The sequence below is a fragment of the Primulina huaijiensis genome, chromosome 8, assembly GCF_012295235.1.
Source record: "Primulina huaijiensis isolate GDHJ02 chromosome 8, ASM1229523v2, whole genome shotgun sequence".
In the NCBI taxonomy this organism is placed as follows: Eukaryota; Viridiplantae; Streptophyta; class Magnoliopsida; order Lamiales; family Gesneriaceae; genus Primulina; species Primulina huaijiensis.
The window spans coordinates 19,787,114-19,856,981 of record NC_133313.1 but is presented as its reverse complement, the minus strand read 5'-3'; the positions used below and the strand labels follow the sequence as shown (position 1 = coordinate 19,856,981).

General features: G+C 33.2%; 9 protein-coding genes, 1 long non-coding RNA gene and 2 pseudogenes across 16 annotated transcripts in view; 8 read left to right on the top strand and 4 right to left on the bottom strand.

Annotated features, from left to right (window-relative positions):
- The window catches only part of LOC140981999 (N6-adenosine-methyltransferase non-catalytic subunit MTB-like), a 6,498-nt gene extending 5,123 nt beyond the window's left edge, over positions 1–1,375 (top strand). The window contains exons 6-8 of one of the 2 annotated variants that reach the window (XM_073448414.1): positions 346–497; positions 716–1,100; positions 1,254–1,375. In XM_073448414.1, coding sequence (XP_073304515.1) covers positions 346–497; positions 716–1,100; positions 1,254–1,306 — 590 coding nt within the window. In that variant the 3' untranslated portion in view covers positions 1,307–1,375. Of the gene's footprint in view, positions 1–301; positions 498–715; positions 1,101–1,253 lie in introns of those variants that run through there. The other variant, XM_073448415.1, reaches the window with a different exon arrangement.
- A 1,262-nt stretch (positions 1,376–2,637) lies between these two features.
- Positions 2,638–3,021, top strand: LOC140982154 (S-protein homolog 5-like). The gene has a single exon (XM_073448571.1). It carries the CDS (start codon positions 2,638–2,640, stop codon positions 3,019–3,021), a length of 384 nt encoding a protein of 127 aa, XP_073304672.1.
- Positions 3,022–4,063: 1,042 nt separating this feature from the next.
- Positions 4,064–8,440, top strand: LOC140982281 (ATPase GET3B-like; annotated as a pseudogene).
- Positions 8,441–12,386: 3,946 nt separating this feature from the next.
- LOC140982405 (uncharacterized) lies at positions 12,387–13,116 on the top strand. The gene is made up of 2 exons (XR_012176256.1): positions 12,387–12,453; positions 12,533–13,116. It is a non-coding gene; the product is annotated as an uncharacterized lncRNA (long non-coding RNA).
- Positions 12,902–20,528, bottom strand: LOC140982397 (ABC transporter G family member 24-like). 2 transcript variants are annotated; one of them, XR_012176255.1, is made up of 15 exons: positions 20,078–20,528; positions 19,708–19,784; positions 18,888–19,148; positions 18,496–18,559; positions 18,254–18,400; positions 18,105–18,139; positions 17,856–17,929; positions 16,779–17,674; positions 16,086–16,382; positions 14,561–15,046; positions 14,121–14,269; positions 13,614–13,903; positions 13,392–13,525; positions 13,063–13,312; positions 12,907–12,952 (listed from the first exon to the last, which is right to left on the bottom strand). XR_012176255.1 is itself a non-coding variant. In XM_073448878.1 (14 exons), exons 1-14 carry the CDS (start codon positions 20,317–20,319, stop codon positions 13,156–13,158), a joined length of 3,309 nt encoding a protein of 1,102 aa, XP_073304979.1. In that variant the 5' UTR covers positions 20,320–20,528; the 3' UTR covers positions 12,902–13,155. The 2 variants fall into 2 exon arrangements, 1 of the variants encoding a protein (XP_073304979.1); XM_073448878.1 differs by having other exon boundaries at positions 12,902–13,312.
- Positions 20,529–23,088: 2,560 nt separating this feature from the next.
- Positions 23,089–27,777, top strand: LOC140982402 (OVARIAN TUMOR DOMAIN-containing deubiquitinating enzyme 9-like). Of its 4 annotated transcripts, none has more exons than XM_073448886.1 (11): positions 23,089–23,274; positions 24,806–25,108; positions 25,192–25,355; positions 25,452–25,525; positions 25,711–25,765; positions 26,099–26,173; positions 26,300–26,373; positions 26,466–26,514; positions 26,598–26,682; positions 26,989–27,045; positions 27,346–27,777. In XM_073448886.1, exons 1-11 carry the CDS (start codon positions 23,259–23,261, stop codon positions 27,387–27,389), a joined length of 996 nt encoding a protein of 331 aa, XP_073304987.1. In that variant the 5' UTR covers positions 23,089–23,258; the 3' UTR covers positions 27,390–27,777. The 4 variants fall into 4 exon arrangements, with proteins under 4 accessions (XP_073304987.1, XP_073304988.1, XP_073304986.1 ...); XM_073448887.1 differs by having other exon boundaries at positions 23,095–23,274; positions 24,784–25,108; XM_073448885.1 differs by lacking the exon at positions 23,089–23,274 and adding an exon at positions 23,471–23,531.
- On the bottom strand, positions 27,603–30,615 carry LOC140982400 (amidase 1). Its single transcript, XM_073448881.1, has 9 exons — positions 30,439–30,615; positions 29,789–29,941; positions 29,378–29,502; positions 29,184–29,309; positions 28,932–29,114; positions 28,621–28,768; positions 28,362–28,530; positions 27,866–28,000; positions 27,603–27,774 (listed from the first exon to the last, which is right to left on the bottom strand). The coding sequence occupies exons 1-9, from the start codon at positions 30,609–30,611 to the stop codon at positions 27,664–27,666; spliced, it is 1,323 nt and encodes a 440-aa protein (XP_073304982.1). The 5' UTR covers positions 30,612–30,615; the 3' UTR covers positions 27,603–27,663.
- Positions 30,616–39,819: 9,204 nt separating this feature from the next.
- On the top strand, positions 39,820–44,237 carry LOC140982630 (putative ribosomal large subunit pseudouridine synthase SVR1, chloroplastic). Of its 2 annotated transcripts, none has more exons than XM_073449223.1 (10): positions 39,820–40,379; positions 41,086–41,165; positions 41,360–41,460; positions 41,553–41,625; positions 41,714–41,807; positions 41,922–41,970; positions 42,084–42,234; positions 42,961–43,017; positions 43,656–43,711; positions 43,813–44,237. In XM_073449223.1, exons 1-10 carry the CDS (start codon positions 39,893–39,895, stop codon positions 43,829–43,831), a joined length of 1,167 nt encoding a protein of 388 aa, XP_073305324.1. In that variant the 5' UTR covers positions 39,820–39,892; the 3' UTR covers positions 43,832–44,237. The 2 variants fall into 2 exon arrangements, with proteins under 2 accessions (XP_073305324.1, XP_073305323.1); XM_073449222.1 differs by having other exon boundaries at positions 39,821–40,379; positions 43,808–44,237.
- Positions 44,207–47,955, bottom strand: LOC140982631 (uncharacterized). Its single transcript, XM_073449224.1, has 5 exons — positions 47,780–47,955; positions 45,771–45,989; positions 45,315–45,402; positions 44,824–44,890; positions 44,207–44,582 (listed from the first exon to the last, which is right to left on the bottom strand). Exons 2-5 carry the CDS (start codon positions 45,913–45,915, stop codon positions 44,529–44,531), a joined length of 354 nt encoding a protein of 117 aa, XP_073305325.1. The 5' UTR covers positions 45,916–45,989; positions 47,780–47,955; the 3' UTR covers positions 44,207–44,528.
- Positions 47,956–50,470: 2,515 nt separating this feature from the next.
- LOC140983232 (probable cysteine protease RD19D) lies at positions 50,471–52,608 on the bottom strand. Its single transcript, XM_073450189.1, has 4 exons — positions 52,069–52,608; positions 51,482–51,601; positions 51,155–51,398; positions 50,471–50,883 (listed from the first exon to the last, which is right to left on the bottom strand). The coding sequence occupies exons 1-4, from the start codon at positions 52,549–52,551 to the stop codon at positions 50,609–50,611; spliced, it is 1,122 nt and encodes a 373-aa protein (XP_073306290.1). The 5' UTR covers positions 52,552–52,608; the 3' UTR covers positions 50,471–50,608.
- A 1,931-nt stretch (positions 52,609–54,539) lies between these two features.
- On the top strand, positions 54,540–55,190 carry LOC140982153 (uncharacterized). The gene is made up of 2 exons (XM_073448569.1): positions 54,540–54,617; positions 54,699–55,190. Exons 1-2 carry the CDS (start codon positions 54,567–54,569, stop codon positions 55,188–55,190), a joined length of 543 nt encoding a protein of 180 aa, XP_073304670.1. The 5' UTR covers positions 54,540–54,566.
- An 8,959-nt stretch (positions 55,191–64,149) lies between these two features.
- Positions 64,150–65,117, top strand: LOC140983515 (zinc finger protein ZAT5-like; annotated as a pseudogene).
- Positions 65,118–69,868: the final 4,751 nt, after the last annotated feature.

The following is a 69,868-nucleotide window of genomic DNA, read 5'->3' as shown; positions in this document are numbered from 1 at the left end:
CACCTGTCTTCTTGTTGAGTGAAAATTCAATTGGTTCTCAACTCTGCATCACAATGCAGTTTTTTTTTAAAAATATTTTCTTATTGATGCTTATCATGTTTGTCTGTGGGAGCATGGTACTTGATCCTTGCTTTGAGATTGTAAAAATCAATTTTTCAGTAGATTAGATAGAATGATACAGTGACGACTTTCAAGCAATTTCTGTTGCAACTTATTTGCTTGTGAGGAATATTATTGATACTTAATGCACGGCAAACCTAGTTGTTATTGAGCTGATATTAAGTGTGCTTACTTCTTTCAGCCTCAGTTCTTTTGGTGGTATTACTGATTCCAAAAGTACTGTAGGTTCAACCACAAAGCCCGAGGATATGTACCGAATAATTGAGCATTTTGCTCTTGGACGAAGGAGGCTTGAGCTTTTTGGAGGGGACCATAATATTCGTTCTGGCTGGTTGACAGTTGGCAAAGAATTGTCTTCATCAAATTTCAATTCTGAGGCATGTTTGTTAGGCAATAAGAACTATCGTTTTTGTATTAAAGCAGAAATAGATCTTTCTAAATGTCCTAATAAAAAAGTATTGATACTCATATTTCGTACACTTTCACCATGAACTTCCTGTTTTAGAGCGGACCTAAGAAAAAGCCGTTAAGATTTTGGGGTGCTGCCAAACTGGAGTTTCTAACGATTATATAATCGGTATCTTGGAAATTTCAGGCATATGTCAGGAGTTTTGCAGATAAGGATGGAAAAATTTGGGTGGGCGTGGGAGGAAGAAATCCACCCCCTGAGGCACCACACCTTGTCCTAACCACCCCAGAAATAGAGTCTCTTCGTCCCAAGTCACCGATGAAGAATCAGCAGCAACAGTCATCGGCGTCCATCACCTTGACAAACATCAATTCTAGCAACAGATGGCCTACTGGAATGTCACCCCAGAATCATACTACAAATCAAGAAACTTATAGCTCAAATGTGCAGTCAGCAGCTCCATGGTCTTCACCGATGGAAATGTTTAAAGGACGAGAAGTTGGTCATTTGCCTTCAGAAGATAAGGCATTCGACATGTATGGGTACAACCCACCATTTGGTACACCTACTGGTAATTTTCTGAATCTCATCGAGGAATGAATGTGATGTAGCAAACACGAGTTAACATTTATTCATTTTTTCTCGGTGTTTCTCTTTTTATATTTCTGCCTATAATTGCAGTACATTTTCCATTCTCACAATTTGTTCTTTGGTTGCACGCAAGGGGATCGAGAAATCAACTACTCTCATCGCCTGAACCAGTGGGTTCTTTATTAGGCTTGCTCGTTTTTGTTAACCTTCTGTAGGGACCATTTCGTTGGAGAGGGTTTCATCTCTTTGTTCTTATTCTTTGTGCTGGCCCTGTGGTTTGATCTGGTTATGATTCACCTCGTGAGGTTTAAATAATTTTTTTGATATCACAGAACAAGGGAATATAACTTTAGGATCAATTAAATAACACAAACTCAACTCTATTTCAAAAAATGTTCTACATAAGCTTGCACGAGTCTGGTCGTGCTTGAGTTTAATTTTATATGCTCGAGATCGACTTGAATTTGATAAAGTATTCAATTTCAAGCTTAAGTTCGACTCGTGAAATTATCTAGGTTGTGCTCGAAAAAATCGAAATTATTCGCAACATAATTTTAGAGTTTAAATTAAAATTTATATGGATAAAAATATCCTAAAATTAATGGTGTTGATTGAGATGCTGTGTAAACGAGCCAGTCGGAACAAATTGTTCAGACTCCAGAGCAGAGGACTCGTCATTTGAAACAATTAAATAATAATGTCGTTAAATATTGAATTAGTGCCTTAGAAAGCAAAAAAGATTGTGGTAATTAATCCGTTTTACCATATTATTATTATGACTCCAACTATTATTGAATGCTTTTTATATTAAAATGATTACATATATAACAATAATTTTGAATAATCATCTTAATTAATCAAATCGTTTTATATTACAAGATCACATAATCTTGATTCTTATAATAGATAATTTTTAAGTAAGGAAAATTAAATTTATCCAGTCCCAATATAAACAAATTAATTTATGACTTAGAAAAAGTTTATTCAGTCCAAGTATAAACAATTAATTCTCTCTACTATATAATCAACCATGCCGAGACCAAAATAAATCAATTCGAACAAACAAAAGTTTATCCGCCTGTTTGAAAATTGTTTGGCTAAAATTTCTTAAATCTCCAATTAACTTATAATTCATTTAATGCTCACTCTCCACTTTTATTTATGATTTTTTGCATTGAACATTATTTGGAATTCTGCATTAAATTGAATTTGTTGTCAAAATCGTAATCCTATGTTTTTTTAAAAAAGAAGAAGCTCCAAAGACATAATTTTGGCAGTTATAATTAAAATACACTTGAGAAAGTCATTTTCTTAAAAAAAAATTGATCGAAGTTATTTAACCAATTTTTCCATTTGGACTCTACTATATATAACCCTACCTTTGTCCAGGCCATTATGAATCCATTGGAACAACTAAAACCCTAATATTTTCTCCATCAAGTGCATGCATGCACGTCATGAATCACATTACCATTAAATATATATTTCTCATACTTTCAATAAGTCTTCATGGAGCAATGGCAGCCCCGTCCCCGGCTCCGGTGAACGAGACCTGTTTTTTCCCAAAAGGTCACGTTTATATAGCAGACAAGCTTCCTCCGGACCTTCCATACCTGGACCTTCATTGCAAGTCGAAAGACGATGATCTCGGGAAGCAGACACTTACTATAGATGGAATCTTCCATTTTAGTTTTTGCGAAAACCCTTTTTCGACGGTGTTCTACTGTCAATTCTGGTGGAACGGTAAGACGGTGGGTTTCAACGTTTACGAGTGGGACATGGCTAAGTACTATTGCAAGTTTTATGACTGCTATTATGAGGCAAGAGCGGATGGCATCTATTTCTCAGGCTACTATCCTCCCCGAGATATGATGAAGTGGGCAGACTGGCCGCCGGCGTAATTTATCTGCTATATATCGTATTTGTGTAAAAATAAATAATAAGTGTGCGTACATTGCGTATTATTATCATATATAAATTTACTGTTGGTAATTTAACATCACCTATATTGTCAAATTTCAGTTTTAGTATTTTATTTTTATTTTTTTTAAAAAAAAACTTTTTTCTCCACTTGTCAGCGACGTGACGCTGATGTGATATTGCGATGACATGTACACTGAGACATCAATATTCTAGATGAAAAATGAAAAATACTAAAAAAAATAAAAGATACATGTCTAATATTGAAATTTAACAACATTAAAAGATAAAAATGTAAACAAGAAAATATAAGGAATTAAAAATACAGTTTAATTTTATTATAAATATATTTAACATCAAAATTGCATATCATTTTATTTTATTTAATTATATAAAGTTATAAACGAATAGTTAAGGTTGCTAAATTTATTCAAACTCATCACAATTATATAAAGTATTAAAAATATGTTAAATGCAATTATACTTCTTTATTTATATTTTTTGAGTTTACTTATACTTATTTATTTGTTATTTATAAATGCGTCTTATTGACTTATTAACATANTTTATTACCCACATGTCGGTCTCGATAATTATTAATTGGAAGTAATTTATTCACTCTATTTAATTTAACAATTTTCAGAAAGTTTAAGCATCAATTAAATCATCTAGCGAACGACACACATACGACGTGTGTGGAAATAATGATGATATGTGTGTGAATCATGATCGTGCTTATTACGGGATCGAGTTAATTTATAAAATTTTGTTACAATTTTTAATTATTATTTGGATAATAATAAAATAATTATATTAAATATGTACTTTTTAGAAATAATCTATGAATTTTTAAAATTAATTAGATATTAAATTTATAAATAAATTATATAAATTTTTTTCCTAAAAACTAATTGATATCGTAAAATCGTACTCTTTAAATAGACCCAAAAGTGAACGGGTCGGGTCACCCTAGCAACGGGTTGATCTCTAACATACTCGCAACCTTCTACGGTAGACCTTCTACTTCTACCGTAGAATCTTCGTCGACGCATGGTTGTTTCTCCTTACTATTCCAATGGCTTCTTGTTCTTTTGCTTCGAATCCCGTTACAAATTATGCATTTTTAAAAGCCTAAGGCGATTATGGTTAGCTATGATTATCATCATTCTCACTTATTTAAGGCACCCCATCTTGCATCTTTCTCGAAATTCAAGTCAAGTTGCGGCTCCAGCTTTGTGACTATTCTTATCACCAGAAAGATGCGTAGGGAAAGATTTCAAGGTGAAAAATTACTGTTTTTTGTTTGGGTTGTGGATGGGTAGTCAATGAACTTTCATTTTTGTTGTATATTGGTTGTGTGTTTTGTGTAATAAGTTTATTTGGCTTTGTTTCTTTTGCAATATGGAGCAATGTTAAGGAATTTACCTTTTCTTTTTTGTTATATTTCACTGGAATGACCCAAAAGAACTTCTTGAATTGATGACTACTGCTAGCAACCCAGCTATATGGTTGAGTCAAGGATGTTTTTATCTAAGGTTGCGCGTGGGATGATGTATTTGGGTTGGTGGAATGGATTCGATAGATGGATTTCAAATGATACCTCTAACGACACCAACAACACTCTTACTATTTAAATTTTCACTTGATTTTGAATGGATTTGAAACATCCAAACAAGTGAAGGAATTTTAAATCATAGATCATTTCAAATCCATGGATTTAAGCACAACCTAAAATTTTTGGCTACTTGAATCGATGAGTTCTGCTCAGCAACCAGAACATTTTGTATGAGCATAGGGAATTGGTTAAAATTTATGTGAATTTGAATTTGCCTTTCCTTTTAATCTGAGGAACAATTTTCCAGATCCTGACCCTCATCTGCTTCTTACATTTCTGCTGATATAATTAGTTTAGGAAGGCTAGCTTATTCTTAGTCATGTGAATTTATTTGATAGTGCTTGTAGCTAGTGTGGTTTTGAATTCATGGTTTTAGTCTAGTTCAATGAGATTCGACCCTGATATAAACCCCTAGGTTATGCTTCAAAACTTTTAATATTGAAAGAAACATAATTATGTCTTTTGTTACAATGATTCGACCTAAAAATTATTATTACGGGATAATCCTATGCCTGGACACGTGAATCTGCGTTTGCCCCACAAATTTTGACAACAAGTGGTCTTTATGCAGTGTAGCCTCCATTTATGGTTAATAGCTTCTGTTATCATCAATGCATTGGGGTCATCAACATATTTATTTTGCATGGATTAATGTGTTGTTTACGTAGAATCAAGTACCCAATTTGTGTTTTTGACATTGGAAATTGTTGCGAAGTCCCAATGAAGAAAATGATGAACAATAATGGAAATAGTTTAGCTTATAAACATGAAGAAGATTGAAAGCTGCAGATGAATGGGTTTAATGACAAATGACTAAGTGATCATTTTATGTTTTAGTTTTATCTGTTAAATCATTGGAGGTGGTTTTAACTGAAGTAATTAGCTAGAAGAGTGTGTGAGAAATCTGTTAGATGTCATTCGATAGACAAAGTAAAAATGCTGGAATTGTGGAACGAGGATTAATCTTGGTCATTAATTATGCACCGGTGTTTTCTTTTTGGTCAACTGAGGGTTAACATCCGCTTATCACTTATTACCTTTTGGCAGTTAGATCAGTTGCTGCTCCAACAGAATCTGTTGCCGGCTTTGACGAAATGGTATCTGGAACACAACGCAAATATTACATGCTTGGTGGAAAAGGAGGAGTTGGAAAGACAAGCTGTGCTGCCTCTCTTGCTGTTAAATTTGCAAATAATGGTCATCCTACCCTTGTGGTTTCAACCGATCCCGCACATTCCTTGAGTGATTCCTTTGCTCAGGTTTTATAAGTATCTTCATATTTATTTCAAAGCAGCAGGATTTCATTACTGAGGTCTTGAATGTGAATTCTTTTGGACTTATTTTCCAGGATTTAACCGGAGGGACGTTAGTACCTGTTGAATGTCCATATTCTCCGCTTTTTGCCCTTGAGGTGAGAGGAGTCTTTTTTCTCTAGTATGCAAATCTTGATAAACTACGGTTCTTTTTTAGAAGATCCTTTCAGTCTTGTGCACAATTAGCAAAATTGTATGTATCGCTTTGGCAGATAAACCCTGAAAAAGCGAGGGAAGGGTTTCGAAGTGCCCATCAGAAAAATGTTGGAAGTCGGGTAAAAGATTTCATGGATGGAATGGGCCTTGGTATAATTGCAGACCAGGTAATCTGTGACCCTGGTCAAAATATCTCTTTCTCTGAGTAAATGTCAATTATTAAAGTTACGAAAATTTTACAGTCAGTTAAATGTTGATGAACGAGGTATTATATCAATTTGTTTTCCTGTGTTGATGCCACTTTGACTAGAACTCTGCCGAGGATCGATGTTCTTTTACTAGCATAAGCAGTTTGTTCAATCTGATAATCCATCAAACAAAATAAAATTCCAATCCAACTTTAATTGTTTTTAAAGAAAAGCATTTTATAAGAACAACTTCTTCATCAAATGCACTTTTGGTTTGAAGCATTCTTAAGAACTTGGAAAGGAAAAAATTCCTTGCTTTCATTCATCCTCTGGTAGTTTATTAACTTCACAATTTCTGTGGGAATAGCTTGGGGAACTAAAGCTCGTGTAGTTACTGGATACACCTCCTCCTGGTTTAGATGAAGCTATTGCGGTTTCAAAGGCAAGTATTATTTTAAATTGGAAAGTCTTGCTGACTTTCATAGGTACAACACTTTTTTTTCTCGAATTGTTACTAATTTAATAAATACTTGTCAGGTTATTCAATTTCTTGGATCAGAAGAGTACAATATGTTTACTCGAATAGAGTTTGATACTGCCCCCACGGTGAGAGACAACATTTCAGTTCATTTTATTATTCTGATAAAAATCTATTCATGCTTATTGGCTACACTACAGGGTCATACATTGCGCCTCTTGTCATTGCCAGACTTTTTGGATGCTTTTATTGGAAAGATTTTGAAGGTAGAACTATTTAGGATGGCCTTAATTATAATGTATGTGGTTTGTACCCAATGGCAAAAACCCAGATGCGTCTTACTGCGGAAAACACTGAATTAAGCTATTTTCTCCCTCTTTTTTATCAACTTTTTTACCATGGATTTTTTTCGTCCATACTTGTTACAGTTGAGGCAGAAAATAACTTCAGCTACTTCAGCCGTAAAATCTATCTTTGGCCAGGAAGAAACCGGCAAGATGCTGTAAGCTCGATTTATTTAAAATGCTCCCAACATGCTGTCTATTATGTTGGATTGCTGATTTCAGCCTTTATATTCCAGGCTGACAAATTGGAGAAATTAAGGGAGAGAATGATAAAAGTGAGCTTTTCCGTGATACCAACTCAACAGAGTTAGTCATTGTAACAATTACCACGGGATTGGCAAGTTTTAACATATTTGGAAGTTTTGTACTAATGTTAAAAAAAAATCTATAAAGATCTATGTTAAAATTTTATCCTACAAAAAGCAAAATCACGTGTTTTTGAATTTAATGGTTATTGAAACACATTTTTGACAACTATAAATCTTTTCTAATCAAGGGAGAGGAATGAGTATGAAGCCACATTAGGATGTCCCTCCCCTAAATTGTACTAAAAAGTAAAAAATAAATCAAAGATACTGTGGTTTAGGTGATGGCCATCAGTGAATCATCAAGATTATGTGCGTCCTTGAAGAAAGAAAGTGTTCCAGTCAAGAGGCTAGTTGTTAACCAAATTCTTCCTCCATCTGCCTCTGACTGCAAGTTCTGTGCAATGAAGAGAAAGGTATGAACTTTTTTTAACTTTCTTTCTTACAGTAGTCTGTTTGGTAAGAGTCGTGCTAGTCCATGGTTTGAGGATTTGAATTTGAGTTTGGCCTTTGTCACTAGTCAGTTCAGCTGTATTGAAATGTTTAACCATTCAAAGATTTGTCCTTCAGCAACCTCTAACTTATGCTTGTAGCTCGAACGATTAGTACAGAAGAGTAAATGTGCACTCACTGAATGTTCATTTGGGAAATTAAACTTGTCTCGTTCATTTAGAAAGCCCCTTTTTGCTTCGCCAGCCTGGGCATGTATTTATGCCATGAAAATTGCTAGCAACTTGTACTTCTTTCGAAAACTTTTATCGTCATATTGAATAGGCAGTCTACATTTTTTCAGGATCAAACACGTGCTTTAAGCATGATTCAGAACGATCCAGAGCTCTCTAGCTTGACACTGATCCAGGCGCCTCTCGTTGATGTAGAAATTAGAGGTGTTCCTGCTCTACAGTTTCTTGGGGAAGCTGTTTGGAAATGAAAACTTCCTGATGTTGATATCTATTTGGGTAGTGTCCCTCTTTTCTCTCTTTTGCCTAAGATACATCTAATCACACAAGCATTTCTGAAAATTAAAACTACATTACTAGATGGGTTACCAGCTCACCATGAAATATGATTTTAGATTAGGGGTGGGATAGTTTCCTGCTAGAGGTTCCGAATCTCAATGAAAATGGCCTTTCGCAATACAAAATCCTTGCATTTTCCGAACTCAATTATCTTGTCAAACCGGAAATGGGCTCGTTAGAAGCATTTGAATCAATGTAGTTTTACTTTACATTTTTCCATACCGGACAGGACGACTTTTTCTTCTTCTTACTTTTTTTTAAACACAGGATTTTGTAGGATTGACGAGGAAAATAACGTGAATATTCTATTTGTATGTCTTTAGAAAATCGTTGGTTGTAATGAAATTGATTGTTCAGTTAGTGCAGATTTATCTTTAGCTTCGATGAGCACTTTCATTTTCCTTGGTGATATACTTCTATATCGAGCCTTGTGTTTCGTTTTCTCGAACCTTTCGTTTTTCAGGATGAACACATACTTTGGCTATGTCTGGTTGGGGTGACGATGATGGATTGATATCATCACCATGTTCATATCAGTAATGTTTTAAAAACTAAATACTAATCAATAAGCCATTGCGTTTTACTGTTCAATAGTCATATGTCACCCCCTTCAAAAGTAGGATGAATTTATAGCAAGATGGATCAAGTCAATTACCTCTGCTGCCGCCCTCAAACCTTGGACAAAATTTGTTTACTTCTATCTCAAGCTCAGACACATCTTCATCCAAACATTCTTTTAGGTTGCATTTGGATGGATTGATTTGATTTGGACACTTGTTGTAAATCAATCCTTGATCAAACAAAACACCATGAGAACGTCCAAGATTTCAGCCGATGAACCTGGACTATCTATGATAAACTTGTACTGTCTATCCCAACAATCAAAGATGAATATTGAACTACAGCACAAAACAATACCACACAAGATATTTAAGTGGTTCGGTATTTTGAGCACATACATTCACGGAAGAGGAGAGATCTATTATTAATCCAAGAATGAGTCAAATTACGAAGTATCATCAAAGAGAAAATTTACTACCCATATTTCTTCTTCAAGCCGTTTTCTCCTTCTCTCAATTCTTTTTTATGTTTTTCTCTCTTCTTGCTTCAGAACTCTGGTGTGTTCACAAATGAATTATTAGATTTCTTCTCCTTCAGCTCGACCCCTTTATACCCTTGAAAATATACGAGTCACCGACAGCTTCCTTTCCCAAACTGGATATGCATGTCTATTCTGTTAATGATCGTGAGCTTATTCCTATGCACCGAGAACCGGAGAGCCTGTGACATCAGTTTTGGCCAACAACTGATATTTAACTTCTCCTCACTTCTTAGTTGGCAAGCCGTGGAAGACACCCAATCAACAACACTCGTTGTGGATTTCAAATCATCATGATCATATTTGCATAAGTTGGAAGGTAAGATTGATTTAAAATTCATCCAATCAAATAGATTTTATTCATTATGGATTTCAAATCATCATTGATCATATTTGCATAAGTTAAAGGTAAGATTGATTTAAAATTCATCCAATCAAATAGATTTTAAATGCATGAATTTGAAATCCATTGTGGCACTCGGGAGGTCTTGTTTGTCCCTTATCCGGTATCACATTTTCTATGGATATTTCGTATAAGGATTTTATGTCCCTTTGAGAAATATTACATGCAATGTATAAAACAACTTACATTATAAAATAACCATTTAACTAACAATAGCGGAAACGTCTACAATACTTAACTTCTATGGTAGCGGAAGCGTTTACATGGCTTGACTTTCCAAAAATAAAATACAATCCAGAAGTAACAATAGGTCATTCCAATCAGTCGCGGAAGGATAGCACTATCTCTTTCTCATTTCTCCAATATTTCAATTTTCTTGTTTTTTTGGATTGAATTATTAATTTTTTAATCTAGAATTTACAATAAATAAGAAGTAAATAGAAGTTAAGTAATTGATAACTTAGTGAGAGAATAAAGAGCTTATATATTTATAACAAGTCAAGCGTTAATACGTCAGTGCAATATTTCAATATGAGCAATAGTAATGTATCTTCACAAAATATTATGTCAAATATAATACAGTGAATATCATTGGCTAAAGAAGGGGTTTTTCCACAGATATTAAGTGTGACAATTTTCCACATGTACTCAAATAGATACGTACAATCGATCATTTATGAATCAAATGTGAATTCACATTTCTGGACCAAAATCACTTTGTTCAGATGAACCACGTATCCAGGTTTAAATATGTTGTTCATTAAACTCCAAGTAGTCAGTCATTCATTCATTCAGTAACCGATCGGTAATCAGTCAAGAACCAATAACGTTACAGAAAATCAAATATACAGAACAATATGAATAATTAAATGACAAATGCACAATATGATGCAAAGGCCAGATGCCAAAGGCTTTATTAAAAACAAATTTATGTAACTCTATCACAGTATATTACTTTTCGTCTTGACCGTCAATCCCGAACCAATATAATTTTCTATGAACATAATTTCGGTCATTTTACGTTTGTTAGACCACTAGAAGATGTTTGAGCCTTAAAAATCAATTTTATACAAAAATTGGTGTAGTAATGGGTGGTAAAACCTTTAGAAATCATTTTGGTACAAAACTCGTATCCGATAGTTTTGGTTAAAACTTAAGAAAGTTATAATAATTAAAATTTCCAAAAATACCTAAAATAATTTCAGAAAGATCTGAACATCGTGGAAATCATGAAACATGACGGCGGCCAGAAATTTTACAGAAAGTGCGTCTTGTTTTGTTCTACATGTTTTGTATAGAAACGTTTCTTCAATCTTGCCCATATTTCGAAAAACTAAAATGATGATTTGATTTTTTTTTTGCAGTCCAAAAATAACTTTTTAGGGTACTTTGAAAATGATCGATCGACATATTTGTAAACTAGAAAATATTTTGAACAACCTTTGTATTCAAATATTTGATTGAAAACGTTTGGAAGATAGTAAAATCGAAGGTTGCAAAATCAAACCTTGATATTGGTCTTTGACTCAATTTCCAACACCTGTTCTCCATGTTTCAGAATTTTCTGGTTCTACTCATGTCGTTTTCTGGGTCAATGAGGAGTGTCGTGTAAAATTTTCATAAATTTCGAAATAGATTTGGATATTTTCCCCATTTTTTTTTATTATTTTAAGCATTATCTTCACAACAATTTTTCTTAATCTTCTCTCCAATTTCCTTTCGAAATTTTGACTTGTTATGAGAGATTGGGGTGTTTTTATAGGGTCGGAAAGGTCCGAATACTTGTTGGTTAAGTTAGGTATTAAAATAAATTTAGTTATATATTCAATCATTGTCCATTACTTAGGTATAATATTATTTTATTTTTTAAAATTTATATTTTTCGTTTTTTAAAATTTATTTATATATATTATTTCTTGTTTATTTTTATTTATATATTTTTATTTTGGATCTTTTGTTGAATATATTTATATGCATATTTTGGGTGTTTCAATATTGGAATAATATCTTTAATTTATTTAATCTATATTTCATGAATTAAGTGTATTTTGATGTATTTTTGTGTATTTCTAGATTTATTGGAAAATTAAAATAATTTTTCAAAAAAATATGGTAGAATTTTTGTTCGTTTTATGAATTTTAAGTATATTTTAATGTGTTTTGATGTATCTGTAATTGGGAAAACAAAATATTATCCTTAAAAATAATATGGTAAATTTTTTGTTGATAAGTAAATTTAGCTTTTTTATTATTTAGCATAATTAAGGAGTTTAAAATTCATAACTGCATGCAACTCAAATTTTTGGAATGTTACATCCGTAGGTTCAAATCTCTCCGTAGAATCACAACCTTAGTTTTTTTTTTAAAAGTCAACATCTTTGTTTTCAGAAAATAGTTGAAGAGTAAAACGAAGTACTTTTTTGAAAAAACCTTTGTAAATATAAATTTTTCCTCTCAAATGTGATTATTTTTGGCAAACAAGATGACAAAATTGTTATGAGGAATTAATCAACAAGAAGTGCAGAAAGAAATTGAAAATGGAGAAAGAGGAGCAGCGAAAGAAAAACACAAGGAAGAAGAAAGAAGAAGAGTACGTGTGGTGAATCTGAATGAGAAATAAGTACGAGGGGTGTGTGAGGCTAAAGTGTCCGGACACTGAGGAATAGAGATTATGTAGTAGATGGAAGAGGTGAAGTGGGGAAACTTATAGTGGAGATCAATAGACAAATCTTGATTTAAAAATATAAAAACTGAAGTCTGATCATCATTTTTGTGTATATGGTGGGAAAAACATTAAAAATCATACGCGTCTAAACTAATGAAACAAATCAATATCAGGAAAAATGTTTCTAGTCTTGCCTATCTCAAACGATATATTATCCTACAAAATGATCATTTCTACTTTCACAATGTCACCTATCATAAGCTCATCCATACATGATAGTCTAATATTTTAGGCCCGGTCTTGTGGCTTGGCTTGCGGCTGCTGCTGCTTATAAAGATTGCCTCCAAGGATCAAATTTGTGGCTGATAAAGCAGTTGGTTTTATTTACATTATGCATCGTCTCTTAACATGAATGTACGTATGCAGGTCTATCAAACTCATAAACATTTGGCTTTCGCGACAGAGGTGAATGTAAATTATTAGACCAAAAAGACACTGGAGATCATCCCAAGAGTGCTCAATGGTTCAACTCACTTTTTTTGGAGTGTTACCATACCAATGAAAGCGATGGCACGACAGATTATACCAGCAAGAATTAGTGTGCATAAACGAAGAATCCAATGATGAACATTGTACCCATACTTGAGTAATGCACCACAACGGGTTAATAGCCACACACCATAGTACCTGAAATTCAAATATACAATTAAGAAAAGCCAGTTTAAATGTCAGAAAATTAAGGATACTAGTAGATGTTGCAACCTACCGTTCTGCATTTGCAATAACAAACGCTTCTAAAGCCCACTTTGGATAACAAAAATCTGCTAAAAGTTTCACGAATTTGCTCCCATTCGACTGAGTCGAGAGGAGAGTCAAAACAACAGGAAGCAATACCGAGCACTGCATGAATTGTAAGATTCAATTCGTCGTTCTTATAGAAGATCAAACTATAACGATAATAGTTATTTAAATAGAGCTATCAATTTACCAGCTGAGAGGGACCAGGTTCAAGAAAGATGGCCAACACATAGCCAATACCAGTAACACAGTAAACAAGGCAGAGCAAGACGATGTAATTATATGCAAAGGACGATCTTGGATTGCTGAAGAAGTAAAACATTGAGAGATAGACCACAGGTTTTATCAGGGTATTGAATAGGTCGACAGTGTCTTTGGACACAAAATGAGCTAGGCTGCTAATGCCAGAAGCACTCTCCCTCCAGTATTGTAATTTGTCGAGAGAAAATGATCTTAAAGCTGCGATCTTGCACAATAAAGCTGAAATTTGGCTAGTTAGAAACCATGAAGCAAGAATGGCAAACTACTGACGAAGAAAAGTAGGTGAATGTTGAGCAAGTCGTCATGAGAAGGAAGTCAACAAAAACAATTTTGTAACTTTTGAACCAGGGGACGAAAAAATGTTGACGGTGGAACATGAAAAGATGAACAATTCGTTAAAATAGCACAAGTGACCCTAAAAATTTAATGAACTTACAAACAGCTATTATTGTATATGTATAAGCACCAAATCCAAAGTTCATATCATTTGCCTCGGTCAGTGATCCCAAGCATGCGCCAGCAATTAACAGGATGAGATAGTCTACTGCTTGCGTTTTAGCTTCTCGCAGTCTTTGCTTACCAACCCTGAGACATAATGAGATCAGAAAAACTAAATAATGATTTTGTTGAAAAAAGAGCAACTACTTTAAGAATATCAACACATAACAACCCCATTTATATGACCAACATATCCCATTAGAAAAACTAAATAATGATTTTGTTGAAAAAAGATCGACTAATTTAAGAATATCAACATATAACAACCCCCGATTATGTGACCAACATATCCCATTTTGGTTTTCAGCCCTTCTCAAACAGCAACTGGAATTAGGTCAAGTGACATTTCTGATCAAGATCATCTTTGAAATCATGTACCTTCCAAGGAAATACTTATATTGCACAAAAGTACTTGGGGTTCTTCGATTTGACAAGTCAGTCGACCTAAGGAAGTTGTGTCGTATCATGTCACGCTGCCGCTCCACATTGCATTTAACATCTTGCCATACTTCCCCAGCAAATGATCGCTCCTCCGGGAGAGAAAAAGGAATCTCATGACCATGATCACCATTCAGCAGGGATGTACCAGGTCCTGCATATTTTTGCAGATCTCGTGGCACAGGATAACCATTATGTAGCATCCATCTAACAGGAAGTTCTGTATAACTCACGCCTGAGCTTGAGCTAGTTTTAACCATTCCCTCCAAAATATCGATAAAGTAATCTGGAGGATTAATACGGTCTGGTATATCAATGCCAAGACTTAAAAAATAATCTTCAACATTTTTTACAGGTCCGTGATAGACAGTAAGACCTCCTCTTGCCAAAAGTATCAAATCATCAAACATCTGGAACAACATATAGCTGCAACAGGAAAATCAATTCAAAGGCTTGTCCTTGAGAAAAATACTAGAATCCCTTTTTTTCAACAAGACATCCAAAAATCGAAGTAAATAGGAACTAGAAACTTGGCACATTCCAAAAATAGCCCCTTACAAAAATTGTTTTGTTTATGAGTATTGGATTATGTTGGATGGCATTTGGTTGAATGATTAGTCATGGCTAATAGACTAATGTCAAACCCTGGACCATAAGCTCGTGCAAGCTAGACTCTACACAATGGGATTCACAAATAATTAATTTATTTTGCTTTTAAGAAATAGTTGATTAATTTATTATCCATTGGCACCTCTTCCACAATTCGATGCAAATGGGGAGTTACACTACGCCCTTATCGTAGCTTAACACATCGATCTACCAGCGCATAAATTCTAGAGGTGGTTCTCACGCAGATAGAACTTTGTCCACAAAGCACTTAGTTCTTGTTGTTCCTGCTAACATCCATTTTTATACCACTTTGTCAAGTCCTATGCCTCGTGACTCCACAAGCAAGACTTCACCCAATGGAGTACACTACCAGTTAATGTCTATCCAAATTCTATGAAGCACCACGGAAATCCATTATGTAGCCTTATAATCCCATTCATACATCTCACACGATCCAATGTGAGATTGGGTTATTACATCCATATTTGAGTTGGTTGAGATAAATAGAGTAGTTAGTTGGGTGTGATTGTCCTTACGTAGAAAGATTATAATTTATAAACATGAATTATTCTACTTCATGACGAACCAATTTTGTCACAAACTTATCTCATCCTTCCTCAAAACATCATCGTGAATTTCATCAATCTGTGGGATACAAATGATGTAGGTAGCTTTAGCAGTTATTTACCACCACATTAAAAGTTTGATTTATTGTTATTCATATAAATGACACTAGTTCTGTAATTTCTAACAATAAGTGCAATCATAAACGAAAATAACAATGTTTAGCTACATACATTAGCCATGATCAGCTCGTTTCAAAAGTCAAAAACATAATATAGGTTGTTACTGTTACCTTGGTTGATGGACAACCATGCAGATATTAACCCCTTCAAGAGCTTCTCGTCGAAGTGCTCTTAGAAGTAGCTGAGATGATGAGCTATCCAACCCTGAAGTTGGTTCATCCAAAAATAATAATGACGGTTCCATTACCAACTCCAGACCAACATTTACTCGTTTTCTCTGACCTCCGGAGATGCCACGTTTCTCCACTGTTCCAACTAATGAACCCCGTATTGCCTGTAATCCCAAGGCATCAATGACACGCTCAACAATAAGAACCTTATCCGGCTTTCGTAAATCTGCAGACAGTCTTTAAAAATTTTAAAATGTAAATGCAGTTGCATTTTGTAATAAAAAGATTTCATTAGTACATGGGGAAAATAGAGTAAAGATGAAGAACCTGAAATGTTTATAAAGAGTGAAATTGTAAAGACAATTATGTTTCGTTAACAATTATGTTTTCGTTCTACTTTGTCATAAAGAAAGTTCCAAATGCACATACCACATTCTACTATCCAAAAAAGGTCTAGATTACGATATCTATGTACAACAACCATACTAGTAGTGAATGTTCATGAGCCCGTTATTGAATCGTTTCCAAAAAAATGTAACATGTTAAAAAAGTCACAGATCAATTACGTTCGGTTGCTGTTCACATCCCCTGCCCCCTGCATCTACAAAAGGTTCAGTACTAAATATTGCGTACCTGCATCTTGCACTAAACCATAGATTCTCTTCCACAGTCAAATTCCCATGCACAATATCATCTTGCGGCACAAAACCAATTATTTTTCTGTACGAATGAATAGATATTGCCTTCCCGTTAATGAATATCATTCCGCTAACAGTGCATCCAACTGCTTTTCCTGCAAGAGCTGAAAGAAATGTCGTTTTTCCAGCACCTGACGGTCCCATAATAGCTGTAATACGACCAGGTCTTATCTTCCCTGTGACGGACCTCAAAAGATCTTTATGTTTGCCTTTTAGAGTGACAGTCAAGTCTCTGAAAGAAATCTCAATTAGAGGCCGTTTAACAGGTCCTCTGTCCATAGCCATTGAAATGACACCCGAGAACGTAAGGTCCTTGTCGCGCTGCTGCTGAGCTTTCTCTTTTTCAAGTTGTGCGTAAGCGTACTTGAAAATCTGACTCTGAGTATGAATATCCTTTTCTTTTGAGCTTATTTTCTTGCCATTCACTTCTCTAGACTCCAGATCAAAACTCTCAAAACTAGTAGAATCGCCTTCAGTCTCATACATCATGTTCATAAGATGGACGGGTTCAGTTTTCTTAGCTTGAGATGGAGTAGGTGACAAAGATGGATACAAATCGGACATAGTTTCACTTTCTGTTTGATTCAAAATTTTAATTTGATCAGAATTTGGAAGATTCTTCTTCGAAAATCTGCCAGAAAATTGAGATCGAAATTCTTGAGAATGCTTTTTGGCAGCTTCTTTGGCAACTTTCCACCTCGCACGTGCTCGTGTCTTCTCCCTTACAGTTTGTGCCGCTGCTTCTCTGGATTTGGCATATCTCCTTTCTCTTGTGGTAAGAATTTGGTCGGAGCAGTTATATATTATGATCAGAAGGGTACTTAGTGCAGCCTGCCGCATTAGTTGATTATAATTTATCAACTATCCCAAATGCAATTAAACAAGATACTCAAGATGTGAATAAAAACACGACGGGTCACATTAGTGAGGATACATTATCTTATATGTATCGTAATTAATAAAATACATGTTAAGAAAACTTGGAAACACTGTCAAATTCGAGTTTACTTACAATTAGCATAATACCATATGCATGAATATCTTGACTTTCTGTTTTGGCATCGCATGTAGTCAACTTGAAGCATCCTGACATAGTCGTCATTGAGATGGGTTGAAAAATGTCCGAATAACAAATGATTTTGAAAATATGTATCCAGTTGTTAATAATCTATTCCAATACAAGCTTTTCACATACAGCTATGGCAAGGACCGAGAAAGAGCGGGAAAAGAATAATATGGCGTGCATTAACTCGAAACTTACGTTGCTCATCCGTTGAACCCATTGGACAGTAATTCCTGATAGTTGGAAAACAAGTATTAGTATCGTATTTGAAATTAAATGATGCAATTAAAATAGAAGTCTAGAAAAAAAAATTGTATTTTGACAGTTTTTGAGATAACAATCACTACCCACTGCTGCAAGGCTTTGTCTCAGTACTTGAGGGGCAATAGGAACCAGCCGTACAAAATAACTCATCACTTGAACGAGCATCTGTCCACACATTTGCACCACCACAAGTGTGACTTGAATTTCCTGGAGGTGGTTTGTAAGAATATCTGTAGATTCCTACTAATAAATATGTTATACACATTATATGATGGAAAAACGCTAAGTTTAAAGAAGCATCATCACATGTATAAATCGTACTTACGGTGCACACATGCTTGTACTAGGATTGAAGGTAGCGAGTGGACAGTAGGAACCCAATGGACATGCTTCAATTGAAAAAGAAATTTGGAAGGATGTCTTTATCAGTTATTGAACAACAATAATACTTAAAACCCAGAAATTATCTATTATTGAAAGAGGGATTGCCGAGAGATACAAAAAGATCAAATACCCTTTTGATGCTAAGAAGATTACTGATAATAGGATGCACGAGTCACATTAATACTGATCAATAGTTTTGTAAAGCTTAATATCAAAATAACATTTTTTAACATTGGAACAGCCTCATATAGTGCACCGTAAGAAGACTATATGCAGGTTCAAATATATAACTAACTAAATAAATTTAAAGTTGACATTTTCTTGGTAACTTACGCATCATGCAAGTGATACCATATGGGCAGAAGAAACCTTCACAGCAAGACTGGCAATCAGATTGCCTCTCGGGTATTTGATGAATATTCTTAAAGTCGGTATGCTCGTCAGAGCCAGTGCTACAAGCCCATCCTGGCTCACAACCAGCAACCCAATGTATAGAGTTACAGTTCCTATTAGGCTTAATGTGATTCCAACCATTCTTCAAGCTATTAAAGTAAACTTCCATCTCTGCCACATTACATAATCTTGGAGTAACATCTGTGGTTGAAAAACTAAGAGGTTCAAAGATAGAAGTGCTAAATTAAATGCTGAAAAAAATTTCAAAGTATGCAATTTATAAAGGTTATAAATTCGATATATAATCCATATTTGGGGTTTGTCTAAAAATTTCCTTTGTCTGAAATTCCAATAATCTAATTTTAAACGTAGTTATTCCCCGTGAAAAGATGAAGTCAGGTTATAGCAACTTTTAGTCAATTCCATATCAAATGACTCCAAATTTTGATTCGATTCAAGCTAAGCATGTGTCATAAGCTTAGCCATGAATAGATTTTTTTTCCTTCCAATTTTACTTGAATAATAATGCATGATATTTGTAACAGATCTTGATCTTTCCATCCCACAATCCTAGGTCCCGTCTTTTTTATCATGTAACATTGTATTCAATAATCTAGATTTCATGTCCATATATGTCACTTGTTTACAGTGAAAAACAAAAAAAGTTGAAATCTTAATCCTATGTAAGTGAATCCATCGACACCTGTCGCTGTGTTTCTAATGAGTTTTTCAAAAAAACAGAGACATGGGCTCCGATTACCTCCAGTTTTGGCCAGGCAAGCAGCTACAAAACTCAAATCTGATGAAAAATTAAAAGCTGTGTTCCATTCAGCTTCCCTACACATAAATACATAACAAGAATTAATAAGTTATTCATCTCTAAAACCCACCACCGACCCAAAAAACACCCCAAAGGAGGGTGGGTGGGTGGTCATTTTTGTTGGTTTCGACATTTTCTTGAAACATAATGAAAAATAAAACAAAACGGAGAGTAAATCTCAATGCACGTCTTTCACCGTCTTTTGTAAATTTCATCATTTTATAGGAATCCCCCGCCGCACACACCAAAGTTTCAGGATTTTCTTGAAATATGTACAAACAAAGTTGGAGATGAGAGTCGAAACACCTACGGGTCCTCAATGCAAAAGCTGTAGTCTTGAATAAGTTTACTGGAGAGAATATCAGAGGTCAGATTATCGAGCCCATTGTACGCTAACCGTGTCAAGAAATCAAGATTTTCTGGATCTTGCAAATTGGGTGGACTGAATCCACCCACTTGACAGCGCACCAACTGCAGGAAACCTGACCGAAGCAGCACAATACCGGTAAAGAAAACAAACAACGTGGACGAACCCAGCTTCCTTCTGCTCATAATTATTTTACCAATCGAGACACCGCAAATTCGTGGGTTAATCCCAAAGGAGAAGGTAAAAAAATTAGTTCTTCCGCTACTTGATATTTACGATCTCTTGGTAAGCCAGACTGTAACGTGATATGGAGGAGAGTTTTTGGAAGCTAATCAGTTGGAATATGGGGTTGCCTTCTGTTGGTGTTTCTACGTTTAGCGTACTTGGCCGCACTGTCGTTTTTTTTTTAGGGATAAATTACATAATGTTCTTACAAAAAAACATATAATAACTTACTTGAGAAAATATAGTTATAATTTATTGTATACACAATTATAAAATATTATACGTTTCATCGAATATTTGACCCAAATTCTAAAATTACATTTAAAATTATTATACCATATATATAATTTATTACTTCTATATTATATGTCATTTCATCTTATGAATCAAAAAATGACTCGTTGTTATAATAGTACGTGTAACTTGATGAAAATATAATTTATAATAATATCGCTGCAAAATAATTGTATGTTTTGATGAAAGTTGGGTGATATAGCATTTGATTTTATTTTCGGATAATAATAAATATCAGTGTTATAAAAAGTGTCGTCTAAGACCATCTAGATGTTGGATGATCGTCCACATCTCCGATTTTAAGAAAGCAAAGTCTGAAGTTGTTAAAAAATCGATTGTCTAGGTTGTCTATTCGTTGGCCGCCTAGTTTAATATATATAATTTTTAATTTTTTTAATTTTTTAAAAAATATTGTTTGACATAGTTTTCAACCAATTTGTATAGGATAAAGAATAGAAATATGTCATTGATTTTAAGTTTGAATTAGATGTAGAAAAATCATTAGAGAAATATGGGGATGAACAAAAATGATTAGATATTTAGGTAAGAAAAAATATGTTAAATGCATGATATTAGGTTAGAATACCAAATATCCTTTTTTAAACACTGATAAATATATTTATGGAAAAATGAAAATGAAACGAAATAGATTGTAAATATTATGAAAAGATTATATATACAAAATGCATCTTATTGTTAAACAATCTCACGCCATTGTAATAATAATAAAAAAAAATTGGCAAAAACTTGTATGAGACGGTCTCACGGGTCTTATTTTGTGAGATAGATATCTTATTTGGGTAATCAATGAAAAAAATATTACTTTTTATGCTAAGAGTATTATTTTTTATTGTGAATATCGGTAGGATTAATCCGTCTCATAGATAAAGATTCGTGAGATCGTCTCACAAGAGACTTAATCAAAAATATTATCTAGCAGTTAAATTTCTGACCTGTGGCAAACATTTATTTATTTTAAAAAAAATTGTTTTCTTCGAAATTGTCAAAATTGGAGGGAAGGGCACTTTAGGAAAATGGAGTGAAGCAAGACCAAGTCTTGTTTAGCGATCTTTGTATGCTGTGTCGTCCGACCATACAGACATAAATAACTTTCAACGACAAACAAAATTAAATAGCTTTGCTATGAGGAAAAAAACAAGAATTTTAGTAATGCTCTAGGTACATAATTTTAAATCTTCAAATAAACTTGTGTGAGACGGTCTTACGGGTCGTATTTGTGAGACTGATCTTTTATTTGGGTCATCTATGAAAAAGTATTACTTTTTATGCTAAGAGTATTACTTTTAATTGTGAATATGGGTAGGGTTGACCCGTCTCACAGATTAATATCCATGAGACGGTCTCACATGAGACTCACTCTCAAATCTTTTTTCTATTAGTTATCAAAATTCAGAGAGTCCGAGTTGTTTGTCCCAACTAATAACGACTAAAGGTCGGGCCATCCCGACTAGTGGAACCTCTAGTTCCCACCTAACAATCAATTGTTCTCAACTCATGAGTGGTAGATCTATTGATTTTATGTTGTTGAAAATTTGATAAAGTTATAATGCTTGTGAGAATTCGAACATGTGAATGAACCACAATTAGTTGAAACCAATGTTGTCGAAATGAACTTTGATTATCTATTTGGTATTTTTTTTTTTTTTTTACAGAGACATGATCTTTTAACCATATGATTGTCAATTAGTTCAACATATATGGAATAAAAATCATCAAAGAACACATTTGGAATGAAATGACATCAGAAAACTCGATGAAGCATTCAAACTTTTGGCCTCTGCGCCTCTTTGCTGTCTGAAAATTTCTAATACAACCGTCTTCATGTTTTAGAGTTTTTTTTTCGTTATTTTCAATTCATTAAAACTAATTTCCAACATAGATAACATATTCATGGATTCAAATTGATGTCTAATGCAATAAAAGAATAATGTTTAAATTAATTGGAATTATGGATAACGAAAACATCACAATCTTTACCCCTCGATGTGATCATCACTAACAAGGATATGTTAACTACTTGACAATTTGTCCTGTTAATTTAAAGCAGTGGCAACGGCCATGTGCGTATGGCCGCCCGATATTTATGCCAATACGTTCATGGAATTTATTAATAAAGTTGACCAAAGCTTATAATAAATTAATNCTTTCTTTTTGTGGATACTGCGTATAAGAAATTGAATGAATAATTTTAAAAAAAATTAAATATCTTATGTCGACTGGATTTTTTCCAATAAAAAAAAAGTCTTTGTTGTCATTGTCCCTCGACCCAGTTCGTGTGTAGGCTCATTGGGCTTCGTTAAGTTAATGGGTCGGGCTAAATGTGAGATTTCAAGTCCCTCGACCCAGTTCGGTCTGTGTTTGAATTATCTAATGGCATATGATAGAGAAATTAGTTTCAAATATTTGAAATGTCATGCGGGACCAAATGTAAACAGATTTTCGGAAGATAACTTTATTGGCGGCTATGGTCCCAGTTTTTTGCGGCCCGTTTCAAGGTCATTCCAGTTGATTAATCTGATAAAAGTATATCATAATTTCTGGGGTGTGAAACTGAGCAAAACAAGAGTCATACGCATAGGTTGGCATGCATCTGATCGCATGTAAGTCTAAGTATGGACGTTGGGTTTTGTTTTAGGAGAAAAATAAATTGTGTTTGGCTTTCTCTAGAAGCTGATTATTGATATTGGCCGAAAATGTTGTTTTTCTTGTGGGTTGGTACTTGGTAAATATTGGTTTTTTTTTTCCTTTCTTTCTAGTTACATATCACGAATTTTGTATTTTTTGCGAACTTGAGTTGCTTTGGCAGGAGGGATGCATTTTGATTTTAAATTTTGTCGGCCGTGGTTTGATGATATAGGTCTGCTCATGTTTGTGGGTGTTGATTACCTTTGTTGGATATTTTTTTCTGAATATTTTGCTTTTTCTTGAACATTGGAAAAGATAAAACTTGGTACCATTTTTTCAGTAGGAGGCTGATCTACGGGGGCACAATAGATGGTCGTCTAGTTTAAATGAGAAAATTTCAAATTTTACTAGTGTTTGTTTACAATTCGAATATCATCATCCAGTGTTGTTTGAAATCCGACTCTCGATTAAATGATTGGATTCACCCCTGGTCAAAACGTCACCTTTCTTTCTATTTCCGAGTGTTATGCATACTTTACTTATGATCTGGAGAGTAAAATCTTGGCTCATCAATTAGGAGATCTTTGCAATCTTTTTACACACTCCTGCCACAATTTATATTTATTTCAGAGAGAGGGAAGAGGGAACAATTATATTTCCATTCTTTAACCATTCCACACCATTGAATGCCTGCTCGGTGAAAGAGTTTTAAGCCTTGCCCTCACTGGTTGCTGATGTGTTCTTTCGATTTAATGAGTAGATTACAAGTGTATAAAGGTTCTTTCTTTGAATTCTACCATTCTTTAGTAAAGTATAGACCTGTCATCAAATCATTCTTTTGGAAGAAAAAGCTCGGAAATGCTTATAAGATCTCTAGATGTACTCCGTTGATCCTTGAGTTGAGAAAGCTTTCACGTACAAGTAACTAATGTGATATTTATAGCAGCTGTTCCAAAATTAATCAAATTTGTTTATTCGAGATGTAGAATTTCCTGTGACCTGTTAATTCTTCAAATGGTGGAGCAGTTGATTTCTCTGTACTCTCTTCTTTGAATCTATGTTTAGCCATTCTCTCCTGCAAATATTGAAGTGGGGAAAGTAATGATTTTCTGAGGTGGAAAACAAATTTTGATATTTTAAAAAATCAACTGCATAGTACACTGGAAATTTATTATTTCGATGTTATGTGATTGATTTTTTCGCTTTGATGGCTTCCCTATGGATTATATTTCTTTATGCTTACAATGCACGTTTTCTTGAACTCGCCTCATCAGTTGAAGTAGAGATGATTTTTTTGCTATTATTGTTTTATATATTTACTTTTTAGTTTTTTGGTTTTAGTTATTTAAATTATTCAACCAAAAAGGGAAGTTACCATTTTTTGATCTAAAGCGGCATGATTTCCAGCAAGAAGATAGCTGTTGTCACCTTCTAGAAAAGATTCTCTTGTTGCCAAAAAAGTGTTTGTTTAAACATTGCCAAAGTGTTTACTTCTTTTGATATCAGACATGAAGATGATGACATATCTCGAAGCTGTTTGGTGGGGGCCTCACCTTGTTAACGTATCTTTTATGAATCACGGTGCTTCTGAAAATGCTACTGTCTACGAGGAGGACTTTTCGTGGGTTGAGTCTGTGAAAGAAGGTTTTTGTGGTCCAAAAGACTCTGCTGTCGAAAATGATGAAGTTATTGCTCATGCACTTCAGGAAGAATTCTCAAGAGTGGCCGTCGCAGAGGTGTCTGAGACATCATCTTTGGAGCAACAGATTCAAGTGTCTGTTCTCGATCAAGATTGGCACTTGAATTCTGGTAACAAAAAAGCAAATAATTTTCTTATGTTTCAATTCTTTAAATTTTACTTCTCTTTCACTTTACGGCTAATCCGTTATCAGAGTATGGCTGTAAGCAAGAAGCGTGCAAACAGGTAGCCGTGTTATCTGACTTTGCAGAATTATCAGTTGACGCCGATAATTTAGATGTATCGCCCAGGATTGAAGATGAGTCAATTCTTGATGGCGAAGTGGGAAAAAGGATGAATCAGATGACTGCTATTCCTGTGCGTTTGCCATGCTTGTTCTCAAATTTAGCCAAAACTTTTCCTTGGTGGCTAAAATTTACCATGATATTAATGTCAAGCATGTCTTTGTTGCAGCATGTTCCTAAAATTAATGGAGAAATACCATCTATTGATGAAGCCACGTCAGATCATCAAAGGCTGCTGAACAGGTAATGAAAGTCACTCCAAATCTTCTATTCCACGCATTTGTTCTATATAATTTTCCATGTCTGTAAATAAATCATGATGTTATTATATATATCTGAGATTTCATTTGACTCGTGTCATCTTTCTCAGGCATTTGTTTTATGCTATGCATATTTCATTGACACTTAATTTTCATTCCGTTCATCAGATTGCAGTTATATGACCTTGTCGAGCTAAAAATTTTGGGAGATGGAAATTGCCAGGTTGGTGTGCTACGGTTTCCCCGTTTGAAAATGCTGCGGTCTTAGATTATGAAAATTTAGCACATTTTCAGCCTGTGGCTTTGAAGGACTACCCTACATCCCTCGACATTCTGATTGCCATGTTTAGAACCCTATTACTGTGTCATTATTCAAATATTTACTCGTTCACTTTATTTGTAATCTGAATATTTGGAAAATTGTTTTGCTTCTCATCGATTAAGAATAAAGTATAAACTATGACCATAAAATCAGTACAACTTTAAAAAAAATTAGCTGATTTTTACCCCGTGATAAATTTCATATTTACTTAAGCTCACGTAACTCTTTCTGCAGTTCCGGTCATTGTCAGATCAAATATACAGAACTCCAGAGCATCACAAATTTGTGAGAGAACAAGTAATCAACCAGGTCTGTAACAATTTTATGCTAGCACAGATAAGTTTAAATTTATTATTGAAAATTCAGCCTTTTATGTTTGTTGATCATAACCTTTTCCGTATTGCAACTAATCTGTTCATATATGCCAAACATTAGCTGAAGTCACAGCCCGAGTTATACAAAAATTATGTCCCAATGACTTATGGTGAATACTTGAAGAAAATGAGCGGGTATGATAAAGATCTGTTACTTTCTCAGCATGCTAATGTGTTTTGTTCCTTAAATGTTGTTCGTAGCCTAAATCAATCTTGCCTGGTTCCAGATTTGGGGAATGGGGTGATAATATCACATTACAGGCTGCTGCAGATTGGGTATCATTTTGTTTATTTTCTCCATTTCTTTGTAATGTTATTTAATGCTCATTGACTTGTGAATTTTAATTTTTCTACGGCAGTATGGCATAAAGATTTTTGTTGTTACTTCATTCAAGGATACATGCTATATTGAGATACTTCCACGAACTCAAAAATCAAATAGAAGTGAGTTTTCTTCATTTTTAGCCTCATTACACGAAAAGCTTGGAACATGTAATACTTGACCAGTAAATTTATCGATTATACTTAATGACATAAAAGCTACCCCTTTGCATTCTCCATTTTGCGCTTCATTATTTCCGACCATGTTTGTGTTCTTATAGCCATTTTATGCATTGCAACTATAGTTTTTAGAATGTTGTTTTTTTCTAGTTTTTATCTGCTGTCTAAATGAATAGGTTATGCATCCTTATTGGCATTTTGGAACTGCCATTTTAGTTTGATTGTTGTTTATCTGCTTTTTTCATGCAGTTGTATTCTTGAGCTTCTGGGCGGAAGTGCACTACAACTCAATCTATCCGATGGGAGGTGAATATATGTCTCTCTTGTTTATCTAAATCAAATGTGGAAGCTCGTTTTGTTGTATCTTGTATTTTTATGTAAAAAGAAAAAGGTTTTACAAAAACACAAGCACACATTCATAAGTCTGTTTCTGGGTGATTTTGGAACAATCCGACAAGAAGACCACTGGATAAAGACTATTGATCACCAATTCTATATAGTAGTTCAAAAGTAGTGTGCACAGAAACTGAAACAATTTGATATTTGTCTTATATTTTCATGACTTACATGTCCTTGCATCTAAGTTTTATGTATCTTTGTTTGTAGAACTGCCTGGAGAAGAAGAGGGCAAGAAAAAGAAGAGCAATTGAAGTGGTGGTGTTGGGCAATATCATATCATACCAGATTGTTATCTGTATCTGCACATGTTCCTGTGGTTGTAAATATCAATTTTATGAGCTTTATTTGATTGATTGAATTATAGATGCTTCATTTGTTTAAAATTCATGACCAAGGAAATTGCCCAAACCCGATCGGGTATATAATATAGCACCAACCCGAAAATTTACATGTATTGTGTATACGCTATTCATACTTGATTACAACTCTAAAAACAACATCACGAAGTAAAATTTTTAAAGAATTTTATGAATACATACACTCAACAAGTTTGAGTAAGAATCCATCAGCACCATGATTTGCCAGCAAAGAAACCGCGATTGGTAAACCATCATACATGCCTACTGGTATGCTTACCTGCTCATACATATCCCAAATTGTTCTTAATATTGTTGAACAAGATAGATCATCAAATAAAAGAAAGAAAGAAAGAAAGAAAGAAAGAGACCTGACAAAATCCGGATACTCCAGCTACAGATAACAAACTAAAAGCCTTGGCCCGAAATGTTTCCAATGCGTTTGCCTCTGTTTGTAGCTTTGGTGGAGGCCCTGGCACTGTAGGCATTGCAAGGATGCCAAATTCCTGTGGGCATAGCTATTAGGGACAAAACGGTGGGTGGCGTGGAAAAATCACATTTTAGAAGCATTATAAACGAAAATAGTTATTTTCATATACTCTGCTGAAAAAAAAAAGATGGTAACTTTGTGACACAATTTAGACGTGTAACATCATACTAGACAATTGATTATGGAGATGTACATATAATATATCTATGGTCATTCAAAATAATCCCATGGACAGGATATGTTTTAGTGCTTGCATATTTCACAATCCTGACTTCTACAAGAGTAGGCACATTTTAGATGAATGTGACACAAATCGGTATCAAATCATGCAACGAAAGGGAGTTATGCCACACATGGACGGACATGGAAGTAAGTACCCCTAGTAGTGAACTGAGAGCAGCACGCAGTTCAGTCTTCAATGAATAGCATGAGTTAATATTGTCATCTCTTGCTCTGATGGCTTCCCATACGCGCTCTGATATTCCAGGGCCTAAATCTGGCTTGACCGAACTTACCCATTCACCATGATTTTTCTTGAATTCATGTCTGATTCAAGAAATGATTCTTGATTAGATGTAGGAGCTTTACAGTGTAATTTTGACAAAAAGAGAACTCGTGAATCATCGTAAAATGGACCTTTGAAGCATTCGCATAGCACTTGAAAGAACTGCCAATGAGGGTATATTGTAGTTTTGATTTTTAGTTTCAGCATTCATAAAATGCTTTAAGATGGGGACGTTGGCATCAATAAAGCTTCCCAGAGATGTGTATTCTATAGTATGACCTACATAGAACAAGGTAGTTTTACGAAAACTTTGATACTGAAGGTCCAAATAGCGATATCCTAGAAGGGTTGTTTTCTCTTTTTTTGTTTTGTTTCCAAATGGGGTGTAAGTTTAAGATTGATTGTAAAAAGAGCCTTTAAGATAACAGGATGTTGAGCGTACTTTCATGTATCTTTTGTATTGAGCTTATGAGTGCTTCTGTGAGTTGATTGCTTGGAATGTTCAGGAGTTTGAAACAATCTTCTGCGACAATAACACGACCAAGTTTTGCAGGACCATCATCTTGCAGTCGCAATAAAATCTTCGCCACTCGACTCAATATCATGGGATCTCTAGCAAACCAACCTGAGAGAATTTTTCCATTGGAAAATTTACTTACAAATATTTTGTCAGAGTGATTCTATGAATACTCACCAACTGTATCAAAGCTTTGGGCCATCGGTATAACTCCAGAAGTTGAAATGATGCCATGAGATGGTCGGAAACCGTAAATTCCACAATATGATGCAGGAACTCTGACACTTCCTCCAGTGTCAGTACCTATAGTAAGTAAATTGTTTCGGTTCAGCAGAGTATCAGAAAATATTTTACTTACTAAGAAAACTTACCTAAGGAAAAATCTACAAGCATGGCACCAACTGCAACAGCAGATCCACTGGATGATCCTCCAGGTACTCGATCTTCAGCACGTGGATTGACTGGGGTCCCGTGATGTATGTTTTCTCCATTTATGCTGCCAAGAAAAGTGGATTCTAAGGTGAAATATAACCCTTATACCACAAATCATTGGGTGACATATGTACCATATTATACTCATGGGTGATGTACCCTATATCGATAAAACAATGGCTCGTGCGTTATAGGGTGTAATGTAGCATATAATTTAACCCAAATTTCCTGGGATGCAGCTAAAATATTGGAAATAGCATAAAAGTTATCCCAACATAAAAGTTATCCCGAGTAAGTAGTAAGTAGAATATTTAAAGGCTCGTGATGAAAAGAACATGATAAGATCAAACCTGTAAGCCATTTCATCCATTACTGTTTTACCAACACATTTGGCACCTGCATTCAGCAGCTCCATGATTGCAGGTGCAGTGGATGTAGCAGCGGAATGTGTCCTAACCCAATCCGGATTCCCGAATCCGGTCACATATCCCTCCACATCAAATCTGAACCAATATGTAACTTTACCTTCATTATCAAATTCAGAAATCGCATGATCCAAATATCAACAGATGGAAAAAAATGATACGAAAAAACAATGAGAAACGGAGGAAAATAACTTGAATTGGAGAGGCGTGAAATTATTAGCATTTATAATTGGAATTTGAACAGTTTCGAAACCACTGGAGTGCTTCCCTCTTGTCATGGCTCTAAGTAACACTGGCATGCAAAGATGATTGAAGGATTTCTCTGCCAAGAAAATTTAGCAAATACATCCGAACCTACTAAAAATGGAACATCAGACTAAAACTTCTTCTTTTTTTCCAAATGCACATAAAATTTCAACATCTATGTGTATTCAGTTGAACCCATATCTTCAAAAATAAAACTTTGCAACCCTGAATGCATAATCTTACAATAAAACAGTTATTAACAATTTATCATGATTTGATCTACCCACGAAAAAGGAGTCGGGTTGTTACGGTACGAGGAAGAAACTGACATGTCTTTGACAGCAAAAGTAAGGCCACTCAGAGGAAGTTGATGTGGTGAAGGCTGCGGGAGCAGGGTAAATTTCTCCATGAAAGCACCAAAATCCGATCTTGTTGATGGGTTTTTCGCCATTCTATGCTCTGTTTTTTCTGCTCTCTGTAATCCTACGTTGTAATAATACATCTTATCCAATTGAAAATTGATTTTAAAATCTGAAAAGTGAAAAGTGTTTAATAATTAAATAAACTTTTATCAAAACTAACCACCGATGCATACTGAACAAAAATTTTTGTTTTTCCTTTAAAAAAAACTAATAACATCCCAATTATTTTAAAATCAAATTTCAAAATTTATATATATATATATATATAAATATAAAATAAATTAAAGAGTAACCTTAAAAAAAATGTAGGTGTGAATCTAAATCTTCCTGATTATCCCTATGATTTGTAACTTTTAATTTTCAAACAGTATTTTATTTATCATATTCCAAACATGATAAATTGTTATTTTATCTGATTCGAAGTTACAACAATAAAAACTTTACTTTCCTCCGCATTGAGCTTCTAGAGAGCATGATGTCAACCTTGGAATTGTAGTAATGGGCGACATCTCTTCAACGTTTTGAATTTTGAGAACCATTCTGTTTTCTTTTCAGATTGCATTGATTGGTTATATGGGGAAATTTAGGGAAAAGGGATCCAAACGTGATTTATTTAAAAAAAAGGATCCATAAGTCAATTTACATAAATATCCTTATGTTTAAACATAAATATATTATTAAATTTGATTTAAAAACTCTTAATACTGCATTCATTCTCATTTCAGTCGACTCCAAATCTGAATCTTTTTTCCGTCGACTTCTTCTCAAGACAATTTATCTTTCACATTTATTTCGATTTATTGAGATTTGTCAATTTACTTGAAAAAAAAAATCAACCTACACTTAAAAATCGACCAAAATTTTTGTCGACCAAGAACACAAAATTTTTGTCTTGGTCGACCAAAATCTTGAAATTGCTTGAAAGTGGTCTTGGTCGACCACTTCCAAGCAACTTCCAAGACCAAAATTTTGGTCTTGGTCGACCAAGAGACCAAAATTGGTCTCTTGGTCGACCAAGACGAAGAGACCAAAATTTTTGGTCCTGGTCTCTTGGTCAACCAAGACCAAAATTTTGGTCTTGGTCTTGGTCGGTCTTTTGGTCGACCAAAATTTTGGTCTTGGTCGATCAATTGCTTTGCTTGGAAGTGGTCGACCACCATCAAGGTTGTTTTTGTGTCGACTTTTTTCTAATCCATATATTTGATAAATATGGTCGATAATTATTTATTTTTGACGGATAATTACATAATTTTGATCAATGTTGCATGTTTTTTAACATACGAATCACATAATTTCACAAGTATGTTCTATAATGTTACATTATTATGTTACATGTTATGATATATGAGTCACAATTTCACAACTATGTTACATGTGTTTTGACATATGAGCCACAATTATGTTATATGTTTTAACATACGAATCACAATTTCACAACCAACTATGTTACATGTTGTTTTAACATATGAATCACAATCTCACAACTATTTTACATGTTTTAACATATGAATCACAATTTCACAATTATGTTATATGTTTTAACATATGAATCACAATTTCACAACTATGTTACATGTTTTAACATATGAATCACAATTTTATAACCAACTATGTTACATGTGTGTTTTAACATATGAATCACAATTTCACAACTATGTTACATGTTTTAATATATGAATTACAATTTCACAACTATGTTACATGTTTTAACATATGAATCATAATTTCACAACCAATTATGTTACATGTTGTTTTAACATATGAATCACAATTTCACAACTATGTTACATGTTTTTAACATATGAATCACAATTATGTACATGTTTTTAACATATGAATCACAATTTCACAATTATGTTATATAATATTACATGTTTTAACATATGAATCACATATTTAGCTAGGTCGACACAAAGTAGACCTTGTTTTTTTTTTGGTCGACCTTTGTTGCTTTGCTTTTGGGTCGACCCAAAGGTATATCCTACAAAATTCAACAAAAATTAAGAGAATAAGATACTTAGAATAGACAAAAATTAATAATAAAAATAACAAAAAAAAACATACAATTTCTTCTTGGTCAACCAAAATTATGTTGGTTGACCAAGAAGATGGTTTGGTCGACCAAGAAAATGTTTGGTCGACCAAGAAAACCAAGAAATTTTCTTGGTCGACCAAGAAAATTAACTTAATTTTGGTCGACTATTTTTTCTGGGTGGATTGATATTTTTTCTCAAAATAAATTTTGTGTCGACCGAGAAGAAAAAGAAAAAGAAAATTAATTAAGTTAAAGATTTTAATTACAGTTAATGTAATAAGCAAGAAGTCAGGAGTAGGGGTGCTTTTGGTGGTTTGGTCATATCCAGAGAATAGCAATAACATGTTGAATGACATTAATTACCTGATACATATGTTGATATCAAATTTAACATAGTGAAGAAAATAAAAAAAATATGAATCCATTGTTGCAAAGAATTTCAAATCCATAGTTATTTATAACAATATTTTCAAAATCAGACTGATCAGTTCGATCGAAAACCAATCACGAGTCCGATCAAGAAAATGATAAAAAAAAAAAAAAAACCATTTGACCGATTTGACATATTTTAATTTTTTTAAAGAAAAATTGGATTTTTTTTCTTTCAGGCAACTATTATTTTTTAATTTAAATTTTATTAAAAATATTATTTTACTAATTTTATTTATTTTTTTTAGAAAAATAGATATATATAATTATATTATTTAGATTTTAAACTTGACTATATACATTTATTATTTATATATACACATTTAATATATTTATAATTTAAAATATATTATTTATTATATTATATTATTATTTCATGTCAAATAACAGTTTTTTGATCGAATTAATTGAACAATTTTTAAAAATAAATCAATTTTATCGTCGATCTTACTATGAAAATATTGATTTAGAGACCTAAAGTCGATAAGAATTCATACCTGAAATTAAAAATGAGTCATACAAATACCATTTTAGGAAAAATTGCGAAGGAAAAAAAAAATAAAAAATTGTTGTGAAAAAGTAAAAATTTACGGTAAAAAAGTAAAAATCTCAAACTCTCAAAATTATCACACTACACACTTTATAATATTTTTCTCTCAACTCAATTGTGATTTTCTTCACAAATGAGATATCTATTTATAGAAAATTTTTACAAATAATCCAAAAATAAATTACATCATTACCTTCATCATCACACACAAATTTCAATATTCAACACCTAATTTTACCTAATTTTCAACATTCAAATATTCAACATTCAAATATTCAATACACACATTTTAAATATTATTTTTCAACACTCTCCTTGTGATGATGATCATAATGATTGTCTTCATTACATGTTTTTATACTGCATCGTTAAAAACCTTACAAGGAAAAACCCATTGGGATAAAAACCATAGTAAGGGAAAAGGAGTGCAGTCACGTAAACTCTCCCTCATGTTGACACGAACAATTATTCACAGATTTCGTAGATTGCGCATCCCAATATTATATATATGATTTCTGAATATTGTCGTAGGAAGTGTCTTTGTGAAGAGATCTGATGAGTTTTCACTTGATTGAATGTGACGAACATCAATACATTTATTCTTCTCAAGCTCCTTGGTGAATGCGAAGAATTTAGGAGGAATATGTTTAGTTCTGTCGCTTTTTATGTATCATTCTTTCATTTGAGCAACACATGCAGCATTATCTTCATATAGTATCACAGGCTTCTCGTCGAATGATAATCCGCATGAGATTTGGATATGTTGGGTCATTGATTTTAACCACACACATTCACGGTTTGCTTCATGTAGTGCAATAATCTCGGCATGATTTGATGAAGTTGTTACGAGCGTTTGTTTCTGTTAACGTCAAGAAATTGCAGTGCCTCCACGAGTAAATACATATCCAGTTTGGGAACGTGCCTTGTGTGGATGAGATAAGTATCCAGCATCGGCATAATCAATTATATTTGGATTAGCATCTTTTGAATACAAAAGTCCCAAGTCTGTCGTTCCTCGTAGATAACGGAATATATGTTTAATTCCGTTCCAGTGTCTCTTTGTTGGATATATGCTAAATCTTGTCAATAAATTTACGGCAAAAGATATATCAGGCCTTGTACAATTTGTAAGATACATAAGGGCACCGATAGCACTTAAATATGGTACTTCTGGACCAAGAATATCTTCATCATCTTCACATGGACGAAATGGATCCTTTTCTATGTTTAATGATCTAACAACCATTGGAGTACTTAAAGGATTTGATTTATCCATATTAAAACGTTTAAGGATCTTTTCTGTATAATTTTTCTGGTGAACAAATATTCCACATTCTTTTTGTTCAATTTGTAAACCCAGACAATACTTGGTTTTTCCAAGATCCTTCATTTCAAATTCTTCCTTCAAGTATGACACAACTTCATGAATTTCATTATTCGTTCCAATGATGTTTAAATCATCAACATATACAGCAATAATTACGCATCCGGATGTTGTTTTCTTAATGAAAACACAAGGGCATATTGAATTATTTACATATCCCTTTTTCATCAAATGATCACTTAGCCGATTATACCACATTCGGACTGATTGCTTTAACCCATATAATGATCTTTGTAATTTCACAGAATAACATTCTCTGGGTTTTGAACTTTGTGCTTCAGGCATCTTAAATCCTTCAGGGATTTTCATATATATATTACTATCAAGTGATCCATATAAGGAAGCTGTAACAACATCCATAAGACGCATTTCTAAATTTTCAGATACTGCCAAGCTAATCAAATACCGAAACGTAATTGCATCCATCACGGGAGAATACGTTTCTTCATAGTCAATTCCAGGCCTTTGAGAAAATCCTTGTGCAACAAGTCGAGCTTTATATCTTACTATTTCATTTTTCTCATTTCGCTTTCGAATAAAAACCCATTTGTATCCAACAGGTTTTACACCTTCAGGTGTAAGGACTATAGGTCCAAAAACATTACGTTTATTTAGCGAATCCAATTCAACCTGGATGGCATCTTTCCATTTTATCCAATCCTGCCGATTTTTACATTCACCAAAAGATTTTGGTTCATGATCTTCATTATCATTTATGATGTCGATTGCCACATTATAAGAAAATATATCATCAATTTCTTCTATATCTTTTCGGTTCCATATTTTTCCAGTATTAATATAATTGATAGAGATTTCATGATTCTCGTCAGTTTGTGGTTCTGACAAAACATTTTCATCATCATGTGTTTCTTCAGGAACATCATTCTCTATTTTGTGATCATTATGTGTTTCTTCAGGAACATCATTCTCTATTTTGTGATCATTGTGTTTCTCTATGAATTTTCTTTTTCGAGGATTTTTATCCTTGGAACCAACTGGCCTTCCACGCTTCAGGCGTTTAATGACATCATGACTATCTTCAATTTGTTTCTTCGGAATTTCAATTCGAGCAGGGGCATTTGCAGCATGTATATATGATTTAGTTACCCCTTTTGTGTCTGCAAATGCATCTGGTATTTGATTTGCTATTCTTTGCAAGTGCACAATTTGCTGTACATCTTTTTCACATTGTTTTGTTCTTGGATCCAGATGTAACAATGATGATACATACCATGTAATTTCTTTTTCGGTATGTTTCTGTTCTCCCCCTAACATTGGGAAGATTTCCTCATTAAAATGACAATCAGCAAAACGTGCTGTGAACACGTCGCCTGTCTGTGGTTCAAGATATCGAATGATCGATGGACTATCATAACCAATATAAATTCCAATCTTTCTTTGAGGTCCCATTTTCTTTCGTTGAGGTGGTGCAATAGGCACATACACCATACATCCAAAAATTCTCAGATGAGAAATGTCTGGTTCTTTACCAAATGCAAGCTGCAATGGGGAGTATTTATGATATGCACTTGGTCTGATGCGAATTAATGAAGCAGCATGTAAAATTGCATGTCCCCATATAGAAATAGGGAGCTTTGTTTTCATAATCATTGGTCTAGCAATCATTTGCAGACGTTTAATCAATGATTCAGCCAATCCATTTTGAGTATGTACATGAGCAACAGGATGCTCAACAATGATTCCCATAGACATACAATAATCATTGAAAGTCTGGGAAGTAAATTCACCAGCATTATCAAGTCTAATTTTCTTGATTGTATAATCGGGAAATTGATTCCTCAATTTTATTATTTGAGCAAGTAATCTTGCAAATGCAACATTTCGAGTTGACAATAAACATACATGTGACCATCTGCTGGAGGCATCAATCAATACCATAAAGTATCTGAATGGTCCACATGGTGGATGGATTGGTCCACAAATATCACCCTGAATACGTTCAAGAAACATTGGTGATTCAGTTTGGATTTTGGCTGGTGATGGTCTTATAATAAGTTTTCCAAGAGAACATGCTTTACATTGAAACTTATTATTCTGAAAGATCTTCTGGTCTTTCAATGGATGACCATGTGTATTTTCTATAATTCTTCGCATCATTGTTGAACCAGGATGTCCTAATCGATCATGCCAATTGGTTAATATTGAAGAATTATCAATTACCATGTTTGATTCAATGGGACGTATATGTGTATAATGCAATCCAGTAGGGAGCATTGGTAGTTTTTCAATCACATATTTCTTTCCTGATTTATATGTGGTAAGACACATATATTTCTCATTCCCTTCATTCATTGTTTGAGTATCATACCCATGGGAATATATATCATTAAAACTCAACAAATTTCTTTTCGATTGTGGTGAATATAAAGCATCATTGATCAAAAATTTTGTACCATTAGGTAACAAAAATTGTGCTTTACCACATCCTTTAATCAAGTCTACAGGACCTGATATTGTATTCACCGTTGTTTTTGTTGGTTTTAGTTCCAAGAAATATCTTTTATCTCGGAGGATAGTGTGCGTTGTACCACTATCGGGTATGCAAACTTCAGCTTTGCTCATAGCATTTTCCATATTTGAACTTCAAAAAATATGCAATGAAAAAAAATTAATGACAATACATATGTAAATATAACACATATCATAATTGTACAATAAAACATTATCATATAAATACATGAAAAATAAATTATTGTACATTTATATTCTACCACTATATTGTTCATTTTCAGAGAAATCATTGAGAAAATCTGCAGCATCAATATTGTTCATTTCTATCCCACCAACATATTGATCATTTCCAGAGAAATCATTCATAAAATCAGCAGCATCAAAATGAGTTGAATCACTCAAACGGTCACTTCGCTCAGTGAAGTTGGTCTCTTTTTCTTTCCCCTTTATCGATTCTTTATAGAGCTTGCAAAGGTGCTCAGGGGCTCGACAAATACGAGACCAATGTCCTGGAGTGCCGCATCTGAAACAAGAACTTTCAAATCTTTTCGAGTGATTTTCATTAACACTCATGTTCTCATGATGCCTTTTCTGTGGGTGGTTCGTGACGCCCTTTTGAGATGAGTTATAAAAATAACTATCTCTATTGTTTTCAAAACCACGGCCTCGACCACGACCACGACCACTTCCACGTCCACGTCCACGACCACGACCTCGACCTCGACCAAAACCTTGTCTTTGAATTTGATTTTGGTTTCCAGGTTTAAATTCATTTTTACTTACAGCATTTACTTCTGGAAATGCTGATGATCCAGTGGGTCGGGACTGATGATTTCTCATTAGTAGCTCGTTGTTTTTTTCCGCCACAAGAAGACAGGCGATGAGCTCAGAATATCTCGCAAATCCACGCACTCTATATTGTTGCTGTAAAGTTATATTTGATGCGTGAAACGTGGAAAATGTTTTTTCAAGCATTTCCGATTCTGTGACCTCATGTCCACAAAATTTTAGCTGCGAGATTATTCGATACATCGCTGAATTGTAATCACTGACTTTCTTAAAATCTTGGAATCTTAACATATTCCATTCATCACGGGCGGTCGGAAGTATAACTTCCCTTATATGTTCAAATCTTTCTTTCAATCCTTTCCACAGAGCCATGAGATCTTTTTCGATGAGATATTCACATTTTAAACCTTCATCGAGATGTCGACGCAAAAATATTATAGCTTTTGCTTTTTCTTGTGATGAAGATATACCATTTTCTTTAATGGTCTCGCTTAGACCCAATGACTCAAGATGCATTTCTACATCGAGAGTCCATGGCATATAATTTTTCCCCGTAATGTCGAGTGCAACAAATTCGAGCTTTGTCAAGTTTGACATGGTGGTACTAAAAAAAATTATGATGCATTTTATTAGTTAATGAATATTGCAATACAAAGTAATGGATAAACAACAAATACAAGCATTCGTAAAAATAATTAAAACACATGAGGAGGATATTCTCCGATAAGTACAAGATTCGTGAGTATTATAACCAAAATAATTAAAAATAACTTTGTGAAAGCCATCTTATTTTTTCTTCAAAAATTTGATGAAGAATAATTTTAGAGAAGAAGAGAAAGTTGGAGTGATTGAATGTGTTTGTGAGATCATATTTATAGGGCAAAAACTAGCCGTTTTGTTACCGTTTATGACCGTTGGTGTACAAGAAAATAAATGTATGTATTTGTATAATTTTATGGTAATAATATGGTGTATATAATATTAGTAATGTTTTAAATAATTATGTATATCATATCACAATATTATAATGAGGTGTCATAAGATATTTTGTTTAAAAACCTTATAGACTTTTATACTTGTCGTATCCCTTACCGGGAGTGTGGGATGTCGTCTTAACATCCTCCCAGGATTTATAACAAGTTTTTTGAAAAATTTATTTTTATTATTTATAATAACATTATATTATATAGTAAATATATAAATAATAAAATAAATATTATTACTTTTGTTACTTTTTTTAACTGTTTTGGAGCTTGGAAAAATATGGAGGACTTTTAGAGTTTCGTGCTGATAACGTGTTGTGAAAAAGTAAAAATTTACGATAAAAAGTAAAAATATCAAACTCTCAAAATTATCACACTACATACTTTATAATATTTTTCTCTCAACTCAATTGTGATTTTCTTCACAAATGAGAGATCTATTTATAGAAAATTTTTACAAATAATCCAAAAATAAATTACATCATTACCTTCATCATTACACACAAATTTCAATATTCAACACCTAATTTTACCTAATTTTCAACATTAAAATATTCAACATTCAAATATTCAATACACACATTTTAAATATTATTTTTCAAAAAAATAAGAATATATTTATTCAAATGGATGAGATCTTGTAATTTTGATAGATTATGGATATAACACCGCAATAAAGAAAAATCTGCAGCATTAGTCCGCTGCCAAGACAACCGCTAATGGCGGCGATAGCGGCTGCTGCCGCCGCGTTCACAACCCTTCGCATTTCCAAACCCACCGTCTTCCCACGCCGCCGCTTCTGCACCCTCGTCACGTCCTCTCTCTCTTCTGAATTCAACATCACCTTCGCCCCACCCAAACCCAAATCCATAGCCCAGCTGCCGATAACTCCCGCGACTGACTTGGACCCACCGGAATCGTCTAGTTCAGAGTTCGGAGAACAGCTGTTAATCCCATGGATTGTCAGAGACGAGAATGGAAACCTAACCTTCCAGACGACGCCGCCGGAGCGTTATCTTCGTGCTATGGCTGAAGCGAAAACTCAGAGGAAGAAGAAAAAGGTCAGTGCTGGCAATGCTAAAAAAGGTGAGCAAGCGATGCCGTCTACCGTGCCGCCGAAGTATTCGAAGGCGGCTCGCAGGTTTTATAATGAGAGGTTTCGCGAGCCTCCGCAGCGGCTGGCAAAGGTTCTTGCAGCTGCAGGAGGTACAGTAAATTTGTTTTGTCGCATCCAGTGCTATACCTTGTGCTTTTCTGCGCGATAAGTTACTTCTACAGTTGGATTCAGCTAATTTTGTCAGTTGGTTGTGAATATGATTCAAAGTTTAAGCTTCGATATAATTGAATTACGGATTATATATTCAAAGAAATTGGATGATTTTTAAAGCTGGAAACTATTGTATAGGGGTATCTTTGATTGATTGTTACTACCTCAAGTGTTAGGTCTACATATTCTATATTTTATATACAAATAAGCAATAACAACTGTAAGAAGCTCATGAGCCGCTCTCAAGCTTTTTAATGATGTTATGTAAGCTTAAGCTCAAGCTTGGCAAATATCGAGCTTGATGCCAAGCTCCAGTCTTGTTGCTTTTGAAAATAATTAGTTCAGTTTGCACCCTTAGACCTAATCGATTGAAAGCACTTAGATGACAAAATCTTTTGACTGTTGGCCTCGATTATAAAGAATAACTAATGATTTTTTACCAGAAAAGTTTCTTTGTTGTTATGAAGTTCTTAATATTCCATATAGGCTCCAAATTTCATTAGATTTTGCATATTGTTTTCTGCTTTTGGGACTTGTCTTATCAGTTGTGATAGGTGTGCGAAGTAATATGTCTAACTGTTAAAGATGTTTAAGACTTATAATCTCAGTTATTTTTAACTACGTTTACGGCATGGGAATTGATAGTTGCGTCGAGGAGAAGTAGCGAAGAGCTGATTTTTCAAGGGAAGGTGACTGTCAATGGTTCTGTCTGCACCACACCCCAGGTCAGTTCTAAAGTCAATGTGAGGGGCCTATGGAAAAGTTGCGTATATTTGGTGCAAAAGCTGTTTTGTAAATCCGATGAAATATTTTGGTATAACATATTATCTGGATTCTGATTGTTAAAACTTAAGATGTTAAATTATGTATTGATAAGACATGGTGTGCATTTGATTCTGAATACCGATCTTGTGAGCAGACTAAGGTTGATCCTGGTCAAGATGTTATATATGTGAATGGGAGACGTCTGGCTAAGAAACTACCTCCAAAGGTTTATCTTGCTTTGAACAAGCCGAAAGGGTTTGTCATCTCTATGTCTCACTTCTCGCACTAGAATTTAGCTTCAAATTAAGTTTAGTGGTGGATTGATGGAAAAATAAAATTATTTGCAGTTACATATGTTCGACCGGAGAAAAGGAGACCAAATCTGTGGTGTCTCTATTTGATGATTATATGATGAGTTGGGTATGAGAGACTGCTCAAATTGTTTAATATTTTAGCCTTTTAGGATTGAACAATTTTTGGTGGCTTTAAATGTCTTCATTTTTGTCAGAATAAAAGATATGCTGGGCTTCCAAAGCCACGGCTATTTACAGTTGGTCGCCTTGATGTCGCCACGACTGGGTTGATTATTGTGACAAATGATGGTATAGTTATCTGAATAATCTGATATGAATACTTCAATAGTTGATGGATTATACATTATCGGATTTTGTGTGATGAATTACATGTGGCACTTGATGGTTTATGTGGTGTTACAGGTGAATTTGCTCAAAAGATTTCACACCCTTCATCTAATTTATCTAAGGAGTATGATTTGCTTTCATTTTTTTATTTCTCCTTGTTTCTTGATTTCTCCAGGGCAGATTTGTGGCTTGTTATCAAATGAATGATGTTAGTGCATATCATTTTGTTGATTGCAGATACATTGCAACTATTGACGGTGAGGTCAATAAGAAGCATTTGTTAGCCATCAGTGAGGGAACTGTCATAGAAGGCACCCACTGCACACCAGACGTGGTGGAGCAACTGCCCCAACAGCCTGATAGTAAAAGGCCTCGACTTCGCATTGCGGTATTGTTGATTGTTCCATTTCATATTTTATTTCTTCATCTCGCTGCTTTGTTATCCTCCTTTTTTTTCCTCATCTTTATTGCGACATGGATGAAAAAACAATTTTTTTTTAGATGTGGGGTGCCATTTTCTATATCTAGCTGCTATGTGATCAATCTGCCCGAGAATATTGTTTGTTATTACTCATGCTTGGCAAAATATATGAAAGATCAGTTAATTATCGAAAAGAGGAATTTTGCTCTTGGTTTTCAATGGTTTACTATTTTACATGTACGTTCCAGTAGATATCTGTAGATCTCCTGTCTATATACGCGCAGTCAATTATCTTATGGTGATTCTCCTGTTTTCATCTTAATATTTTCATAACTGTGAACGAGTGTCCGTCAAGTCATTAACAATGCTTATTATTGAGAATCATGGTAGGTGTAGTTGACCTAATTTTTGTTAGAGATTTGGGAATTATTTTGCGAGGAATTGCTAAAAATTTAAGTGTGGGGTAGCTCAACAGTAAAAACAGTGGTATAAAACTATATATTGGCATCCTTGCAAAATGCCTATTCATTCTTCCCTTGGCTCAATCAAAGGAAGATCAGAAGATTTGGGTTTGATCAGTTTCAAGTCCACCAAGATCTTGGCATGTCATACACGCTGAAAAAGCTCATCTATTTTTAGATTTTGCTCTTAAATCATGATGGAAGTTAAACTTTTGTCCTTTTTACTCTGCAGGTTCACGAGGGAAGAAACCACGAAGTTCGAGAACTTGTTAAAAATGCTGGACTTCAGGTACATCAGAGTTGATGGTGTGGTTTAGACATTATTATTCGTTTATATTACCAAGACTGGCCAAATCGCTTCACCAGTCAATGCCTAGTAATTATCTTGTAATTCTGCATGGTTGTCTAAAGGACGTAGTGGTCAGACATTAAACAGATACACAGTTTTAAAGATTTTAATCGCCAATTTATCATAAACTATAATTTTGATATTAGCGGCAAGCGGTTGTTTGGTAGTTAGTATCATATTTAAGGTCACCAGTGAAGCAATTGTTTGGAGAAACAACACAATCGCTTTTGTTGTGCTATGTTGCTATTTATGTGGTGGCACAAGGGTCATAATGTGGTGTTTCCGTTACTGTAAAGTTAAAATTTTGAGCATTATAACACATGGTATATAATTTGGTACAGAAATTGTCAATCCGCGCAATTACAAGGATTTTGTATTCGTACATGTGACTATTATTGCTCGCTAGACCGTTGTGGAGTATCGGCACAAACACATTAACTTATCATCCGAGTTTTCTTACCTTTTTCCAAGCTGGTTGCATTTGACATGGCTAGCGAAGTGGTTTTTATTTGTTTCTATATGCTTTCCGAATGAGTGTTGGACATTTCAAAAGTGATTATCTTGTTTCCTTGTTTCAGATTCATGCTCTGAAACGAGTACGAATCGGTGGTTTCAGGCTTCCATCTGATCTCACGTAAGTTTTATGCATCCTGTTCCAAACTATGTTATTTTCCGTGTTGGATCTCTATTTCCCAGAGTCCTAAATATTTTGTTGCCTCTTCCGGGTCAGTCTAGGAAAGCATATGGAACTTAGCGCAGCTAACCTGAGAGCATTGGGCTGGAAAAGTTAATAAAGACGCAGCTAATGAATTGAAGACCGTGGAATTTTTCCAGAACAACAAAGCTCGATTCTTGCATAAGATCTTGCAGATTGTTCCAGCAAGAGGTTAATTGTGAACTCTTTGGGGATTAAGAATTCTGACCATATAAGTTCTTGTGGTGATGGAACGTGCACCGATGGTGATTTGCTTGGAGACCTTTCACCACCCTGAATATTCCGGTGGACGTCACCAAGTGTTAGTGAAGTTGATGTAACAATGAAGGTGTATATATATGATAAATTCGATTGTAGAATTTTAGACATGTAAAATATTATGTGCTAAAGCTATGCATTTTACCCTTTCAATGCTAAAACCAAATCAAAATGTGATTATTTTTCATGATCAACAATCTACCAGCTACACTTTCTATTAATTAAATCACGTAGTTTGCTCTTCTAAATTTTAAGAAGGCGTACGAACTACAATATCGGGTTACAAGCATGACCGATGCAAATAATGTTACAACAAGAACCTGAAAATACAGCTGAATGGCACCGAAGCTCATCTATATTTAGTTCTTGGATACATAATGAGTAGACACCATGGAATGCAACAAGTCATATCGTTGAACAATATCCACATGTACTTAGCAAGTAAATTCCTACCCCGAAATAATTTCAACGAGATTGATCAGTCAAAAAGGCCCTCATCTTGCCATATATCGACCAAAAAGTCTACCATCTCCTGCAAAATACATAGATATGTAAATCATCAATGGCACACTTTCCCTATGTGAGAATCAATAATGGATTCGAATAATAATGATGCATAATTAGCGCAACACTAAAATGGATGGAAAGTAAAATTTTTTTTGCTCATTGAAGTAAAAGTCCATAAAACTTGTCTCCTGTGAGGTAGCTGATGAGTAAATGAGCATGTAAAATTTTCAAATGGATTTGATATTATTTGTACCTAGGTAACTTACAGCTAAGGGGATTGGCTCGGAGAAAGGGTCGTTGGTGGAGAGCAAGTCTTCATAGGTCATGGACCAGCTGCAAGAGCAAAAATACTGAGTAAAGAGTCCACATTATTTTTGAACCACGAGAAACTGCAAATCCATGGTATCACGACAGGGAGGGAGTTGTTGGTTCTTATCCAAGTCAATAAACATGGTAAAATTCGAATTCCGACAACTTCTCCAGATAATTTTTTTAATATAACAAATCTTAACTAGTTTGAACCAAAGATTTGTTTGATGATCTTTATGAACATATACTAGAAAAGGCCCCAATCATTTGTCAATTAATATTCTGACTGAAGTGCCAATAAGAAAATGAGTTCCATTTTCAGAATACGAATGCTACTGACATGCAAAAGACACATAAGACACACGATTCAAAATCTGGTGAAACAGTCAAAACTTGAATCAGCCATACATTGGATCAAACATTTGGGGAGACGGAATATTTAGTGTACCTTATAATTGGATCCTTCGGTATCCTTTTAGGTTTCTGGGATAAATTTCCAGTCCACTTTCTTCTGTTCTCGTCCCATGCAATTGCAGCTACATAACACACACATTATATGCCTTGTTTATACCACCCGTTTCTCAATTTTTAGTCTCTACACAATTTTTTTAAAATTTTATATGTATTCAGCGCGAGAATAGAAAATCAACAGAAAATGCAGGAAAATAAGATTTTAACCTAATAAATAAAGGAATCATCAATCATCTAGTGCCCAAGAGAAGTTCAAGTTTCAATTATTCCAAAGATAATCTCGGGAGTAATTTATATACATTCTATTTCAATGAAGTTTTCATGCATTTTAACAATAAAGGATGAGTTAAGAAAGTAGAAGAAAATGGATATCTCTTTACATTCCATTGCTTTCTACTCTTCAAACAGACAAAAGGTATCATTAAAGACTCACCATGATTGACAAACACGGACGAGTTCGTATTTTTCTCGGCTGGCATTTTTGGTTGACTTGCAGGCGTCGAATTTGCCAAAGGTCTCTTCTCACTGGAATGGGATGTTATAGTACCAACTTCCATCATATCTTGACTTAATAACATCCCCGTTCAAGATGAAAGGAAAATTGTCTGCTATGCTTTAACTTCCTTCCTAGTCAACCTTGACAGGAGCACAGCTGCACAGGCAATCCAACTTATATTAAGAATCATAGCATGTGGAGCTAAGTAAAATAACAAATATTGGGCCAGACAAGAAAAAAACCAAAGACACTCTAGAGTTAATATGTTCATATCGAAAGTGGAATTTAACAATTCAAAAAATATATAGCAATCCACTGTTAGTGTATAAGCTCGTGAGAAGGAAAGTTTCTGATTTTTAAAACATAATTTTTCAAGACATCAAAAAAGTTGCAACTTACAGAAACAAACTCGATACAAACAATTTCTATTGATACTCTCTAGAAGATGAATTCAGTAAACATGACGACAAACTGAAATACAGAGGTTTCTCCAAGTCATCCATTCAACTAAAAACCATGCGTGTTGTGCGTGTTGTTCAAAATCTGAGGTTTGGTCAGAAGTTGTAATCACTAAAGTACAATCCTTTTGAAACCAGACAGCAGAAACCTCGCTTTACCTGATCTACAAAAGCCCCACAGAATTCAGCAATCTTGGTTTTCAATTATATTTCAACGGAACCACAGGGACATTAAAAATTTTAAACTGGTGGGGATAGTTATGGAAAAGAAAGTTCCCATGAAACATTAGTTCATTTCCTGATAAAACACACAAATATGTTTTCTTTCTTAAGTGAGAGAGGAGATTTTCACTCCCCATGAAACATTAGTCCATTTTTTGATAAACATACAAATATTTTTCTTTCTTAAGAAAAAGAAAATATTTTCACTACCCCATGAAACATTAGTTCATTTCGTGATAAAACATACAAATATTTTTCCTTTCTCAAGTGTAAGAAAAGATTTTCACTTGAGGACCTATAGTTACTACAGCTACAGAAATATTATCGTGCCTCCTTGGCTTATTATTCACCAATGTCCTATTTCATGCAACACCATCCAATCAATGTAACGATTTATTTCCACTGATATACACCAGGTTAAGCAGAGGCCTTATGAAAAGCAGAGAACCACAGATTCTCTGTCTTAAAACCAAGCTATTCCTCTTAAAATGTATTGCCTCCTGCTCTTGTTTCATAAAGACAAAAACTTCAGAATTTCTAGCACTCATATCTCAGCCATTCATCCAAAATGTGAAGTATGCGCGGAGATAATAAATGAATAGGACACATACAAAGATAATAGCTTTAGAATATTCTTACTGCCCATTTTCACATAACATCCCCACAATCATAAGCAACCATTGTCTTAGGGTGGAGCCAGAACTTAGAGTCAATAATTGAGACGTGTTCATGATTAAAAAATCTAGATATCTTCGATGCTAAGTGACTAAATTGTAAAACTTTATTGCTAGAATTGGAAGGAGGGGGCCGATAGTCCCTTCATACTCCATCACTATAAGCAAACCAGCAACGACTACAGACGCCTTCAATAGTATATGTGAAACAAAACCATCTGATGCATTTCAACGATGAATTCATAAGAAAATCCCTTAAATCATGACAGGTACATGATCAAAACTACATCTTCTCCTCAAATTATAGTACTATATTCCATTCGTAAGGTCAAACAAATTTCAGCAAACCAAAAACACAGAACCCGTTAAGCTTCTCCCACAATTTCCGATCCCTTTCCACATTAACAACCAAAACCATCAAAATGATCACACCTTCCAACAAACACACGATAAAACCGTAGGAAAAGTAAGAAAGGGGACAACGGAAATGCAAGTATATTCATAAAAAAACACATGGAAAAATAAAAAAAATCAAAGAAAACTAAAAATTAAAAGCCTGATCAAACAAAAAGAAAGGAAGAAAAGAGCATACCTTCGGTGGGCTTTGCTCCAAGGGAAGCCAAATAATAAAGAAGAGAAGTGAGGGTCTATGAACGTGAAAAGGGTCAATATATAGAGAGAGGGGCACGAACATTATTGTGTGGGAAGGTGGGAACAATGTCTTTTTCTTGGTTTCGTCGCTTTGCTCTTATCGTATCATTTTTTGTTAAATTTTCATGACCCGAGTCAGTGCAAACTCTTATAAATATCAGAAATATTATTGAAAATGCAACAATAATCCCATTATCTTGAAATAGCATCGAATGAAGAAGGAACTAGAAATGGGTTTTATTTAATAAATTGTAATCAAAGTATAAACAAGTATGCTACAAAGATCGATGATAAAATTTGAGAGATCTGAAAATAGTATGCCATATAATTTTTTCAAGCAAAAAAAAAAATCCCATTTTGTAAATATGTGTGCTTCAGAAACCATTAAACATAATCAACGGAAAAACAAAAGAAGGGTAAAAAAAACTTGAACATCCTAAGTGGATACACTTTTGAATAAACTCAAGGATTAGAAAGTATATAATAGTATACAAAAACTTATTTGTTTCTTAGATCAATTTTCTAACACAGATTCCAGAACCGATCACATCCATAAAAAGTATTACTTTTATGTCAAAAACATTATTTTCACTATAGACCGGTTCCACCTTTGACATGAATATAAATATGTGATATATCTCCCACGAGAAACCACTAATATTTTTTTGCGATTAAAAGAATTTATTATTTGACTGTTTATATATGTATAACTTTAATTTGTTATCGGTGGGAATTAAATCCAATCACCAAATTAAAGTTTGAGGAAATAAATTAATTTTAAAATATTTAAACTAAAATTACAAATTTTAATAATAATTCATCACTTCCAATAATTGTCTTATTTTGCTAATGATTCACGTGATGGGCTAGGAGTGTCTTCTTGCAAGTTGCTAGGCCCACCTAATTTACAAGTTTCAAATTTTTAGTGGCTCAGTTAATTGACAAGTGGTTTTAATTTTTTTTTTTTTTTAGTTGCTGCTAGTTGCTCATTTAAAATCTATTATTATTATCTATTTTTTGACCTAATTTCTACACATGCTTCAATGTTATAATAATTTTATAAATATCACAAATATTATATAATATTTATTTATTTTATTATACATCTGCAACGCGTGTGCACGACCACTAGTTTTAACAATGAACCACGCAACTCAAAATATGCAATCATTTAAATATTTTGTTTTGATCTATTGTTGTTTTGTCAACATTTTTCTTCGACATTTGAGATATTTTTTATTAAATCAAAATTCCGCCTTAACTTGTTGAAATCCAAAAACTTGGAAGTTATCAAACAAAGTGATTATTACACTACAATTGGGAGTTAACTTCTGTTTACCAAAATTGAAATCGAGATAAATCTTAAAATTGATAAAATAATCATTGTTTATGATACCTCATGGATGAGACCACTACCCCTGACACATCTCTAACTCAAATGGAAGACATGCCTATCAAAGACCCATGTATTCTCCTATAAATATCAGTTGTGAACATATGATCAGGGGATTTTCTCTATATTGTTTTCAGCAACACCTTTAATTGCTCTTCACATATATCCTAAGTCTCTGACTTGAGCGTCGGAGGGATTACGCCGGGACACCCTCCCGGCCCCCTTCTAACGGTCTTATTCGTGATTTCAGGCTCAGGATAATTTCGAAACCTACGTCTAGACTAGTGACACTTGCTAGAATCGGACCATAACTTTCCCGTGACTGTCAGTTTACTTCATTTGAAATACAGAAGTTATCAAACAAATTGATTATTAAACCAAAACTTAGCGTTAACTTCTGTTTATTTCAATTGAAATCTTGATAAAACCGAAAATTGATAATATGTTGATTCATGTTTAATTGAATCGAAATCCAGAAATTATCAAACAAAGTGATTATTACACCAAAATTTTGCCTAACTTTATGCTTACTTCAATTGAAATACAGAGAAATCCAACAGTTGCTTCTTTTTGTTATAAAAATGATTATAATAAAAATATTAATATTAAAATCATTTAAGCTTCATTTGATAAATACTTATAAAACACTTTTGTTAAAATTTTTTTTATAAAAAAATTTATTTTTTTATAAAATATTTTAAAAATAATTTTAAGAATAAATATGTATTTGAATAATTATTCTATAAAAAAATTTAGAATTATAAGATGTTTGATTATTTTAAAAACAACTCTTAATTGTTCTTCAAATGAACAACCTTTTTAAAAAATATTTTTCAAAATCGTTTAATAAAAATCTTATCTAAGCACTTTTTAATTTTTTTTACTTATAAACATTAAAAATAATTTTAAATACTTGTCCAAACGAACCTTATTTATCAAACAATGTCGACTTCTATTTTCAGTTTAACTTCTCACTTTTGTTTTCAAAACTCAAGTCACTGGACAAAACTTGTGTGAAACGATCTCACAAATCATATTTTGTGAAACAGATCTCTTATTTGAGTCATTTATGAAAAATTATTATTTTTTATTGTGAATATCGGTAAAGTTGACCCATCTCACAGATAAAAATTCATGAGTCCATCTTACAAGAGACCTAATCCAAGCACTAATAGAAGTTTAACTTTTCACTTTTGTTTTAAAAAATACTCTATAAACTAATGGCACACCCTCCTTAAGTGGAATAAAAATATTTATATACTAAAACATTTATTAATTACTAAGTACAAAGGATAAGATTGCATCCAGAAAATGAAACAAGCCAAAGTACCAATTCTCCTTACATTATTTGAAACCACCTATTCAACCAAGGGTCAACTACTGGGAAGTTTGTGTCACCACAGCAGAAACCATGGTGTTCATACCACACATGCCATGCCCTCTACACAGGTGATAGTAACCGTGTTCACCCCAGCGCCGCCCCCATGAGTTCTTGATGATCCAGTATGGCTTGTAACCTAGTCGAAGGATTGAGTAACCTCTCGCGCCATAGCCAATGAGGAGCACGCCGTGGTTCAGCCACTTTTTGCCACAGATTAATGGGCATGATACGCCACCAATGTAAGTTTGCATGAACACAGCATTGATGCCAACTGCATAAACATATCCAGATCGATCAAATTAAGTTCTCTTTGTGCAAGAACATGTAGATTTTAATATACCAATATTAAAAGATTCTATTACCTTAATAAAATCACAAAATAATTCACTCCACATTATAAGTTAAAATCTGTGCTAATCGATAGAAATTCCAAATACTATATCTTTTTGAATTCAAATCTTTCAATTCCAAAGCTTACACAAAAATTCTAGGAGAAAATATATAAGGGACCGAAACTAGGAGAATGATCATATAATGTTTACCAGCAAGCGGGCCATGATGGACCAAATAAGCAGCAATCTGGTTTTCATTTATAGGAATGTTGGTGAAGTTCACGACTTTGACAGCGACTTTATCAGGTCGAAACCTGCATTCGCCACGCTTCTCAGTATAGGGATACGAATCCTCATCTTCTATGCCTCCAGCCTCGATCAAATACTTGTAGGCATTCGTCATGAGGCCCCCCGAACATCCGTCATCACAAGCTCTCTTCTCCTTAGCATCACACTTCAACCAAACACATCTTAGCATGCATATATTTAATATATAAATGATCTATATACCGCGGTGTGTGCTTGATCGACTCTCACCGCGTGATCGCAGTCAACAAGCTGTTGCTCACTGAGATTCAAGAGCTTTCCTGTTGCTATGAAATTTGCGCCTTCAATCGCACCTGTGGTGCTAAATGCCCAGCATGAGCCACACTTCCCCTGTGCGTAGGAAATCGAATAGGTTTATCACCACGGAAGGGAAAGTATTATTATGATAACTTTCAGATTCTTAGCGACTTAGCGTATTAGTTCTGAATTTCATGTCACAGTAATTTTCAGCTCCCTTCCATCTTTGATATTCCATAAACTTCAAATAAACATTTTCCTCAAGCCAGGGAAAATCACCTTCTTGTTTTATTGTTTAATCTTCTAAAGTCATTGTCACCTAACCGGGCCATTTATTGATAGCCTAAATATATATTCATATGTTCCTCTCATAAGTTTTTCCCAGGCGCAACCACACAATTTTCACTGAATTCAACCAAAAAATTAAGAACAAGAACAAAAGAATATGAGGCTTAGTTCTAATATACCAATTTATACGTCCGATAATATATGCATTCCAAATCTAATAAATTTACCAAATTTTTTGTTTAAATAGCTGGTTTCTAGAATTAATCACCCACCTGCATCTTGACGTCAGTAACAGCACCTAGCTCTCTCCAGTCAAAACTCTCCGGTAAACCATCAACCTCCAACTCCGGCGCCGCCTCTCCATTACTCAACAGGGTGGCGGCGCCAGCCTGGCCTTTTACACCCATGTACATAGTCTCAAACTCATCCTCGGACAGGTCGGAAAACTGGTTTACACCGTGGATGGCGGTGGGGTCCATAGCCTGGTGCTCGGCGGCCTTTATCAGGTTAGCAGCGAAAACACCGAGGCGGCGCAGGTACTCCGCTCTAGTAGGATATTCTTTCCCGTACTCCAGCATGAAATTCTTGAAACGATGCTCCGCCGCCGTCCCCACGAGGTGGTGGTTAGCCATGTAATTATCCGTGACTTGGAGGATTTTTGGGTAATCTTCAAGGTCAGCACGGATGGTCAGTGCGCAGGTTAAGAGTGCAACAAACACCGAGAAGATCAGACCTCCTCCTCCTCCACCCTTCATAGCCAAGTAATGTAAACCGCAGGGCGCACCTATCTGCTCCGCCTCTTTGTTTGCTGGTTTTGCCGAATTTGAAGGAATTAAATAGCAGTGGCCAGTGGTGGAAGTCAAAGGTTGAAGGAGGTTAAACGGTGAGCTTAGTCTCTTTTATGCCCCTACCTCATTTAATTTTTTTAATTTTGTTTTATTTTTTATTTTATTTTATTTGAAAGATTTATTTATTTTGGGTGTCATTTGGGCTTGATCATAATTTTTTGATGTACTATTTATCATCTTTACTAATATCCCAAATATTATTATCCTATTAGATTACATGTTTTTAAAGTAATTTATTCTTATTATTTGATTGTTTTGTTTCGATTTTAATATACTTATTTTTTTAATTAACCGTATTATAATTTTAAAATATTTAATATTAAATCCCATTTTACAGATAAATAGAAATAATAACATAACATTACATGAATTGGATGATTTTACCCTGCTTTTTTTTTGTACGAGTTCGAGTATTAGGATTAAAAAATAATAAAAATAATAATAATAATGTATGTTAATCAAGTTTCTCTCGAATGTCATGCAAAGAAATAGAAAATTAAAGAAAATGATAAAATAGGAAAATTGAAGATGAGGGGTAAATATGTAAATTAGTATGCATGGATAATCCGACATGCAAGGCCGTTCGCTCCGCTTACAACACGTGTATAAGCCCTAACGACATGCTGCTATTTCATTCCCACGTGTACAATTTTATTTCGAATTTTTTTATATCTTATAAAATATTGTTGTTTGAATTGTTTCTTTAGGAAAAAAAATATAGGTTTAATAAATGTTTAAAATTTAAAATTGAATTGAAAAATTTTTAAATAAAATTTATCCTAATAAAAAGAGAATATAACATAGTGAGGGTAGAAATGTAAAATTCTGACTTAAACAGCAAAAGGGCCATAGGACGGACGGGTATCGACTCGATCTCACCACTAGTTATATTTATATTAAATACAATTGAATTTATATTAAAAAGAATAATAAATATTATTTTATTAATTAGTATTGGTTATTAATCGATTTATATATTATGTTTGAGGATGGTACGTTAGATATGTTATAAAATATACAAAGATAATTTGGTCATTAAATGACATTCAAATAAAATCTTTAAAAATTTTAGTTTACAAGATTTTTAAAAAATTTATCGAATAAAATTTCAGAGCTCATAAGTTCTTATCAAACCCATTCTAAATCAAGATCATTAATAATTTGTTTTGGCCATTTATACGAGGTAATTAATGGAGTTGAATGATAAAAGATGTTATGAAATGAGTATATTCGTCACTTTGGTATTGTAGACATAAGGGATAAAACCTAAATAATCATTTTGTTGGTGAAACATAATTAGATTTAATCATTTCATGTGTTTATTGGATAACATTTTCTCCCATATTTGGATATGAATAGGTCTGTTGTAAGACAGTCTCATGAATCTTTATCTGTGAGATAGGTCAACTCTACCGATATTCACAATAAAAAGTAATACTCTTAGAATAAAAAGTAATATTTTTTCATAGATGACCCAAATAAGAGATCTGTCTCACAAAATACGACCTGTGAGACCGTCTCACACAAGTTTTTGTTTTTAGATATCCAAATTGAAAGGTGTAATAGATTTATACAATTTTCAATATATTTTCTAATGTACATAACAAACGGACAATTTTAAGTAAAACATGTTACATATGTACTAATTAAATGAGAAATTTCTCAACAAAATTCTTTAAGATAAATTCAAGTCATCCACAATTTTCATTCATGGGTTAAATCACTTTCACAGTTAAAAGGTTCAAATTTGTGTACTAAGAATCTAGCAGTATAAAGTTGAGCTACCTGCCCTTTCCATGCTTTTGACCTTTTCTGTTTCTCTCCAATCATATCTATGTCCCATTTTATTATTACAACAAACTACCTCTTGTAAGAAAGTGTAACTAACAACCTCATTCACATTCTGCTCTGTTCAGACCAAGATGGAAGAACAATGCAGTCCTCTTAATTGTGTTTACTACTATCAAGAAGAGGTGAGTCAACAATTTCATGCATTTTCGAGTTTTCGATCGAGCGTAGCAATCCATTTTTGTGCTTTTGTTTATGTTCTTTAGGGGATTGAGGAATATCTGTACTCAAGATTGGAGCTAGAGGCGGCCATCCTAGCTGTTCACCAGGAGATTTCAAGAAAAGACGACGAGATTCTCCAACTCAAAGACCTGCTGGCGAACATCCTCAGAGAAAGGGACGAATTCCAAGCAAAATGCCAAGCACTCGTGTCCGACAACCAGCAGCTCTTGCAGCAAGTGGCGCAAATGAAGACACAACAGCACTCCACCTCGGACGACGAAAACATGTCCTTGTCTCCCTCCAATTGCGGCGACTCGACGACATGGTCACCTTCTCAGGTGGTGCCATCATCGTCGAGCGACAAGTGCTGGCCGTGCGAGAAGCCGTTGCCACAGAACGGCAAGTTCTTGCAGGCGGTGATGAAGGCGGGACCCCTTCTCCAAACTCTCCTAATTGCGGGGCCGCTTCCCCGGTGGCAATATCCTCCGCCTCCGCTCAACTCCACCGACATTCCACCCGTCTCAATCTCCCCCTAACACCTCCACGCCAACTTCTGCTGAGCATTCTTGTCTACTAATTGACTATAACTACAATAAACCGAAGCTTTTTCTTAGGTACTAAACATCTCGAAACTAATTCATGAGAGAAACAAATGGGCTAGCTTAATCATCTCTAAGAGTCAACGGAGCCTTTGAATCATTTTTTCCATAAAAATATATTATTATGCAAGTAAACTTGACTGCACAATTCCCTTTTCGCTAGGTGGAATATACTGTAGCTGGTCTTTTATTATTGCGAGGTATTTATTAATATCCCAACGTTGTTTAAAAAAAAGTAATTTTAGGAATATGTTGTTTTTTAGTAACGGATAATATCAGATATTGGGTGCAAATCTTTTCTTTTATAATGTAAGAATATTGCATCTAGTGGATCTTGGTAGATTATGATGTTGAAGACCGTCATGTAATCATGATTTATTTTAATAGAATTAAAGTTGTTGCTTTTGTCAAATTTTATTTTCATTTCTCGCTTTGCTTAAAGTAATGGCCGATTTATTATATATAATATAATATGGCGTTAGCCAAACAACTTAACTAAAGATACTAACCAATTTTACCTTACATATTGACCTGTGTCTCCCATATCGTTGTACGATACTATTTTTTTAATTATTACTTACATGGGAGGGGAATCAAACATCTAATCTGAGCAGGATCGGAGGTGAGACCCCCAAATGGGCTACAAGCCAAGTCTCCTTAGGATGGTGTTTTGGGAATATTAAGAATGTCAAAGAATCAACCTAATATATATGGTAGTCAAAAAATTTAATATAATGTTTAACTTCACATTGTACCAATTTGAGCATTTATTATGAAATATGAGTCAATTATATTGAATTCTACATCTTAAAATTTTATCGCAAAATAAATAAAATCATAATTGAGTAATTTATCGCCGTATATGATGAGTCCGAAGAAAGTTAATTTAAAAAATATCAAAAATACAAAAACAAAGCCCTAAAATGATTGTTTTGAGATTAAAATAAAAAAAAGAGGCATGAATCTACCTATATATTAGACGAATATTAATTATTCCAACCCTAAACTTTCCGTTTTCGAAATATATATACAACAATAAAAAAAATTTAAAGTGCAATATTCTTATACATTTACTTAGGCATAATTTGGTACACATGATATGATAAACATGTGATATATAATATAAGGATAAGTTAATGATATATAAGATGTAGGATATTATATTTAATATTTGGTATGATTTTAATAAGAGTGATTAAATTTATATTTAGATTGTAATGACAAAATTAACCTTAATCGAGTGATACTAATAATTTTATTGAGATTTATAAAAATCATTTATATAATTATCTCGAGTTCATTTATATAATTATCTCGAGTTCATTTATATAATTATCATATTATATAATATATAAAAATAAATAAAAATATTTATTTGATGGGACGGTGAAATGAGAGAACGATATGGTTTAAGATTTTTATATATTGAGGATAATTAAATCATTTTTGGTGTTTTTTATCTTTAAATTAAAATTATCACATGTCATAAAAAGGATATATTATCCTTGTATAAAACTATTTATCATCATGGGCTTTCTAAAAAGGTATCAAACGTGGGATAATGAGGATTATTTATCAATCCCTCTTTTATCTCATGTACCAAACTATACCTTAAAGAAATTCAGATCATCCAAATGGATTGACATAGAGATTGAATGAAGAAATTGAACATTGGATTTCCTCTATTAATCCAATCCACCAAATTAAATACCACAAAAACTAATGTGGAGCGGTCTCACGAGTTATTTTTGTGATAAATATATTTTATTTGGGTCATCAATGAAAAAATATACTTTTTTATTGTAAATATAGGCATGATTGACCCGTCTCACGAATAAAGTTCCGTGAAACCGTCTCACGAATAAAGTTCCGTGAAATCGTCTCACAATAGACCTACTCATTAAATACATCCATCAAAATGAAACCTAATACACCATTTTAATGAGAGGATTTGGATTTCAATTTCTTAACACAAAATCCTCTCAAATTATTTGGCTATTTTCACATTCATGGACTTCCATGCATTTTCATCTATTTCAAATCATTTTTTGGGTAAGAAATTTGAGTGCTACAAAGTACTTTCATTTTCATTACTTAAAATTGTTCTTCTATTACCGTACCCAAAATTATAATTTTTACTAATTATAATTATATACTTGATTTGATTTGATTTTATTTTATTTGATTGATACCTAAAATTTGTATATTTGTGACATAATATAAATAATATGTACATATAACGGAGCAGATATGATTTTAGAGTAAAGACAGAACAGAACATATTCAGACAGAACAAAATCACATATGTATCAACATTCACCATTATGGAGCTTTTGCAAATGATTTTAGAGCAAGGAGTGTACACATCTGAGATACTTTATCATCATTTTAGGAGCGTAAGACGAGTCAAATCTTATTGTGTTCGTATTTACTCGATACCTACTAATATTCATAACCTTTAAATTTTGGTTTTTCTGTAGGTTTGGATTTGACATGTACACTTCAAAACTGAACCATATACATTACGGTTTTCACATTTATATGCAAAAAAATTTATATTTTGGTTCGATTTTTTGTTTCTTCGATTTGGATTTACGGTTTTTTTATTTAAAAATATTGATATATTCGTTTTATTATTATTATTATTGTCGTCGTTGTAATAATAATAATAATAATAATAATAATAATAATAATAATAANTATTGGATATCGAGTAACATTTCTATGGTAGATATTGAAATAGTAGACATTACCCAAAATTGTTCTTCTAATTTCTATGGTAGATATTACCCAAAATTGTTCTTCTAATTTCATATACAAATTATAATTTGCATACCTAATTTGAGTTATTTGATACCTAAAATTCGTACATTTATGTTATAATAATTTCATTTATATGTACATATATTGTCCTAAAAATTGTAGCATTTCATATCTGAAAATTATAATTACAAAGCTAATTTGAAAGTGCATATGGGCTTTCCGCAGCGTGCATATGGGCTTTCCGCAGCGCGCATTGCACGCTGCAAAGTTGCAAGCTGTTGAAAGTTCAAGATTATCCGCGACATACATGTGCACGCTGTTAATACTATTATTCACGGCGTGCATATGTACGCTGTTAATACAGTTATCCGCGGCATGCAATGTACACCGTTTATGAGTTTGAACATATAAATATTAGCGAAGGATTTTTAAAAACTGTCGTTAATTAGCGACGGTTCATAAACAAAGCGATCGTCGCTAAATTAGCGACGGTATTTTAACCGTCGCGCATTTAGCGATGGTGTTTAAATTTAGCGACGGTCATAGCACCGTCGCTACATTTAGCGACGGTTTAAAACCCGTCGCTAAAGTTTTAGTAAAAAAAAATTTCTTTTATTATTTAATAAATTTAAAAAAAAATTATAATACATCTTTGATAACTAACACTTAAAAAATTAATCAAAATTGAAACAAAAAAACCTACTTAAATCGAAACCAAAATCGTATAAGAGATAAAATTTAAAATGTTGTAAAGTAGTGTGGAAGAAAATGAAATGGAAATCGGATATTTATAGATAATTTGCGACTACTAGCGACGGTTAATATAGAACTGTCGCACATAGCGACGGTTTAATATTAAACTGTCGCTGATTTACGCCATTAGCGACAGTGTAAAAATTCCGTCGCTATTAGCGACGGTAAAAAATAAACCGTCGTCGATCTTATATCGGTAACGGTAAACAATAAACCGTCGCAATTATTACATTAGCGACGGTTTTAGTAAATCCGTCGCTAATTTAAAAATTCGAACCAATTTTCTGCAGCGTGCTAATAATATGCACGCCGTGAATAATACTATTGACGGCGTGCAATTAATGTCTAAACACGACTTTTTTTAAAAAAATGATTTACTTTTAACAGCGCACATAAACATGCACGCTGTTAATAATATTATTTACGGCGTACCTTTATTGTGCGCTGCGAAAATTGCATAGGTTATCCGCAGTGTGCTTTTACTGCACGCCGTTAATAATACTATCCGCAGTGTGCTTTTACTGCACGCCGTTATTTCTTTCAATTAGTGCAACACTATTAACAGCGCACGTATGGGTGCACGCCATGGAAAGTAGTATTCGCAGCGTGCGTTTAATGCACGCTGTTGATGAAGTGCTGCGGAAAATCATTTTTCTTATAGTGTTTCTATGGTAGATATTGAAATAGTAGACATTACCCAAAATTTTTCTTCTAATTTCTATGGTAGATATTACCCAAAATTGTTCTTCTAATTTCATATACAAATTATAATTTGCATACCTAATTTGAGTTATTTGATACCTAAAATTCGTACATTTTTGTTATAATTTCATTTATATGTACATATATTGGCCTAAAAAATGTAGCATTTCATATCTAAAAATTATAATTACAAAGCTAATTTGATTATATTGGTAATTAAAATTTATATATATTTTGACATGATTTCAACCATATATACATATATATGATATTCTAATTTGCATGTCTGACATGATACCGAAAATTTGTATTTTTATCAATTTTCAAATTTTGACCCAAAAAGGTCAAGGAGCTTAAATATAAAAATGTATGAGATAATGGAGTTGAAAATAAGTTTTTCTGACATGATGATTAAATCATGATTGATGTTTGGTGTCAGTGACTGAATCCTAAATCATGTACATTTTTCATTTTTGTTCTTATTGTCAACAATTCACGATTTTAGTCTATTAATTGTCATTTTTTCAATATAGTTTTTTTTACCAGATTATTGATGTTGAATCGAACACATTTGCAATATCCATCATCGTGTCCGTAGATTTTCGTGTCACTTGTAAGGAATTGTGATGTTCGACAAATACCAGAATAATAAAAATATCAGACTAGGATGTAAAATCACGAATTTGTGTTTTATCAGAATTAGGTGTTGTGCCAGATGTTACAACATCTCGGATAACATGCAGCGGAATATTATATTTTGTAACACAAATTTACGTTAAATAATCGATGGACAAGTTTAAATATGCACAAGTATAAATACTTGTGCGGTGCGGTGTCTTATGGCAAAAATTAATCACTAGAAAACCAAATCGTTTACACAAAAACCTATCACTAGTGATCTCTACGAAAATCAATTTCCTCAATACTTTGAGAAAACAAATGCTTTCTAAAATAACCAACAATAATAAAACTTAAACAAGAAAGCAAAAACGTAAGCCCAAAAGTAAAATCAACGAAACACGATCTTCAGTCAACTTCGTTACGGATATTGTCTGAAGATGTTGGCAACATTCAAGGCAACACTCGGTATCTGCATTTTTCACAACAGCACGTCCCTTGAAGAAATATTTCTCTGAAATCTATTACGCGCACAAGTGCGTGTATATTTGATCGAGAGAAGAGAACACCACGAAAATCTCTCCAATAAAAACTCTTCCACGAAAACTCTCTACCACGAAAAACACTCCACGTAATTCCACGAAAAATTCCTTCACAAAAAAAAATCTCCCACAAAAATCAACTCACGAAAATCTCCACGAAAAATAACTCTCTACGAAAACTCCCAAGCACACGCAACAATGTCCTTGTCTCTCTTATTTATAAACTTCATCTCTCCTAGAGTTTATCTCCACAAGGAAACCTATTCAACAAGAAAAGTAAGAGTTTAATTAGAAATAAACTCTTTTAAATATTGATATCAAATCACAATAATATCTCATTATCAAGAATAAAATCCTAGCATATTTATCTCATTAGTTAGAAATGCAAGATTTCATTAAATATCATGTTATCTAGAAAGTCAAAACATATTTAATTATTCAAAATCATATCATGATATTATTTGCATAATTATCTCATTATCTAGAAATGCAAAATATTATATGCAATCAAATCAACAAGGAAATACAATAAATTAAATTAAGAAATTATTAGGAAAATATATTTCCCTTCATATATATTTATATCGATTTTCAAATTTTGACCCAAAAAGTTCAAGGATCTTAAATATAAAAATATAAAAATATATGAGACCATGGAGTTGAAATTAAGTTTTTCTGACTGGAGGATTAAATCATGATTGATGTTTGAATCCTAAATCGTGAGGATTAAATCATGTACATTTTTCATTTTAGTTCTTATTGTCAACAATTCACGATTTTAGTCTATTAATTAACATTTTTTCAATATAATCTTTTTTACCAGATTATTGATGATGAATCGAACACATTTGCAATATCCGTCATCATGTCATTAGATTTTCGTGTCACATCATCTTTTTTTTTGCGTTACGTCATCATTTTCCAATCATATATATCAATGCTCCAAAAACAAAAAGAGTGAAAATCAATAGAGTAAAATCGTGAATGGTCCCACAAAATAATTTTTCCGAAGTGCATAGAAATTTCAAAGAACCATTTGGCCCAAAAGATTTATGTATGTATAATGATATAGATTGCACCGTTTTGTATTATCAAACATTTGTTAAGCATTGACACAACCATCGATCTATATTCTAAAATCCCAGCCGCTCCGTTGCCTACCACGAATATACTTTTTTAAAATCATGCGGAGGATTGGACGTAGAAAAGTAAATACCTTCTTCCGCTGCTACCCAATAGCAAAGATGATTATGATTGCACGGATGATGTTTCCATTTTGAATTAAAAACTTCGAAAGAGATGCACTTCGTCTCCCACCACAGATGACAAGAAAACAAAGTAGTACTCCAATAATTTTCACAGAAATGAAAATTAAAATTTTGAGCCAGCGTAAGATTATGATACCCGAGATCGTTGTTTCCAGAGTAACAATGGATGAGCAATGGTGGAGTATTTGGGTAGAGCTGGTTGGAGATGTAAACTCTGTATTTATGAGTTAAAAAACATCTGAGTTTGTTGTCTATGGATCTTGCATGTACAAGGTTAACCAAAAGCAGAAGAAATAACCAAGTGTATTTGATCTCTGAAAAATTCATGGTGCGTAGATACTCTTAGTGATCATACGTTTCAATTCTTCAATTTATAAAGTTCAATTTATGCAAGATTTCTAATAATTAAATAAAATATTGTAATCCCGTTTATAGTTAAATAATAATAATTAGATGTAATATTTCTAAAATGAATTTTTTTATATTGATCAAGTAATCGTAATTGGATACAAGATTAATTGAAGGTTGATTCGATATAATTTATCATATGTCAAACTGACAACTGTGAATTAAACACGAAATTTGATATTAGATACTTATAAGTCTGACCATAATATTATATTTACTTATGGGATGAATCCAAGTTAAATTTTTTTAAATTAAGCGATTCTTTAAATCTCAAAATTTTTTAATGAATTTTGGAATCAGATTAAGTTTTCATAATAAAATTAAAAATATTTGTTTTGTGAAAACTGCCAATCATTCCTACTAAATCCAGTACGTACTTTGATAGGAGTATTAATTATCGGTTGGTTTGGTTTGCTTTCGCGAAATTTATTTCGGTTTTTTTATTTTAAAATATATAATTCGATATCTGAATCGTTTTTCTTCGATTTGTTTCGATTTTCTACTATAACGATTCGGTTAGTTCCATTCGGTTTTGTAACTCTCTCATTCTACAACTGATCAAATTGTACCAACACGGATCTTTTCAGCGTACTTATGTCCTCACTTTTCAGGGATACAACTAGCCGTGGTTTCACAATTCTCTGTGATTCAGGACATTTTTCTTTATTCGAGCTTACCCTAATTTGCCTTATTTTATGCACCAACATTTGTTGATGATAATGTCAAAAATCATGTTAATTATAAACTCTCAATGTATGTTCTTTTAATTTAAACCATACGAGTGTCCAAGATAATATTTTGAATGTCAAAATAAAATTTTTAAACTTCCGCTGTTTTTTGGACACAAAAAAAACGATAACTCAACAAAAAATACCATTCAAATCTAAGGCAATATGACAATATTCCCACCATCACCACTCTCTCAATAAGTAATTAAGTATCCTCAATATTAACTTTAGAATATATAATATAATAAGATTTACGTTATACTCACAAGAACTAATTAATTATATTCTATCGCAATGTGGTAGAATTAGATAATAAAATTTAATTATAAGCACTTAATCAAGATCTTGAATTTTTTAAATAAAAATATGTAAAAGAAATTATACGATGATGGTAGAAATTATTGTTTGAATAGAGGACGCTATATTCCTTACGTGCACACACAATAATACATATATTCTCTCCATTCAACAACTTGCATGCCCTCCTCCAAGTGCTTCACGGTTTTGGTCATGCTACTCGTATAGAGTAGTGGTCTTAACCATTCATCACATGATATGTGTACTGAGTCGATAAATTATGATCTCTCATTCAATCATGATGTATGGATGAGTGGTCACGATTCATCACTTCAGTGAAGCCAGAAATATGGTTATGTCCGGACTATAATTTTAATATCTAGAATCTTTTAATATTTTAAATTGATCTACCATGGCTGATATCATATTATTCCAAAATTATACAAAATTTACATATAAATTTTTTTAAAAAAATTTGGCCACCCAGACTTTATTTGTATGTGGTTCTGCCACTGCATCACTCAATACACATATCATATGCTGAGTAGATGAAGAAATTACCTATAAGAGAGCATCTACCAAGCCGGAATTTATTAAATTAGACGAGTAACCGAAGACAAAAGCTCACTCCTGATGCATGCCAGTTACACTGCTAATATTATTATTATACGTTAGTTTTTTGTGGGATGGAGACATGGGGTATCATTAATTAATAATAGTTGTACACTAGCTAGCTATAAAGACATGATTTCTATATATAGTGAATGGAAATGAATAGATACAATTGACTTGTCCGAACTGAAACTCTTTAAATTCACTAAATTATTCAAATAACAAGAACCACCACTCTCTTCTTCTTCTCTCACACGCTGTCGTCTCTGTCTCTCGATCGACCAAATTTGAAATTACAAACAATTGTATCAATTTGTGCATGGTGATGGTGGGGAAGAAGGTAGGACATGGAGGCTACGGTTGGGCCGCCCATGGATTGTAACAAAGATGTTTCTTCCCCTAATGTTGCCAAGGGCAAACGTACCAAAAGGTTGAGACTTCTTTCCCCGATTCCCTTAACCATTGCACCTCCATTTCTTGAAGATAACACCAACAGCCACCGATATCCCAACCCTTCCAGCTCGGAGGAGAGCACCACCACGGAGGAGGAAGACACCGCCCGGTGTCTTATCCTCTTAGCCAATGGCCATTTCTCCCCTACCAGACATCCTCGAGGTCGTCAAATTTCCATCAAAGACAACAAGACCGCCGCGGGTATGTATGCATGCAAGACTTGTGATCGGGTTTTTTCGTCGTTTCAGGCCCTCGGGGGCCACAGGGCCAGCCACAAGAAGACCAAGAACGAGAAGAAATCATCTTCGACGTCATTATTCATTTCCGATGAAGAGGATTTCCCATCTCCGTCCATTTCGTCCTACAAGAGCAGGATGTCTCTCTCCCTGCAACTAAACACCACCCCCAATGCCTCGCCCCGGATTCACGAGTGCTCGTATTGCGGAGCCGAGTTTACATCCGGCCAGGCCCTCGGAGGCCACATGAGGAGACACCGGACCTCTGGGCCGGTAACTCCGTTATCAAAACCTCCATTAATGCCTACAGTTCAGAGCAAAGAATTCGATTTCGAGCTCCGAATCAAACCCAAAAACGAGTTGACCTTGGATCTTAATCTTCCGGCGCCCGAAGATGAGCATCAAAGATGATTTGGCTTTGATTCGAAGCAACAAAAAAGTTCAGAAAGTGGGTAGCAGCTGCTGCAATATGAATCAAAAAGGAGTTCGATTAATCTGCAAATCAAAGCCTGCCATTATTTATTTGGAAGGTTTAATCTTTTTTCTTTTTTTTTTTTTGCAATGCCTTGATCTTCCACATGACAACATAAGTTAATTAAGACACATAAATATAATCAATTCTTTCTTCTTTCTTCTTTTTAATAAATTCAAACGAACTTATTACATTTATTTTTGTTTGATTCTTTTAATGACAGATTTTAATGTTTTATATTTTGGTATATATATCTTTATTTTATATTATTCCTTTTCTCCGATGAGATTATACATAGCTTAATCTATATGTAAACGGGTCGGGCACTTTATTCGGACTGAGATTGCCATAATCCGAGCTCGGGTTAGTTCGATTTACCTCTATAATGGTCTTGTTCATGATCATTTTGTGGATAAAAATATAGAAAACATTATTAAAAAAGGAATGTTTTACAAATAAATAATAAACAAGTAACTTTGTTCTTTTAGTGAAAATTTTATTTAAATTAAATATGTATAGATTAGATATGATGAATTATTTAAAAATATATATATAGAACTTAATTTATTCCAATATTAACCCAACAATAATGTTGTATAACTAAGGAATACAAGTGGTAACTTGGCTTGCAACGACTTTCTTTCGGGAGTAAGTCTCTTGTGAGACGGTCTCACGAGTCTTTATCTGTGAGACGGGTCAATCCTACCGATATTCATGATAAAAAGTAATACTTTTTCATGGATAACCCAAATAAGATATATGCCTCACAAAATATGACTCGTGAGACCGTCTCACACAAGTTTTTGCATTCTCTCGGTTTTGTAAGTCGATTTTCCATGTAGCACCCCATGACTGTTGCATAGGCATCCATGCATTCGAATTCGATGCTTGTAGCTCGATCACCCCGAGGTCGCCATCTCCGTCGCAAATGCTAGATAGTTAGGGTTGGAACGTCCTGTATGATCCTAAACTCGAAATGTCATTATTTCGTGCATAATATGGCGCATTTTCTACCAAATAAATTAATTACCAAATATTTTCAAGAACTATTTGGTTGCCTTGAGAAAATTAGTATCAAACATATACTTGAATCCAAATAATGTCATAAATATGCCAAAATGGCTAAAATACTTGGAAATTTTACATGAGAGTACCATGGCTCGCAATTTTCAAAAGATATGGATATGTTTAATTTGTGCTTGTGTGACATGGGTTGATATATATTTAGCTTTTATAATGTTAAAAAAAATCATTTAAATTATATACTTACCATATGTCTTGATTCGAAAATTATGGCACAAACCGTGCAAAAAGTAATTTGAATTAATCAATTTATGTATGGTAATTTTGACCCCAAGTTAATAACCTTTAAGACCAGCAATCAATTATGACACATCCAATACTAAAATTTTATATTTTTTTATTCGTGATGTGCAATTTTTAGCCAATTTTCCATTTGATATACAATATTATCAAATTGAATTAGTTATTTTATAAAAATATAAATGTTACATGATAATTTTAAATAATTGTTCTTATGTTAAAAAAAAATTCTATAATCATCTTTTTTAAGGGCTTTGAAACCATTATTCCATAAACTTTTTAGGTCTTCACTGGACCATGGATATTTTAAAGTTGAATAATTTCAAATGCACTTGCAACAGAAAGAATAAACTTGACCCATATTAAGAAATTATTATGGGCTCGCCCAAAATATTTTTGTAAATTAATTTTCATTGAATTCCATGTCCATGCTTTTATATAATAATATAATATATAGAAAAATATTTTCAAGTACATCTAAACATAAATATATTTTAAAATTTCTATAATTTAGGTACAGAAAAATATTCTCAATTGTTAAATTTCAAAATAAATATAATACTACTTTTTAAATTTTTTTTTAAAAAAAAATATTTAGTTCAAGTGAATGTGACTTCTTATTATTTTTATTTAATTATTTTGGATGCTCCAAATCATTTAATGTTCAAGCGGATCGGCAAGTGTTGGGTCGCATTATTTTAATAAGAATATAAATATAAATTATAATAAGGTAACTTGCTTTAAAATCCAAATATTAGTTTATGTTCACTCACTTTTAGAGAAAAATATTTTTGCAGTCTATCATTCACAAAAAATATATATATGCACTCCTGAGCCCACATATCTTTTTACCGATGAAAATCAATAAAAAAAATTGTAATTATAATATTAATATATAATAATTGAGTACCTACTGTTTTAAATTTTGTAAAAAAATATATAAGATTTTAAGTTTAAAATCGTAGCATATTTATTAATATCAACAATTGTTAAATTTGTTTGGGTATTCAAATATTACGTATTAGTATCAAATCTTAAACGGTTGATATTCAAATATCATATATTAGTACCATATTTTCATCCAAGAAAGACTTATCATTAATACCAATACTTTTTATACATATTTGGATACTCAAATATCATATATTAACATCAAATTTGAAACAATTGATATTCAAATATCATATATTAGTCTGTATTTTCAATGTTTCTTACATATTTTCATATCAGAAAAGTAATGTGAACCAATAGAACGTAGAAACAAATTTGTTTTACAAGAAAATACAAAGACATTTTTTTCTGACAAGAACTAACCACGAAACCAAATTTGAATTTGAAGATTTAAATTCAATTTACCCTAATAATAAATCATTTTTATTATTATTAATGAGAAGTCCATCGGAGATTTCTTAACGTTCAGGCAATGTAAGACTTTACTTGCACTCATCACTTTTCTTTATAATTTATTTATACATATCTTTTTTGTTTTTGCATGTTGACTGTCACTTTCACAGGTTGTCCCCAAGACATAATCTATTTACTTTCTATTTGTTATTTCTTTAATTAATTAATATACCAATTATAAAAGCTACTATATATAAGTTTGAGTCTCACTGATCATATTATTGTCTCCAAATCATTTTTTATTTTTTACCGTAAATTTTAATTTTTAACAAAATCAAAGTTTGCTGCTACATATCGTTTTTTTGTTTGTCATTTTTTCAATTATTTTTATGATATACTATTAAATACTTTTATATAAGAGTTATTATTTAAAATATATTATTTAATTTATTGTACACGAATATGTTGAAGTTATTAATTGAATTTTTATCATTTTCAGTATATACCAAAATTTATTTTTAAAATAGTTTCAAAAAATATTTTAAAATAAAATATTAAATGATTTTAAACATAATAATTGTTGAAAAATTATTTAAAAATGTGTTAAATATTTGTGTTGAAAATGTGAATGTTGAATGTTGAAAATTAGGTAAAATTAGGTTCTATAAATAGATATCTCATTTGTGAAGAAAATCACAATTGAGTTGAGAGAAAAATATTATAAAGTGTGTAGTGTGATAATTTTAAGAGTTTGAGATTTTTACTTTTTACCGTAAATTTTTACTTTTTCACAACACGTTATCAACACGAAGCTCTAAAAGTCCTCCATATTTTTCCAAGCTCCGAACAGAAGAAAAAGGTAACAAAAGTAATGATATTTATTTTACTGTTATTTATTTATTGTTTATATATGTAATATATAATATAATGTTATTGTTAGAAATAATAAAAATAATTTTTTCAAAAACTTGTTATAAATCCTGGGAGGATGTTAAGACGACATCTCACACTCCCGGTAAGGGATACGACAAGTATAAAAGCCTATAAGGTTTTTAAACAAAATAACTTATGACACCTAATTATAATAATGTGATATGATATACATAATTATTTAAATATGACTAATATTATATACACCATATTATTACCATAAAATTATACAAATACATACATTTATTTTCTTATACACCAACGGTAATAAACGGTAACAAAACGGCTAGTTTTTGCTCTATAAATACAATCTCACAAATACATTCAATCACTCCAACTTTCTCTTCTTCTCTAAAAATTATTCTTCATCAAATTTTCGAAGAAAAAAAGAAGATGGCTTTCACGAGGTTATTTTTAATTATTTTGGTTATCATACTCACCAGTCTTGTATTTATCGGAGAATATCCTCCTCGTGTGTTTTCTTTATTTTTATGAATACTTGTACTTGTAGTTTATCCATTACTTTGTATTGCAATATTCATTAACTAATAAAATGCATCGTAATTTTTAGTACCACCATGGCAAACTTGGCAAAGCTCGAATTCATCGCTCTTGATATTACTGGGAAAAACTATATGCCATGGACTCTTGATGTAGAAATGCATCTTGAGTCATTGGGTCTAAGCGAGACCATTAAAGAAAATGGTATATCTTCATCACAAGAAAAAGCAAAAGCTATAATATTTTTACGACGACACCTTGATGAAGGTTTAAAATGTGAATATCTCATCGAAAAAGATCCCATGGCTCTGTGGAAAGGATTAAAAGAGAGATTTGAACATATAAGGGAAGTTATACTTCCGACCGCCCGTGATGAATGGAATATGTTAAGATTCCAAGACTTTAAAAAAGTCAGTGATTACAATTCAGCGATGTATAGAATAATCTCGCAGTTAAAATTTTGTGGACATGAGGTTACAGAATCGGAAATGCTTGAAAAAACATTTTCCACGTTTCACGCATCAAATATAACACTACAGCAACAATATAGAGTGCGTGGATTTGCGAGATATTCTGAACTCATCGCCTGTCTTCTTGTGGCGGAAAAGAACAACGAGCTATTAATGAGAAATCATCAGTCCCGACCCACTGGATCAACAGCATTT

What these genes read in the sequence shown, in the direction of transcription:
- LOC140982154 (XM_073448571.1), top strand. Translation starts at nt 2,638, where the DNA reads ATGGCAGCCCCGTCCCCGGCTCCGGTGAACGAGACCTGTTTTTTCCCA.
- LOC140982397 (XM_073448878.1), bottom strand. Translation starts at nt 20,319, where the DNA reads ATGAGCAGAAGGAAGCTGGGTTCGTCCACGTTGTTTGTTTTCTTTACC. An exon ending in TTGCCTGGCCAAAACTGGAG is followed by an intron (nt 19,149 to 19,707) that starts GTAATCGGAGCC and finishes TTTCAACCACAG; the next exon opens with ATGTTACTCCAAGATTATGT. An exon ending in ACAAAGCCTTGCAGCAGTGG is followed by an intron (nt 18,140 to 18,253) that starts GTAGTGATTGTT and finishes TCCAACTATCAG; the next exon opens with GAATTACTGTCCAATGGGTT.
- LOC140982402 (XM_073448885.1), top strand. Translation starts at nt 23,486, where the DNA reads ATGCATTTTGATTTTAAATTTTGTCGGCCGTGGTTTGATGATATAG. An exon ending in GAGAACAAGTAATCAACCAG is followed by an intron (nt 26,174 to 26,299) that starts GTCTGTAACAAT and finishes GCCAAACATTAG; the next exon opens with CTGAAGTCACAGCCCGAGTT. An exon ending in TACTTGAAGAAAATGAGCGG is followed by an intron (nt 26,374 to 26,465) that starts GTATGATAAAGA and finishes GCCTGGTTCCAG; the next exon opens with ATTTGGGGAATGGGGTGATA.
- LOC140982400 (XM_073448881.1), bottom strand. Translation starts at nt 30,611, where the DNA reads ATGTATTATTACAACGTAGGATTACAGAGAGCAGAAAAAACAGAGCAT. An exon ending in ACTTTTGCTGTCAAAGACAT is followed by an intron (nt 29,942 to 30,438) that starts GTCAGTTTCTTC and finishes ATATTGGTTCAG; the next exon opens with ATTTGATGTGGAGGGATATG. An exon ending in AATACAAAAGATACATGAAA is followed by an intron (nt 28,769 to 28,931) that starts GTACGCTCAACA and finishes TGTTCTATGTAG; the next exon opens with GTCATACTATAGAATACACA.
- LOC140982630 (XM_073449222.1), top strand. Translation starts at nt 39,893, where the DNA reads ATGGCGGCGATAGCGGCTGCTGCCGCCGCGTTCACAACCCTTCGCATT. An exon ending in GATTATTGTGACAAATGATG is followed by an intron (nt 41,808 to 41,921) that starts GTATAGTTATCT and finishes GTGGTGTTACAG; the next exon opens with GTGAATTTGCTCAAAAGATT. An exon ending in TTAAAAATGCTGGACTTCAG is followed by an intron (nt 43,018 to 43,655) that starts GTACATCAGAGT and finishes TCCTTGTTTCAG; the next exon opens with ATTCATGCTCTGAAACGAGT.
- LOC140982631 (XM_073449224.1), bottom strand. Translation starts at nt 45,915, where the DNA reads ATGTTATTAAGTCAAGATATGATGGAAGTTGGTACTATAACATCCCAT. An exon ending in GTCCGTGTTTGTCAATCATG is followed by an intron (nt 45,403 to 45,770) that starts GTGAGTCTTTAA and finishes TGTGTTATGTAG; the next exon opens with CTGCAATTGCATGGGACGAG. An exon ending in CCGAGCCAATCCCCTTAGCT is followed by an intron (nt 44,583 to 44,823) that starts GTAAGTTACCTA and finishes TGTATTTTGCAG; the next exon opens with GAGATGGTAGACTTTTTGGT.
- LOC140983232 (XM_073450189.1), bottom strand. Translation starts at nt 52,551, where the DNA reads ATGAAGGGTGGAGGAGGAGGAGGTCTGATCTTCTCGGTGTTTGTTGCA. An exon ending in TTACTGACGTCAAGATGCAG is followed by an intron (nt 51,602 to 52,068) that starts GTGGGTGATTAA and finishes TCCTACGCACAG; the next exon opens with GGGAAGTGTGGCTCATGCTG. An exon ending in CCATCATGGCCCGCTTGCTG is followed by an intron (nt 50,884 to 51,154) that starts GTAAACATTATA and finishes ATGTTTATGCAG; the next exon opens with TTGGCATCAATGCTGTGTTC.
- LOC140982153 (XM_073448569.1), top strand. Translation starts at nt 54,567, where the DNA reads ATGGAAGAACAATGCAGTCCTCTTAATTGTGTTTACTACTATCAAGAA. An exon ending in TTTACTACTATCAAGAAGAG is followed by an intron (nt 54,618 to 54,698) that starts GTGAGTCAACAA and finishes TATGTTCTTTAG; the next exon opens with GGGATTGAGGAATATCTGTA.